This window comes from Medicago truncatula, chromosome 3 (genome assembly GCF_003473485.1).
Source record: "Medicago truncatula cultivar Jemalong A17 chromosome 3, MtrunA17r5.0-ANR, whole genome shotgun sequence".
In the NCBI taxonomy this organism is placed as follows: domain Eukaryota; kingdom Viridiplantae; phylum Streptophyta; class Magnoliopsida; order Fabales; family Fabaceae; genus Medicago; species Medicago truncatula.
This window is the reverse complement of record NC_053044.1, coordinates 21,915,539-21,987,136: the sequence shown is the minus strand read 5'-3', so window position 1 is coordinate 21,987,136 and position 71,598 is coordinate 21,915,539. Positions and strand designations below refer to the sequence as shown.

General features: G+C 31.8%; 4 protein-coding genes and 1 long non-coding RNA gene across 11 annotated transcripts; all 5 read right to left on the bottom strand.

The window, feature by feature from the left end:
• Positions 1–7,763: 7,763 nt before the first annotated feature.
• LOC11423509 (uncharacterized) lies at positions 7,764–10,336 on the bottom strand. The gene is made up of 2 exons (XR_003011921.2): positions 9,344–10,336; positions 7,764–8,009 (listed from the first exon to the last, which is right to left on the bottom strand). It is a non-coding gene; the product is annotated as an uncharacterized lncRNA (long non-coding RNA).
• A 2,412-nt stretch (positions 10,337–12,748) lies between these two features.
• LOC25490673 (receptor-like protein EIX2) lies at positions 12,749–17,361 on the bottom strand. The gene is made up of 3 exons (XM_024778802.1): positions 16,488–17,361; positions 15,102–16,129; positions 12,749–13,813 (listed from the first exon to the last, which is right to left on the bottom strand). The coding sequence occupies exons 1-3, from the start codon at positions 17,359–17,361 to the stop codon at positions 12,749–12,751; spliced, it is 2,967 nt and encodes a 988-aa protein (XP_024634570.1).
• A 14,706-nt stretch (positions 17,362–32,067) lies between these two features.
• On the bottom strand, positions 32,068–35,222 carry LOC25490672 (receptor-like protein EIX2). The gene is made up of 2 exons (XM_013604295.3): positions 32,433–35,222; positions 32,068–32,323 (listed from the first exon to the last, which is right to left on the bottom strand). Exon 1 carries the CDS (start codon positions 34,866–34,868, stop codon positions 32,451–32,453), a length of 2,418 nt encoding a protein of 805 aa, XP_013459749.2. The 5' UTR covers positions 34,869–35,222; the 3' UTR covers positions 32,068–32,323; positions 32,433–32,450.
• Positions 35,223–37,346: 2,124 nt separating this feature from the next.
• Positions 37,347–45,195, bottom strand: LOC112420396 (protein MAIN-LIKE 2). Of its 4 annotated transcripts, none has more exons than XM_024779459.2 (8): positions 45,030–45,195; positions 41,781–41,871; positions 41,358–41,468; positions 40,281–40,397; positions 39,516–40,160; positions 39,094–39,261; positions 38,611–39,000; positions 37,347–38,533 (listed from the first exon to the last, which is right to left on the bottom strand). In XM_024779459.2, exons 4-8 carry the CDS (start codon positions 40,386–40,388, stop codon positions 37,580–37,582), a joined length of 2,265 nt encoding a protein of 754 aa, XP_024635227.1. In that variant the 5' UTR covers positions 40,389–40,397; positions 41,358–41,468; positions 41,781–41,871; positions 45,030–45,195; the 3' UTR covers positions 37,347–37,579. The 4 variants fall into 4 exon arrangements, with proteins under 4 accessions (XP_024635227.1, XP_024635226.1, XP_024635228.1 ...); XM_024779458.2 differs by having other exon boundaries at positions 39,516–40,163; positions 45,030–45,194; XM_024779460.2 differs by having other exon boundaries at positions 37,347–38,512; positions 39,516–40,163; positions 45,030–45,192.
• A 1,982-nt stretch (positions 45,196–47,177) lies between these two features.
• LOC25490671 (serine/threonine-protein phosphatase 5) lies at positions 47,178–59,444 on the bottom strand. Of its 4 annotated transcripts, none has more exons than XM_039832467.1 (14): positions 59,292–59,444; positions 58,248–58,398; positions 57,746–57,915; positions 57,575–57,646; positions 55,591–55,741; positions 53,930–54,130; positions 53,026–53,134; positions 52,817–52,934; positions 52,089–52,236; positions 51,580–51,828; positions 48,357–48,482; positions 48,184–48,284; positions 47,964–48,038; positions 47,178–47,579 (listed from the first exon to the last, which is right to left on the bottom strand). In XM_039832467.1, the coding sequence occupies exons 2-14, from the start codon at positions 58,315–58,317 to the stop codon at positions 47,520–47,522; spliced, it is 1,650 nt and encodes a 549-aa protein (XP_039688401.1). In that variant the 5' UTR covers positions 58,318–58,398; positions 59,292–59,444; the 3' UTR covers positions 47,178–47,519. The 4 variants fall into 4 exon arrangements, with proteins under 4 accessions (XP_039688401.1, XP_013459748.1, XP_039688402.1 ...); XM_013604294.3 differs by having other exon boundaries at positions 58,248–58,397; positions 59,271–59,438; XM_039832468.1 differs by lacking the exon at positions 53,930–54,130 and having other exon boundaries at positions 59,292–59,443.
• Positions 59,445–71,598: the final 12,154 nt, after the last annotated feature.

Below are 71,598 nucleotides of genomic sequence, written 5' to 3'. Positions count from 1 at the left end.
TCAATGCTATCTAATATCTATCAATTTGTTTTCTAACATTGCTATTTATGTAATGCCTATAGTTTCTACATCTCAATGCTATCTAATATCTATCAATTTGCAAACAACTATATCATGTAATTATATTTGGAAGCTCAAGAATAGCCTTACTTTTATGCGGCCTTATTGCTAGAAACATTTGCCGGTAGCCAAATCACATACTCCTTCCGTCTCAAAATGAATGTCGTTTTAGCCAATTGCACACAGATTAAGAGATGCATTAGTTAAAAGAAAGAGAGATGTTATTTTACCAAATTCTCCTAATCAACTATTGGTTTGTTTTTCATTAAAGAAAAAATAAAACTTTGGAAGTAGTGTATATGATATTAATTGAAGGGTACAATTGAAAATAAAAAGTTATTATTTCATTGAAAATTGAAAGTGACAGTCATTTTGAAACAATTTTTTTTAACTAAAATGACACTCATTTTAAAACGGATGAAATATATTAGTGGTTCTTGTTTTATTATATAAGACATGATAAGATAAGATATGATAGCTTATTAGTGGTTTATGTTCCCTAAAAAAAAAAAACTTATGAAAAAGCCGGGGAAAAAAAAAAAAAAAGAAACAGTTCCAAAAAAGAGGACTTGGAAAAAGCAATAAAATATTTGGAATGTTGAAATAAGTGATAAGAAATACATGGATACTACCTTTACAATTTCAACGCAATTAGTAGAAGTTTCAATACAAGAAGTTGTGTTATTTGTATACAAATTTGACAAAAAATTATTATGATATTTTAGAAAGTTAGTCTGATTAAAATGGATATTACATGGCATTGCAACTCACTCACTATATATCAAAACAATAATTTTGAATGTCATTAACCACATTTTTTCTAGTTTGATTTTGAGAAACTCAAAATAATTTTGTCAATTTATTATAGGTTTAATTATTATGCAGATCCCTAAACTATTTGAGAATTTTTAAATAGGTCCTTAACTAGAAAATATGTAACCAGATTCCTAAACTATTTTATAATTTTCAATCAGATGTTTCTGTTAAACTACTATTATTTGTCAACACTGAAATGACATTATATATTATATACAGGCGTCCTTGAGCTAATCATCCTTTGATGTAAAAAAAATAAAAAAAATAATTGGCTATAACACATGTTTTAGTTTATAGGTTTATTTAAAAATTCTCATATAGTATAGAGATATGCATATAAATGAAACCTCTATTATATTTATTAATCATCCAATAAAATTTATTAAAAAAATATTTGAAAAGTGTAAACAATTTAAATTGTTTTGCATATGGTTGTGATTGACACGATATATCCCGTGTTGATCCAAATGGGGTTGTTATACCCTGATTTTGGACCTAAAAATATTCATCCAAATTTCTTTTCTAACACTGATATTTGTCAATTTACTGTTGTTTTACTCTGAACCTTTACTCTCTTTTCATCTGCATATTTTACTGTCTCTGTCTCAAAGAATGTTCAATCATGATTTTCTTGCATAAAACTATCCAAAGTGTCTTTCTTGTATTACAAGTCATTTGAAAACTCTCTGAATCATTGCATTACTTTTCTTGCATTTTATTTCAAAAAAATCATACAAAAAGGGTATTTTGGTCATTTCCTGCATTGGAGTCCATTTTAGTCCCTGTAACTGTCTCTGAGTCTTTTTAACTTGTATGTACAAATCATTGTTGAATCTCTGTTTAAAATCATTTCAAAATTGCATCTGAATCAGGTTGAGTCATTTTAGTCCCTAGGGGCATTTTGGTCTTTTCCTGCCAAAATTTCGACAGAGAGGTATTTTAAAATACCTCATTTTTGTAATTGGTTCATTTTAGTCCTTTTGTTGATTTTATTTTTGGTTTCACTTTACGTTTTTTCCAAATTACCAATTTTTAGTCCAATTTTATTTTTTGCATTTTAGTCCTGAACAGTTTCTAAAATTGCATTTCAGTCCCAAACATCTTAAAAATTGCATTTTAGTCAATTTTCTTAATTACAGTCCAGTCCTTCAATTTTTCTTTTTTGCAGGGAGGTCCCTAAGTCCAATTTCAGTCCAAGGCCGAGCCAACTAAGTCCAAAAACAGGTGTCACCATTTCATTGGTCCAGAATCACACATGGCAGCCTATAAAAGGTGCATTCACTGCACAAATCCAGAGAGATCCATTCAATTCACGCCACCTCAACAAACAGAATCACATCTTCTCTCTCCATTCAGTTAGATCAAAATCCAGAATCACAAAGAACACCAAGAACAAGCTCAAACCCTAATTCTCCAGAATCAAAATCAACACAAGATTCAACAAATTCATCACGGTTCTCAGTGATTCATCGAAGAATCATCATCATTGAACCGGTTTCTCTACAATTCAAGTGCGAATTCCTCACCGGAGGTGAAGAACTCAAGCACAATCACAGAGTTTGAGAGAAGAGAAAGAAGATAAAGAAGTGTTCGTAAAAGATCCAGATCAAAGTATTCTCTTCGTGAACAAAGAAGGAACGAGTGAATCTGATTTGGAACAAACTAGATCGAAGCTAATTTGAAGTTTTTCCGTTTCGAATCTCTTTTTCTCCGATTTAACTGAGGTAATCATCGTCTCTTTCGTTCCTTGATGTAGATCTGAGAATGTTTTGTGTGTTATGTGAAAAATTTCGAAACTCATTTCGTAGATCTAGGCTTTTGTGCTTGTTTGCTAGAGTTTTCGAGTGGAGATTTGAACTTAGGAACTAAAAGGATATCTAAACCTTAAAAAAAATCGAAATCGGAGAAATTTGTTCAACTCCAGCGGCGGTGCCGTCACACTTGGGCGGCCGGCCACCGCGCCGGAGGAACAAGGTTCGTCGGAGAAGATGAAGTTCATCTCCCACTTTTTTTTCAGAATTTTTTTAGAGAGAAGTGAGAGCTTCTCTCACTAGGTTTAGGTTAGAGAGAGAGAGGAGAAAGAAGAATGAATTGAACCGGTCCCTAAGCCTTTTTATAAACAACTGAACCGGACCGGTCCAATTCTGGTTCGTTTCCCCTCAATCTAGACCGTTAGGTTTAGGTTTCCATCTCCTGGATCAATCCAACGATCCCTGAGCTTTCCTGTGTGATCCGGATCTGTTTGTTTTGGGCTTGGGCTTCCAGTTTGTTTGTTTCTGCATTTTTTCTTGCTATGCACACCTTCTGTCTTTGCTATGTGAACCTCCTGTTTGTTCTAATTTTTTTGCAAAAATTCCTAAAAATTTCTATGTGTTTCTTGATGCATTTTTAATATTTTTGTGATGTTTTTACATGTTAAAAAATGATAAAAAAAATATATGTTGTTTTCTTGTTGATTTGTTCTTTTTTTTTTTGTCTAAACTTGTGAATTTCTTGCCATGTTTTCTTTATAAGATTTTGACATATGATGTGAATGATTAATATGCAATTTCATAATGAATATGTCTCTGATCATATGTGTGTTTTACTGTTTGTGTGATGTGAATTTTCATTTTCTTGTTTTGCAAGTAATGTGTGTTTTTGTCAAGAAATAAAGTGCAAAATATCTTTACAAATATGTCATAATTCTTGGCTTGAATGTGTCCTTGTTATTCTCACATTATGGTTTAAAATAAAACCCCTTTAAAATTGCTATGATGAAAGAATTATAGGTCATGTACATGTTTAGGTATTATGACAAGTTTTGGGCATATTTCACCACTTTATTACTCTCTTTTTTGCCATTCCATTCAATATTTCCTTACTTGTTTCCTATCATTTTATGCCTTATTCTACTAACCATTCTATTTCTTGTTTCATTCACCTCATAAGCATTTCTATCACTCCATCTCAATTTCCTATAGTTTAGGTCTTTTACAATTCAATTTCCATGTTAAAGTTGGCATGTAAAGTTTAGGTAGCTTTTATTTCTCTTTTAAATTCTTGCAAGACCATAGAATGTAAACTAGGGCCTATGTAATGGACAATGGACTCTAATGATGTACACCGACACAAGCACCGACACGCACACACGTTGTATGTTGATTTACCGTCTTAGATGTATGCTTAGGGAACGCGATACTTAGAAAAAAAAAATACATTTTCAAAAACTAGCAAATTCCATCACTTGAAAATTTTTCCTAATAAACCTTGGAGTCAAAACTCCATTGCATTTTCCCTTTATTTTCTTAAGCAAAATTCAAATGAACTTTAATTCCAACTTAGACTCTTTTCTTTAATAATTGAACCAACCACTCACCATTTTTTCTCATGCCTTTACGGCTTCTTTCCTTTCTTCAAAACCCATTTTCAAAAAACTTAAAATCAATTGAAACACACAAAAACATTTTTGAAAGAGAACTACATGGAATTTTGATCCCTTAAAAGGGTATGTAGGCAAGAGGTCAAAACCTCTCCAAGTCCAATAAAATAAAAATCCAAACACTCCCCCCCCCCCCCCCCCCCCCCCCTTCTTAACATAAACAACTTCCTTTTTTAATAAATAGCATTAAAAATAAAGCGTAGACATAAAATTAGGAAAACGGTTCCTATAGAATACTATAGTCGTTGCGGGTGCCTAACACCTTCCCGTAACGAAAACGACCCCCGAACTTAGAGTTTTTAAGGGTTTTCTCAATTTTACCCTTCCCAAGAAAAATAGAGAATATCAAAGATTGAAAGGTTCAAGCCTAATTAATGACTTGACATCCCAAAATCGAGATAACAGGGGTCTTGATTACCCCAAAAAAAAGAAATACCTCCAAATTAAAACAAAAAGACTTTGTAAAAGAAATGAAGAATTAAACATGTAGAATTTCTATCAACCTCATATTTTAAAATTGTGTTGAAGTTGCCATAATTTATTGACTTGGAAAACAAGAAGAAAAAAAAAACGAAAAAGAAATGAGAAATATCCAAACAAGAAGGCTTGGAAAAGTGATTTGGAAAACTTAAATATTTTCTTTTGAAATATTTATATAAATAATTAAAGAGCTGTCCAAAAGAAATTATCAAAACCTTTCGTCCATTTTGTTTTTAATGAGAATATAATGATCAACATTTGAACCATAAAAGAAATGTCCCTTGATTTTACCATTTTGCCCCTATAAGGGGCAATTTGGTAATCTACTTATTGGTTGAGTTTTTTTTTAATTTTAACAATGGTCTATGAATTTTACCCCTAACCAATTTTTTTAATTATTTTCTAATTTTTATATTTTTAATAACTTTTAATTATTTTCCAATTTTTATATTTTTAACTTTTTCAATTTTTTATCCCAAATTCAGTTGTTTCTACATTGCCGTTGTGGGAGATTAAGGTATCGTTTGACCCGACATTTTTCAAAATTCTCTACATTTTTAAAGAGAAGTTAGGTCAAACACAATATCAATTAAGTACTTACTAAAAAAAAGTACTTTTAGAACAAATATGTTAAATCTAGTGTTAATATTGCATCACCGGTTAACATTTAGAAATAAGAGATGACATTTTGCATAAATTAAATCTAGGGTTAATATAGTAAAGTCACGCGAAAAATTAGGTTAAATCTATGGCTAATATTTCGTCATGGGTTAACATTTAGAAATAAGAGATGTCATTTTGCATAAATTAAATCTAGGGTTAATATAATTTTTTTAGTAAAATTAAAGAGAAAAATTAGGAGCGATTTGTTTATTTTGATTTCCCTAACAATTAACGTTAACATTTTGATCAAATTAAATATGGTTAATTAAATAGGGTTAATACAGTAAAATTAAGTAAAGAAGTTAGGTTAATTCTAGGGTAAAATTTTGCGTCTGGGTTAACTTTAAGAAATAAAATAAAATAGCTTAAGTATAGCAAGACGGGTTAACATTTATTATAAGTAAGAGATTAAGTTAAGTATAGCTAGACGGGTTAATGGTTATTCCTTTCCAAAAAAAAAGCATATAATTGGGAACATACTTTTATTTTACTTTAGATAAACATTAAATGCAAAAGTGTAGAGGGAAAAATTAGGTTAAAATTATAGATGACATTTTGCATAAATTAAATCTAGGGTTAATATAGTAAAGTCACGCGAAAAATAGGTTAAATATAGGGTTAATATTGCATCACGGGTTAACATTTAGAAATAAGAGAAGACATTTTGCATAAATTAGATCTAGGGTTAATATAATAAAGTCACACGAAAAAATTAGGTTAAATCTAGGGTTAATATTGCGTCACGGGTTAACGTTTATAAATAAGAGATGACATTTTGCATAAATTAAATCTATGGTTAATATAATTTGTTTAGTAAAATTAAGGAGAAAAATTAGAAGCGATTTGTTTATTTTGATTTCCCTAACAATTAATGTTAACATTTTGATTAAATTAAATAGGGTTAATATGGTAAAATTAAGCAAAGAAGTTTGGTTAATTCTATGGCAAAATTTTGCGTCCGGGTTAACTTTAAGAAATAAAATAAAATAGGTTAAGTATAGCAAGACGAGTTAATATTTATAAGTAAGAGATTAAGTTAAGTATAGCTAGACGGGTTAACGGTTATTCCTTTACAAAAAAAACAGCATATAATTGGGAACATACTTTTATTTTACTTTTGATAAACATTAACTGCAAAAGTGTGGAGGGAAAAATTAGGTTAAAATTAGAGATGACATTTTGCATAAATTAAATATAGGGTTAATATAGTAAAGTCACGTGAAAAAATAGGTTAAATCTAGGGTTAATATTGCATCACTGGTTAACATTTAGAAATAAGAGATGACATTTTGCATAAATTAAATCTAGGGTTAATATAGTAAAGTCACACGAAAAAATTAGGTTAAATCTAGGGTTAATATTGCGTCACAGGTTAACGTTTATAAATAAGAGATGACATTTTGCATAAATTAAATCTAGGGTTAATATAATTTCTTTAATAAAACTAAGGAGAAAAATTAGAAGTGATTTGTTTATTTTGATTTCCCTAACAATTAACGTTAACATTTTGATTAAATTAAATAAGATTAATACAATAAAATTAAGCAAAGAAGTTAGGTTAAATCTTTGGCAAAATTTTGCGTTCAGGTTAACTTTAAGGAATAAGATATTATAAGAGTTGTTATGTTATTTTTTATGTAGTGTTTTAGGCTCTGTGTTGCAAAATTTTGGTTTACGCAGCTTTGATTTCCACATTTATAAATGACAACAATTTTTTGTAATTTATAAGATTTCTTCTTCGAAACTAAATTTTAAAAAAATACGTTATTCAACTCATGCGAAGCACGGGTTTGTAATTAGTGACAACGAAAAGAGACATAATAGAATACATGTATTATATCTAGAACAGTCAAATATGCCACAAATTCCAAAGCTAATTTTCCGTTGAGAGAACTTTTTTTAGTCTCATATACATTTTGTAATTATCAATTTTAGTGGGCCTAGATGAAGGAAAATAAAAAGAATTATGAAAACTTTTATTTGAAAAAAGTATTTTCCTTAAAAATATTGTGAAAAACGTTGGGACCCAAAGACACCAACTTTAGTTTTCATGACCTTTTGTCTTGAGTGCCTCGGATAAGTTTTAAGCAACCCTATAAATGACACATAATTATATCATAGTTTAATCTAATGTTTGATAAATTAGCATGAGTGTTAAAAGCAACATAATATGACGGTACTAATTAGCAAGACCTTTAAAAAAAGTTAGGATTTAGAGAGATTTGTAAAGCAAAGAGTTCACCTACCTTGAGTTAGGACCGTGGAAACGTCTGCTTTTAAACACGCTAAATGTGAGACGATATAAGACAACTCATCGCAAAAATAGAAACATACACCGTGTTCGACATTGTAACACCCCTACTAGAAATTACATACGATATCTAGCATGAGTGTTAAACTTGGCAATGGATACATTAAAATTACTACAATAAAAATTTCCTCTGAATAAGATACAAAAAAAAATTCCCGTCTTATACCTCTGAAGTAACACTAACACTACTGACGCGAAACTTCAAGCGACTTCTGCTCCTTCATCACGAACCATCATGTTGTATAATAACTTGTACGTCTGAAATAAATAAAAAGAATTGGGGTGAGACAAAATGTCTCAGTGAGTTCCACCTATCCTAGGCTGTAGGCAATCTCGGGGAACCTAGGATCGCCATCTATTACTAAGCTCAACCCATTTCGGGTTTATATGATTTCATTATGCATAACTGAGCGATCAGGGGATAACTAAAATCGCTGTTTGAAATACTATTTTGATTATATCATAAACATAGTCATACTCATAACTTCAATCATAAGCATAATCACCATAATCATAAACATAAATCCAATATATTCGTATTCTAGTATAGCTTATACTTTGACATACTTATCTGAGTATGTCTATGATTTTTCTCTTTTTTTTTTTTTTTTTTTTGTAACAACTAGTTTCGGCTAACTGAGCCAGAGTTCCGTAACTAAAATTCATCATTTCCAATGATTGGCAAAATGCCCATAAGATATGGCTTCGTAGCTAATTCATACTAAACATAATTTTCATGTTAATATAAGTATCATTTCATTATATGCGTATATATATCATATTATCTCTTCGTTATGGCGAACGGTAACTATTTCATTATTTTTACTATGAACCGTACCTCATAGGCTACATTATCTCTTCGTTGTAGCAAATGGAGTTTCACATTCGTTACTATGAGCCGTTCCTCATAGGCTACATTATCTCTTCGTTGTAGCAAACGGAGTTTCACATTCGTTACTATGAGCCGTTCCTCATAGGCTACATTATCTCTTCGTTGTAGCAAACGGAGTTTCACATTTGTTACTATGAGCCGTTCCTCATAGGCTACATTATCTCTTCGTTGTAGCAAACGGAGTTTCACATTTATTACTATGAGCCGTTCCTCATAGGCTACATTATCTCTTCGTTGTAGTAAACGGAGTTTTTATCAAATTTATTATTTCTTTCTTTCTTTCTTTCTTTTTCTATGATCATGTTACTCATTTCAAGTTTTTCTACTCATTTCCATTTTTCTGTGATTTTCTATAATTCACTGTGAGCATATTACTCATAGACTGTATTTCAAATCATTACCATAATTATACATATCAATTGTCTTGATAAAATTTCCCTCCAACAATTATGCTAACATAAACATACTTATTAACATAAAAGAGATTTTAGAATAACTAATAATTGTACCTAGTTCAGAAATAATCATTCTACTATCTCATATCTATTCTGTTTCAAATGTATCATTCATATGACATAGTAGTCATGCTTGCACAAAAGACAAGAAATCATAAAAATGGCCTAATTATTCATGTTATCTCATTAATCTAACATAATCATAATCCATTCCCAAAGGTGGGTTCTAAACTAAAGGAACTCACCTTGGCATTAGTCCCGAAATTGCAAGCAGCTTATCCAAAATTTTCAGCTTTTGCTAGCTTCAAAACTCCATAATCCATTTTCCAAAATAGCTTAAGTCTTGGCTTATAGCTCTTGCTCTTTCCAAAATAACTCAACTCATTTGTGACGTTCTCTTACTTCATCAACCAGCATACACGAAAATTTCAATTTCAGTCCTTGCACCAGAAGTACGTCGTTTGGCTATTTAAGCACTTCCAAACAGCTTAATTAGCAGCTTATGGCTTCTATCAAATTAATTTCGACCCAGACTTCAACAAAGATGTTCCAACATATATACTCAGCCCCATGAACCACTTATACAGCAGGTTAGTCCACAACTTAGTCATTTAAGGCAAAATTCCCAAAACAGCTTACTGACAGCTTATGACCTCTAGACAATTCAATTTCAACTCAAATTTTCCAGAATCAAAGAAAATATGTATACACAGCTTCTACACCGGTCATAAAGAAATTCTAACATATTTAACCCAATAATCAACTACGGAAGCTTTTGGAACAACTTATGGCTTTTAACTTTTAGCTTTTCATTCCAAACAGAAACAGCAACAAAATTTATACTACTAACAGCCCAAAAACAGAGTCATATAGAATCCCAAAGTCAGTAACAACTTATACATCTAATCAATCAACATAACTTGAATTTCTTCTCAAAATAATCACTTTTACCTCAATTTAAGCTATTAATCACTTATACTTACATTCAGCCCCTGCCTCAATCTTCTTGCCAAGCCAAACCCTAGCTTCAATATTCTTGTTTCTTGCTCAAGCTTGCCTCTAACGCTCAAAACACAACACAAAAATCACTTTTCTACAACATGAAATGTCATTTCTAGCTTGGTTTTGCTACAAAAGTGAAATAGGTAATGTGGGAGTGAAAGAAAGGAACACGTGAGGGAGGGGGAAGAGAGAAGAGGGAGGTTCTGATTTTTTTGTGAGAGAAGAGTGTAGAAGAATGTGGAAATTTTTTTTAGTTTTATTCTATTTGTACCTTTTTATGTAAATGACCAATTTGCCCTTTGCATACTATTCTTCAAACTAAAATATCCAATTAAATGTCGTAAAAGTTTTAAGCGGCAAATTCCATTCTCAATAGTCCGTTGGAATAATATGATTCGGTCCTGAAAAGTTTTGTGAACAGTTACCATTTTGTCCTTCTCTTAAATTTTCCAATGATAAAATAACTGATACTGAATTTTTACATGCGGGTTATTACAGACATGAACCATCGATACATCATCAGTAACAAGCATTACACATATTAATTTTTCAATATACAATTTCAATTTTAATATATGCAATGATTGTTTCTAAATCATCCACTACACACTAATGTAAGGAAAATGCAAGTGACACATCAAAAAATGAATATAAATAATTATACAGGGCATGATCACCTCTCATAAAATGAAGTCTGCCTAAAAAAATTTGCATTTTGCTTGTCTACAAATAATGTATGTAAGGTATGCACTCTATACAGCAACACTACAATCACCTTTCTGTGAAATATCCCCATGAGTTTCAATGGAAGAATGTTGAGATACTTCCATTTCTGCCATATCAGATGTTGGTGGTTCACTTATATCATTAACATGAGAAAGTTGAGCATTAACAAAATCTTCTGTTGGATTGATTTCTAGTGGATCGACCTCATCGGGGTCACCGAAATGTGTGTGATTGATGTCATCGGCGTCATCTGAAAGTGTTGTGTTGTTGATATCGTGACTTACATCACAAAACTGTGAGTCATCTATCATTATATGATCACACGGCCGTAGATCTTGATGAATCTCAGTAGCTGCATGTAGCTCATCAATATTTTCCTCACCAGTCATATGGTTAAGCTCTTCCTTTATTTCCTCATCAGCTTCTTGCTTTAGATCATCATGGTTAAACTCGGCAGCTAAATCATCATCGTTTTCATCATCTTCATAAACAAGATCTGATTGATCAACACTGAGGTGTGCATCGCAAAGGTGCATGCTCAGCTTCCGCAATTGTTTACTCACCCCACCTTTTCTTCTAATCCTCTCTTTTCCCCATACCCTTTTTCCATGTTCAGCTTGCAGGGTTAAATGTTACTATCCTTTTGTCTCTCCAACATTCATGTGCAATATATTGTATCCGAGATATTGATTCGATTAGTTATGGATCTAACCCTTTTGTTGAAAAGATGTCTGCTATATGTGTGCAATATTTCTCAGACCAGCATTCTGCAAGCATGTGTGTATCTTCTATATAAATCATTTCAAACTTCATCTATGATTGCTACGGGATATCTTTCAAACCATCAAGGAACAACGTATCAGTGGTTTTTATTATTTAGTCTTGCTTATATATCTTGACAACTAATCTATACAAAGTTAAACTTTTTTTGAGTACCAGGAAAATTTATACTGCAGATTTTAGGGATCAATCCTTCCTGCAATTGAATGGAAATAATTGAAAATTCTCAACTTTGGCTGGCATCTACTCATGCTTCATTGAGGTGCAAGATTCTGTTTTCCTTGTGCTATTTGCGAATCATAAATAGGAGGAAACATGAAATACATTCAGTTAATTGATAAGTAATAAACGTGAAAGAGATATAATCATCAAATTTTATAATATTCGGTAATAGTGATGCGTAGCGGCCGATTCCAAAACCGGGATGACAAATTGAATGTTACAATTCTGTTCTTATATGTGATGGTAATTTTTTCCATAGATCTTTCACATTGCAATGTGTTGGGTTATAAGGCATTGAGTATATATGTATTCTCAATTATATATTAAACTTTGAATATGATTATGTACAAATATTGGAGTATGAAAGAAGTTAATTAGTAAGAAATAGAGAGAAACATCCAAACACTTATGCTGTTTTGTAAGACTTAGTTTGTATAGTTTGAAATCTATCATCTTTGGTATTTTCATTGCAAATTTTTATATAATTAGACAAATATAGAGAGATAATAGAAAGAAGTAATCTACATTCTCCACAAAACTATCTATAAGATTGTCTAAAATCACTACATTTGGTACAATAATTAAGGTGAGATATATGTAGAACAATTGTCGACATGAATGCATTCATTCCGTGGCTTGTATAAAAGGTTTTTCAATGAACAAAAACATTACAACAAGTGAAAAATGAAATGAGCAGCAACAACTGTACAGTCATGTATGATCTCATCTCATACAACTCGTAACCTTCCATGATTTGCATAAAAATGCAGAATCTTTCACATTAATAATCACCTGATAAAGATTGAAGCATATGAAATGGATATAAGTTTTGCATAGAATTACAAAATAAAACAAATACTTTATAGTCAGATCAATAAAACTATGAAGTAGGTTCCACTAACCTTAACAATAGCAGGAGCTCAATTTCTTTTAAACCCGTTTAACTTTACGATCAAAGTAACATAGATCTTGTCACGCACTCTATCAACAAACCGAAAGTATGCATGCCTCCATTTTCTAATTAGAAACAAAGAACGGCAAATCCCCCAGAAACCTACTGCAAATCCAACTCCCATGCCTAGATACAATGATTCTTTGATAGAGTCGTCATCTTCATTTTTTGTAGATGGCATTGCAGTTTTAGGATTTTCTTCTTTCTTGGTACAATTATTGAGAGGAGCTCCGCATAGTTTAGGATTTCCAACGTAACTTGATGCATTAAAACTTTGAAGTTGAGTTCCTATTGGGATTTTTCCGTCAAAATTGTTGTAAGATAAATTCAAATAACCTAAAAAGGTTAAGAGAGACATGCTCTGAGGAATGTCACCATAAAACTTATTACTAGAGAGGTCAAGAGATTCCATATTTTTCATGCCTCCAATCTCTCTTGGTATTGTTCCATTCAAGTTATTATGAGATAAGTTTAAGGTTTGAACTTGAACAAGCCGAAACAATTCCAATGTAACTTCTCCTATCAAGTGATTGACTGAAAGGTCAATAGTTCGCCTATCCGGGTTAACATCAGACACATAATCTTGACCTTTGGTAAATAAATCAATGATGGTATCGTGCCATTCATCCACATGATCAGTATCAATTTGAGTCATGTTGTACACACAGTGTGGCAAAGATCCTGAAAGTTTGTTATGTGCAAGGTCTAAGTGAAACAAATTAGAGAGATTAAATAGTTGTTGTGGGATATTCCCTTCAAATTGGTTGGCTCTCAATATGACCACTGTTAAGGATTGTGACATTTTGATTGGTATGGTTCCAGAAAATTCGTTAGCTCCCAAGTTCATGGTTTCTAATTGTTTCATAGAAAATAGGTACACTGGAACATCACCAGACAACTTATTACTCCATAGGTTCAAGTTTATCAGTTCTTTGCAGTTCTTCCAACTATGTGGAATTGATCCTGAGAAGGAGTTGTAAGACAAATCTACCAGTAATATTGTCACAGTGGACTTCTTCCCAAGAACAACAATCTTTTTCAGTCGACCACATTGAAATCATACCAAGACTATCATTGATTCCCTGTTTAAAGGTTAACAATGTCTCTCGATCTTTCTCATTGCATCGAACCATAGTGTGATTGTTGCACATTTGTGGAATGTGGTTATAGATAAAAATAGAAACAAAAGAAGTGAAATTTGTGTAGTAAGAATTGTCATCATAAATAAGTGTTTGAGAATCAGAAAAGAAGAACTAATTCAAATGGGAGTATGATTTGCTGTGAGATTTTATTGTGGTTTTATATAAGATGCTGAGGTATAGGAAAGCTTGAAAAAAGATAAATTGAAAAAAGATTGATAAGAAAGTATGTGTAAAACATTCAAATTGGGGTTGATTGTTAGAAAAAACTAGTTACAAATCTGTGCTTCGCACGGGTTCAATAACGTATTCGATAAAAAAATTCTTTGAAAGAAGAGATGTTAAAACGATGAAACATTGTGATTCATCATAAAATATGTATGGATTGATTAAGAGAGCATATAATCATGTTCAAAGAACAATAAAATATGAGCATATAAATTATTTGTCTGTATATTCTACATAGTCAAGAAGCACTGAATGAACAGTGGACACAACCCATACACAGGTAAACATCGATAATAAAATATGAAAAATAAAAGTGTTTAAAGTAAATATATTTATATGTATCGTGTAATTTTGTTGGACACCAAACACATCTTCAATCTAAAATTTCAACCAATTAAGCTGTAACTTCCAATCTTTTTTTTTTTTTTTGTGTGAACCCCAATTGGATCATAACTTTAAATAGATTTTTTTAGAAATGCGAGCAATTTTACAGGGATTATTGAGCAATAGAGTGTTAGATGAATTTTTATGTGAGACAATTTTAGCGTCCATACTAATATTTTAAATAAAGTTGTGTTTTTTGCATGTTTACTTCTTATTTAAAACTCTATATTTTAAACTTTGACTTGTATAAAAACCAGATGACAACCTGAATGAAACCATTATTTAAATTGTATAAAAACTTACAATTCAACAAAAACATTACAACAAGTGATAAAGTAACATATTGACTCTTGGCTCTGTTGGAAAATTATAAGAGTGCATGATCTTCCACATACATAATCACCTGATAAAATATGAAGCAAACAAAATGTATATAAGTTATGCATAGAATTACAAAATTAAGCAAAATACTCCTTAGTCTGATCAAAGAAACATGCCATACATATTCTACGAAAGCTATTTAACTTTACTAGCAGAAGCTCATATTCTACGAAAGCTATTTAACTTTACCATTAAAGTTACATAAAGCCTGTTACCCACTCCATATATAAACCGAAAATATGCATGCCTCCATTTTCTAATAAGAAACAAAGAACCACAAATCCCCCAGAAACCTGCTGCAAATCCAACTCCCATGCCTAGATACAATGATTCTTTTATGGAGTCATCACCTTCATTCTCTGTTGATGGCGTTGCAGTCTTAGGATTTTCTTCTTTCATGGTACAATTATTAAGAGGAGCTCCACATAGTCTAGGATTCCCAATGTAACTTGATGCATTAAAACTTTGAAGTTGTGTTCCAGTTGGGATTTTTCCATTGAAATTATTGCAAGATAAATTTAAAACCTCTAAAAAGTTTAGGCGAGCCATGGTCTGCGGAATTTCACCAAAAAACTTATTATTAGAGAGATCGAGAGATTCCACATTTTTCATGCCTCCAATCTCTTTTGGTATTGTTCCAATCAAATTGTTGTGATATAAGTTTAACGTTTGAAGTTGAGCAAGCCGAAACAATTCCAATGGAACTTCTCCAGACAAGCTATTGGATGAAAGGTCAACAGTTCGCCTATGCGGGTTAACATCAGTCACATAATATTGACCTTTGGTAAATAAATCAAGGGTGGTAGCGTACCATTCATTCACATGATCAGTATCCATTTGAGTCAAGTTGTAGACAAAGTGTGGCAAAGATCCTGAAAGTTTGTTATGTGCAAGGTCTAAGTGAAACAAATAAGAGAGATTGAATAATTGTTGTGGAATAATCCCTTCAAATTTATTGGCTCTAAATATGACCACTACTAAGTTTTGTGACATCCCTACCGGTATGTTTCCAGAAAATTCATTTTCTCCCAAGTTCATGGTCTCCAATTCTTTCAAGTTAGAGATGTATAATGGAAGTTCCCCAGACAACTTATTATTCCACAGGTTCATGACTCTCAGTTCTGACAAGTTCTTCCAACTATGTGGAATTGATCTTGAGAAGGAGTTGTAAGATAAATCAACTATCTCAGCCTCTGGTGATAGGTTTGGGAGTCCTCCTGTGAAATTATTGTGATCCAACCTTAACTCCAAACAATTAAGTGTTAGGTAGATATGTCTTCCGCAATGAAATTGTTTGACAATAATAGTTTATAAAGTATTCTTTCTATAAGGCTCGAGAACTTATTTCTATCTACCAATGAAATTCCCGTGCTCGATATGTCGAGATTTTGCAGTGACTTTTGTGTATATATCCAAGATGGAATGTTTGGGCCTTGGTTTGTATTTCCCAAAAATAGGTAAGAGAGTTGAAAAGGAGGAACCCAATCCAAATCAAATTGGAATACAAAATTTGAATTACTCAAGTCTAGCCATTCTAAACTAGAGAGTTTGGAAAAAAAAATTGTGAAATTTCACCAGTGAAATGATTAGAGCCAATCGATAAGGAAATTAAGGATGAGAGGTTTCCTAGAGTTGAAGGAATGAAACCACTTAACATGTTCCATGAAAGATCAAGGTATTGAATATTTGGTAGTTGGCTTATTCCATCTGGAATTGATCCTTGTAGTTGGTTATATTTGAGATCAAGGTGTCTCAGTTTTTGAAGGTTTAGTAAGCTTGAAGGTATCTTACCATATATATTACTTTGTGAAAGGTGAAGATAAGTGAGATCTTTGGTGAGATTAAAAAACCCATCTGGTAAATTAAAGTTGAAGTTATTTCGAAAAAGATCAAGAGTTACAAGTGAAGACAAATTCAAATACTCAACAGATGGGAAGTTGTTCAGGTTACATTCACCCAACTGTAATTTTAACAGTGAAGGAAGTGAATTCACTATTTGAAGCCAATTGGTTTCCTTATGAAGATCAATTCCACCGAGGTTGAGATATTTTATGGAAGAAAGTGGAGAAAGCCAATCAAGATTATTCATATCATTAACTAAGCTGTAGGATAAGTCAAGGTAGACAAGTTTAGAGGAATGTGTGATGTTTTTTTGAATGGATGGAATAGTTATCACATCAAAATGATTCTCACTCAAACCCAAGTAACTGAGAAACTCAAGTTCTAGAATACAAAGATTCATCTCACCTTCCAATTGATCGTAGCTGAGATCAAGTTTTGTAACTCTTCCAGTAATATTGTCGCAGTGGACTCCGTCCCATACACAACTATCTTTTTCAATTGACCATGTTGATATCCAACCAAAATTATCATTGATGCCATGTTTAAAGGTTAACAATGTCTCTCTATCTTTCTCATTGCATTGAACCAATGTGTGATTGGTGCACATGGTTTTGTGGAATGTGGTTATAGATAAAAGTATAAGCAAAAGAAGTGAGATTTGTGTAGTAAGAATGGCCATCATGAATGATTCTTTGGATCACAAGAAAAAAAGATATAGCTATAATTCGAATAGGTATGTGATTGCTTGAAAGAGTTGTTATTAGCTTAATGACATATGTTAGGAGATGATCTAGTGTGATTATATAAGATATTTGCTAATGGGAAAGCATTAAAAAAAAAAATAGCTCCTGTGAATGAGTAGATTTGTGACAGCTCCAAACAACAAGATTTTAGAAAAAAGCAAAGAAGACTTTGGACATATCACCATTGATATTTCATATATACATGCCTTTTCTTTACATGTCTTTATTTATTATTCATCTTTTTCTTCAATCAGCAATAAATAACATGTTGAAAACATAAACCAACTCTCTCTTTTGAAGGATAAATTTATAAAAACAATAATAATTACAAACATATTTAATACAAATATTCACTATCTTAATTCTCGTTATTTTTTTTAAAAGGGTCCTATAATTAGGGACGGGGTAGTATTTGATACAAAGAGTACAATTGAAACTTATTAGGAGTTTTCAAGCATCTATTAACGTTTCTTGTATTAATTATCAATATGTGATACTCGGATAATTGCAGTAGTTGTCATCTTCTTTTGTTAATTCAAGTTTCAAGATTGAACTTGTAACACCACTACAAATAATTATATTTCATAAAAAAAATAAAAAAAATAAAAAAATAAAAAAAAAAAGCAACTTGGTGCATTTAAAGCTCCCATATACGCAGGGTTCGAAAAAGGGTCCCACCATTTAATGTATTGTATGCAACTTTATCCTATTTTTACACAGGAATTATATTTCATAGACTATAAAAATTACTCTAGCAATTTCCAATTCATCTTATAAGACAATATTGGTATTTTCACATGATACATGAATTGGTCACCTGAAGCTCCGATACTTCAAAATGGTTGACGTATCGTATCTCCTGTGTAACCTGCACTGATACCTGCCCGATACGTATCAGAAGAGTATACGAAGATTAAATTTTTTTTTTTCAATAATTATTCGATACTTCCCGATACGTATCAGGAAAGAATCCGATAATTATCCTGCATCTTTACCTGCCCCAATAATTTTCAATTAACGTTAAATAAAATAATTTAACTCTTGAGTATAGTGCTTCTTTTTTGGATCGATATAGTATAGCACTGACAATGTTTCTTTTGGATATAGTATAACACTTATGGTGTTTTTTATTTTATTTTATGTATTGTGTATGTAATTGACTAATCGTCGCTCTCTTAATCGTCAATATAATTTATATTTATGTTGATGTGTTATGAGCCTATGACTAGTTTCTTTTGTTGTTAATATGTTTGCATATTAAAAAAAATGGTTATAATTATATTGTACATTTAATTATATAATTTTTTTTATTAACGTATCACAGCCGTATCGTATCTTGATTTTTGAAATTTTACCGTGTCGACATATCAGTGTAGTATCGTATCTCGTATCCGGGATTCACAGTTTACAGCAAATTTCTCCATAAAACCTATATCTGTTGACTGAGATACCCGGTTATTTTCTCCACACTTTTTCATTGACCATAATTATTCTAAATTAATGAATTGGAAAATTTGTCACAGCTTAATGCTCCAAATGTAGCATGTGAAAACGATTCGAAAATTCATTGTTGGATTGGATAATATCTATAACATACGTCATATAACATGGGTGGTATACAGGTTATCAAAATTGAGACTTTACTTCAAGTCAAAAGGGAGTAGCAAAATCGAGACTCGTAAAATCGCAATCAAAATGGAAGGATTTTATTGAAGGACTTTTATAAAATCGATATAGGATAGCAAATTCGGGACTCGTAAAATCGCAATCAAAATCGAGGATTATACCAAAACAAAAATAATGTTAAATATATGTTATAAATTGCATATAGTCATAAATGACTATAATTCAAAGTCCACATAATACATATACATAAATGTGGGAGAATTGAAAGAATGAAAAATGTTTTCCTTTTGGGTATTTATAGAATGGGTCATGGATTCAAATCGGGTCAATTTACAAACCGGGTCAAAATTGACCTTTATCAAAAAATGAAAAAAAATCCTGCGATTTTAAATGGATTTCACAATTTTGTGCGATTTTGATTGGATTTTGCCTATTTTTAAGACTTTGCTATGGATTTGAGTCGTTGAAGCTACACAAAATCGCAAAAACCAGGATTTTGGGACTTAAGTCGCGTTTTTGATAACAATGGTGGTATACATATTTGAATTCATAAGTTCATGGTTAGAGCCCTTTCCCGTGTCTTTAAATTAAAGGGAAGTAAATGTAAATATCTTCGAACTTAAAAGTCTTATCTGCTTTGTATTTGAGCACTATTGCCTCAGTCTAATTTTTATTTTTATTTTTTTATAAAAGAATAAAATCAAATTAAATGAACATTAAATTTTAAAAAAGGGGCAGAATATGTATGGAAAGTACCACCGGCATATAATTCGCAATTTGCATATGTTCACGGTATATGACATGAGAAGGATTTGATTTGATACAAACAATAGTATCAAGCTTATCTAATTAAGTATACAGTAAGTTATTAATAAATATGTTTACATCCCCAAATGTGAGCGTCAAAAGCAATTTGTAGGCAAACATTCATTAAATATGATTTTTTTAAGCGTCAAAAATATAAAAGTTCATATTTAATGCATGTTTTTGTTAAAAAATTATAGTTTTTTTAGGAAGAAATTCTTATAATTATAAACATTCTTGCAAAAATTGATTTTTAGTCAAAGATGAATTAAATCTAAATTTTTAAACGCCAAAAACAGAAAAAAAAAAAAAAAAAAAAAAAACTCATTTAATTCATGTTTTGTTAAAAAAAAAAATATTTTTTTAGAAGAAATTCTTATAATATTACAAACATTCTTACAAAAAATCCTTCAAGTTTTTGAATGATACAAATGAGTTGATTGAAAAGTAGAGACTAAAAATGGTGATCGAAAACTTTTGAGGAGTAGTCGAAGAAAAATAAAACATTAGAATATTTATAAGAAAAGAAAACATATTTAACACTTTAATTAAATAAGTTAATTAATAGTGTAAAAAAGTAGAAGGATTATAGTAGTTTGCTGCAGCAAAATCATGTCCACTTCCTAAAACCTTGTTTATATTCACTTAGCCGAACTTCGTTACCATACATTGTATATTCATATTAGCATATCTTTATTCTTTTCAAACAAGACTAATAATTTCAGATTGACTTTGTTTTTATGAACCTTGTTCTTTTCTATCACCACCAACACTTGCTATGTGGAAAGAGAATAATGGAAGCATACTAGCATGTGGAAAATTACAGAACTATAGTAGACACTGTTTCATATGTTGTTTCTTTTTTATTTGAAAACAAAGTTGCAGTACTTGTTACTTTTAGATTTCATGTAACATGAAATTTAAGTACTTTTACATTGTCGGAAAACGATACATTGAATGATCTCATGTTAAACCAATTGCATTAAAACAAACTTCTCATCTGAATTGATACTCAGTTGATAAATTTGACTTAGATACTTCCATTTTGTTTTTCCTACATTTTCATTGGTAAAAATTCTTCATAATTAATGAATTGAAAGGACCATTTGAAAATGAATATGAAATGGTTCAATGAACAAAATCATTACTCCATGTGAAAAATGAATTTTGTCATCTGAATTGATTGATATTCAGTTTTCTTCTCCGTTGTCCCTACACTTTCATTCGCAACAATTATCGAAAGGTTTTTTTAGATTACCCTCTCTAAATTAGTGGGTAAATACCCTCTGCTGACGTGGACCAATTAAAATGATCAATATGAACTACATTAAATAAAGTCAAACATATAATTACATTTTATGTATTTTGAATATATTTTTGTTATTTACATATTCTCCCCACATTTAATTAATGGGTTTTTATGTTTTAAATCAAGAAATCTAATGAACTCTTTCTTTAATTAAGCATATTTTATTTTCTTTATTATTTTTTTGTTTCATCTCTTCTTTTTCTGCAAATTTTTTACACCATCTTTTCTTCTCTCACAAATTCACAAAATCCTTTTTTTTTTTTTTGAAATATATAATGTTTATTCAACATGTCAAAAAGCTAACGTTATATATTTCAAAAAAAAAATAAACATTAAATTTTCCTAAACTAGAATATATTAGTCTAAAAATTATTTTCTTTGATAAGAATAAAAAAGATATTGATCTAAACGTTATGCAATTAATGAATTTAAAACACCTTTTTGTTAAAAATATATTTTAAAATCATAGAACTCGATTTTTGTTATATGGATTTTTTTTTTTTACTGTGTGCAAGTTTGCACATGTTAAACTTGCATATATTGAGAAGTTTGAAATAGTAAAATTGTATAGAAACTTGTGTATTTTATATTAAATATATAAATTTTGTTATACTTTTAGTTTCTTTTGTTAATTTATATTTTTTATATTTTCAATAAAAATAAAAAGTAATCTAGTATTTATATTTTTTATGTACATGTGTCGCTCCCTTGTTAATTTTATTTTACTCTGATTTTTATTTTCTAAAATTTATTTTCTATTTAGCATTGAAATATCACCAAATTATCTTTGGATCCAAATTATTAAATAATGTTTAACTAGTTATCACGTTTTATCTTTTAGCACTGTAATTTAATTTAAATTTTAACTATGAATAATTAATTCAATAAGTTTAATTTTAATATTTTTTGAAATATACTTATTTTTTGTTTTGTTTTTAATAATAAGTCAAATTAGACCATCGAAATCAAAATCGGAGAGAATCAAATTAGACCATGATCTATGAGACGTGATCATCAGTATACCCACATAATGATCTTTACGCTTTAATGTTATACCACTTCACAATGAACCTTAATTGAGGATTCTTTAAGAATAGTGTTCTTATAATTAATGGAGTCTCACGATTAAGTCGTACTACAATGATTATATCCTCTAATTAGCCGAACGATGGTTTTTTCATTCGCCGACAAAGGTTCGACCTTTCTACCAAATTGCGGATATAACAATAATGAGACTTAACTTTTTATCAGATGAATGAACTATAATGATTCGTTCGTATGGATCAAACGAACTATACTGAGCTTTAACTTTTTATCAGTTAAACTGTGATTTTATTTTTTGACAAAGGTTCAACCTTTCTTCTACATCATATAACCAAAATGAAACTCAACATGCGATCAATTAAAATAGAGCAAATTACATTTTAAATGTGAAATATTTTCTAATATGTTTTGCATAAGAGGCGAGGGAAGTGTATATTTAACATAAGAGGAGAGTGGAGTGTAATTCAAGCATCTTTCAAGGTAGAGGAATGTAGTTTACTCATTAAAATATGGTCATAGCATTTTATAACCTAGGTTAAACCTTTTTTATGAATCAGATGAACTATAGCGAACCTTCGCGGTTACTCGAACTGTGGTTAACACTTATTTATTTATTGGATGAAATCAATGTATGTCCCACCACTTTGTTGGGGTTCAATTTTCAAATTGTAGACTCACAATGATTTAAACCAATAAAAGAATAAGTATTAGGGATGTAACACCCCGTTACCCAAAAATAATTAAATAATAATTAATTCAACATCAGAGTTCAAACCAAACGGGCATGCTACACTACAGTTCAAAATTCCTTAAATAGCATATGAAACTATTTGATTAAACAACTTTCAAACATCGTTAAACTTGCAGCGGATTATTATCAACCATCAACAATTGTTTAAAACCATCAAAATAATATCTTGGCATAAAGCCTAACAACAAATTCAACCACAAAAGGGCCATAACATCAGGTTCCAAAATTGATACATAGGAAAGAAAACAATTCATAATAATAAGTCTCATCCCATGTATCGGAGCCCTAGACACGACACTTGAGCCACCACCGACTACTCAGGATCACCTGCAAGTTACCCATAGGAAGGGCAACATTTTCAAGCAGAAGGGGTGAGATTCACAACAATAAAATATAGATATTAAAATCTTCAGTTGAATCTAACACCCATATAGATATTAAAATATTCAATTGAATCTAACACCCTATTAATTTCAGTTATATCATCTTGTAAATATAAGTATATAATTCACAAGCAACAACAACTTCTCATCAAATCAATCCATCATAATATATATATATATATATATATATCCATCAACAACATCATCATCGTTAGTATGGCAACTACAACCAACAATCAGACTCATGCATGACATGATGACACCACTAAGACTCCTCAAATATCCAATTATGCATGTGGTACCAAACAGGACCGAAGCCCTCACCGCTTTTGAATTGTTAAAGCATTCATCAGGACCGAAGCCCTCACCGCTGTGAACAACTAGTGCTCCAGGACATGAGTCATCTCCGCTGTTTATGCATATGCAATGGACCCACTTGTGTATATCTACATACAACTTGACCATACATACATTTCCATACGACTCCAATTACACAACATGTATGATTCAATGAATATAACATACATTACAGCCAACAACAACATCATCAAACAGTGATTCAACAATTCAGAAAAATGCACAATTATTCATAATCATGCTTAAACATCAACATCATTCATCATTAAACAAACAGATCAGTCACTCAAACCTGGGCAATTTCGCCAGGCGAACTACTATCTCGCCAAGCGAAATCTGAAATAGGCATTTTCGCCAGGCGAAATCTCAAATTCGCCAGGGCGAACTCCAAATTGGTGCTCTCGGGAAGTCTACGAGGCAGCTCACCAGACAACTCGCCAGGGCGAACCAATGGCGATATTTCGCCAGGCGAACCAATGGCGAGGGAAAATGGCGAGATCATGCTGGGATGATCCGCCAGGCGAAAATACTTCCGCCAGGCGAGTCGCGATGGTTCAGACTCGTAATTTTCTACAATTTTCACCCAAAATCCCATTTTCCTCAATTTCACTCCCCAAATTAATTTACAGATAAGCAAAGAAGTGTTCTATGCAACCAGAACCTAATTCTAACATCAGAACAACAAACTCTACCCCAAAATCATCATTTTATCACAAAACCCAAATTTCCCAATTCTCACCAAAACTCTGTTAAACTCAAAATCAGAAATTAATAACTACACTATTGAAGCAAACCTCACCCTTACCTTGAATTTGCAGAAGAAAATGCACAGCAAAATCAACTCTTGGCTCTTCCTTGGTTCTCTCTTGCTTCTCTCTTGTTTTTCTCCCAAAACTTATTCTACGTGAAACTATTTTTCTAACTTCTCTTTCTAAACTTCCCACTTACTTAACTCCCTTCATTTCACTTAACTCCCCATTATTTTTAATAAATTCCAATTAACTCCTCAACCCTTAAATAATAATTATTTCTCCCCTAATTATATTAATATCAATATCAACCATATAATAAAATATATCACACCACATAACATCATAAATATTAATTAAAATCACATTTAAGACTCTAATTAAATCAAAATAAATAAATATATCGACTAGGGCGTTACAAGGGACGGTGTTCAAAAGAGGGTGTTACTAGCCTTACTCCTCTGACAAATGTTTGAGCTTTCTTCTGAATCAGATTAACTATTGTGTGACTTAATTCGTTTTTGATCGAACTTTTGTTAGTTATGTTATGTCAATGGTTTGACCTTACTTGTCATCAGATGAACTATAATAAGACTTAACCCGTGATTAGTTGAAATGTGGCTTGTTCCTTTTTTGACGATGATTTGAAATTTATTCTTGAATGTATGAGCAACAATGATACTTAAATAGAGATCAATCAAAATTGTGGTTATCACATTGACTTAAAAATGTTTGACTTCCCCTGAATTGGATAATAAATTTTGAAAATTGTTAAAGAATATATTTTATATTTATTGTAATGAAATAATTATTTTTTTATTTTTATCATATCTAATTTTTGTTTAAATATATTTATTCTATTTTATAAATACACATGTCTTTCCTTTCATGATTTTATTTTATTTTCTCTTATATTATACTACTAAATAATTGCTAGTATCTTTCAAAAAAAATGGCTAGTATCTTATTTTATTTCCTTTATCTTTCTTTCATCGATAAAAAAAAGTAAAGAAAGTAGAGACTAAGTTGCATCTCTTTATATTTCTGAAAATATAAAAGTGAATTATATATTTTTCAGAGACTAAATTAGGTTTTATAATTTTTCTCAAGAAATAAAACAAGTCTTCGTTTCTTATAACTTGTCAAAAAAATATTTGTTTAAGTTAAAAGCATTTGGTCATCTTATAGATAAAATAAGATAATGTTTAGACTAATATTGATAGATACAACAAGCATATGATAATATTTCCAAAAAAAAAGCATATGATAATATATAATAATCTAATTAAGAAAAAAATATATAATTGATGTCAGACAAAAATAACGTTTAGGAATTATTATTTTTCGGATCCAAGCTTGAAAAAAAACAAGATATGGTGCAAAAAAAATGTAGAAAAATAAAATTTTGAAACAAAAAAAATTAAAGAAAAGAGAAGAACAAAATTTGTCTAAACAATTGAAATGTGGAAATAAAATATCTCATCAAATTTTTTTATTGGAAACATAAAAGTACATTAATTGAATATGTGGCAAAATGTTATTGGCTGACTGTGTAAAGTTCTTTTACACAGTCAGTGCACCACAATTAAACTCTTAATTGAATATGGGGTAAAAATGCAAATAACAAATTATATGTAAAATCTTGAGGAGGAGCACACTCCCAAGTCTCAAGTCTATACCACTAGGGCAACCCAAATGGGTTAAATCTTTCCATATTTGATTTAGTTAATAGAGTATACATTTTTCAATTTGATTGGTTGATATCATAAGAGAGTTGTTGTTCCCACATTTCATTTAGCTATGGCACACGAGTAAGTTACGTTTTTGTCCCCTCGGCAGTTAACTGCCGAGGAATTAGAAATCCGGCTGCAGTTAACTACCGAGGAAAACTTCGGCAGTTAACTGCCGAGGAAACCTCAAATCTGTTTTATTTTTTTTTTTGACAAAAACCATAATTGTAATTAATAATATTTATTGATTTTGATTGTTTCCATCATTATTTTGTACGTTTCAAACAATCATTATTTTGAATGTTTCAATCATTATTTTGATACGTTTCAAACAATTGCAGTATTATACTTATGCGTATATATCTTAATAACAATAGCATTTAAATCAGTGTAAAAATTAAGCATTTGATTATTGTTTTGCACATTACTTAAATAAAAATAATAATAAAAAATTGTTAAAATAATTGTGCACAACGATTTTTTTAAGGTATAATATGTTGTTATATTTTCTACATTAAAATAATTGTGCACAAAGTTTATTTTTTATTTAAGTAATGATGGAAACATAATTATTAATTACAATTTATGGTTTTTGTCAAAAAAAAACAGGTTTGATGTTTCCTCGGCAGTTAACTGCCGAAGTTTCCAGTTTTCCTCGGCAGTTAACTGTCGAAGTTTTCCTCGGTAGTTAACTGCAGCCGGTTCCATAATTCGGTTAACTGTCGAGGGGCATTTAGATAAATTACTAGTGTTTCTCAGCCAATGGCAATGTGTCAAGAGCAATTCTCATGTTATAAAAGGGTATTAAATACCCTCAAATCATGAGGGGGTTACTTTATTGAAATGAAAATTTTGTCATCATTGCTTCATTCATGAAAAATGCATCATGTTGAATAAAAGTACTATTCGAAAAGAGAAATTGAAAGAAAGGTGACAGAATCGTATTTTCAATGAACAAAATCATTACATCTTGTGAAAAATTAATTCTTCACCAATAACGGTAGTTACTATTGGAACCACCGTGGAAATTAAGTTAAAAAGATTAAATACAAATTTTCACATTGCGTGTAATTAATATTTTATGAATTGAAAAAAAGTAGAAGTCCTCATGTTGTATAGATCATACACGCAGTGTTTGTATAGAATGGGTGTATAATTAGAGTGCTTATACATAGACATACATAGGTGGCATACACCCCTTAAACCCCCACATATAAATGCAACACGTGGTAATGTGGGTCCAAAATAACTATATCATTTGTTTCACATTACCAAAATAACCTCCCACATGGGTGTATACAAGAGTGGTATGAAAAAAGGATGTTTATCTATATTTTTCCGTATAATTAAGTGAATAAAGTAAGCATCGGAGAAAATATGGATTGATATATTTTATAATTTGGAAATGTTAAATTAAGTAATTAATTTATCAATATTAGAAAGTGTTATCTTAATTAGTCCTCATGTTTTGTTAAAATATAATATATATTTTTTTACTCAATACGATATATTTTGGTACTCAATTTAAGATATTTTTCTATTAGATCTAATACGTGAATTACTTGTCCGCAAAGTAATACTTGATTTACTTTGTATCCAAAGTTTCTAACATATTATTTGTGAATTTTCTTTATAAATAGATAGCTCACATAGTCATTTCTACACACCAAAGAGTATTATGAAACTTCAAATAATTTTCTTCTTTCTCCCTTTCACTTCTATTGACAAGTCTTTCTTCTCATCATCTCCTTTTTATGTCCTTTGGAATTAAGAAACTCATTTTATTATATTGTCCCTTTGAAATTAAAAATGATCTTAAAAGCATAGTCTATTCAATAATTTTCTGAAACTTCAAATAATTTTCTTCTTTCTCCCTTTCACTTATGTTGACAAGTCTTTCTTCTCTTCATCTCCTTGTTATGTCCTTCGGAATTAAGAATCTCATTTTATTATATTGTCCCTTCAAAATTAAGAATGGTCTTAAAACCATAGTTCATTCAATAATTTATGTCGCTTCAAAATAAATAATATTTTTAAGACCATAGTACCCTTTGAGGCCTAATGTCCAAAAATTATAAACATACCCGAGATGACTTGATGACCATAGTCCCCTTTGAGGTGAAAATTAACAAATGTTATTTGAATTTAAAAAATATTAACTTCATTAACAAATATTATTTGAATTGAAAATTAACAAATATGATTTGAATTGAAAATTGTTCGCAATTCAAATTATTTTAGTGGTGGTTGTGATTGACATGATATATAGCGCATGCTGATCCAAATTGATTTTTTTTTTTTACAAAAACAAAACGATATTCATTCATTTAGATTGATTCAATTCATCAAATACAAAGATCACTACAAACGTAAAAGATGAATCTGAGAACAAACTTAAAGTACCCAAGTTAATAACATACAACGACAAAATGCCTACAGATAATATGATAAAATCTAAGTCACGAAATACCCATGCTTCTGGATCTGCAACATTGACACCTAAATCATTGATTGAATTTGTAATTGACTAAAGTTGATCTTTCAATAGGAACTAAACGAACGCCACGACAAGACGTGAAATTAAACGCCGCACAAGTTGACGAACAACACAACGTCACACTTAGACGACAAAATCACATAAAACACAAAAGGAAAAACTTTGATATATGTGAAAACCATTTAGATTGAAAGAAGGAAAAAAAATATGTAGACGGATGATAAGGTGGTGTTTCTCTCACTAGAAAACTAAGGTCGGCTTTATGTAACAATCAAAATTTCTTGAAAAATGGGATTCAGATTGCCATAAAAAAAAAAAAAAAAGAAATAGGTTCATACAAAAAGACTTTTGTAAAAGCAAAAAAGAGTTAAATTTAAAGAATTTTTACGAACATCATGTAACCAAAAATATAAGTTTTAAAATTTTGTCTTCAAGTAACCATAATTGATTGATTCAAGTGACAGTGTGATCAAGAAACAAGTTTTCTTAAAACTCATCTAGATGTTCCATCCTTGAATTGAACTTCACATTAACCTTCAAGTTAAAAACAAAATCTCACTATAATCCCCAAATAGCAATGCGTAGAGGTAGAGGGCCGATTCCAAAAACCACGATGACAGCTGTTTGGAATCTATTTTATACATAATACAATAATTATGACTATCAAGTTCATATTAAACAACAATAAAACGTTAACGATTACAAACAAAACACATAAGTAAATATCCCAAAAAAAACCAAACATAAACAAGTTTAAGCATCTGAAGGCTTGAAGTAAGTTTCTGGATATTAAAACTGATCTTTTGTTCTCCTAAAATGCCTAAAAAATCATAATATAATATAAATTTCTGAAGCATTAAGTGACCGCTATTAAAGAGGGTATGATATCCGCTACAGAAAATCACCCTACTACAGATTTCAAAATAGACGCGACTGGCTGCTATGTCGCCATAGCAGACTATAGCAGGATTTGGAATAAAGTGCTTAATTTTGTTCTTGTTGGCGTAAAAATCTGGATGTAAAGCTTTATCAAAATGAAATGAACAACAAAAGCATTCTCCTTTAAATGATCACAACAAAGGACTTTGTAGACTCATTGCAACACAAACCAATATGAGAAAAATGATGCATATAATGGTTACCTCTGATATAACATTTATCAACTTCCCAGTTAAACGAAATAACAAAGTTATAATTATTTGATAACAGGAAAGATTACCAAAACTCGTCGTTGTAGAGCTGAATGCTGAGATATAGAAAACTCTGAATTTTGTAACCAACTTGCAGAAGGCAAATTTCCAAGCACTGAAACGACAGCTAGAAAACCTCAAAGACACATGCATCAACTTTAGTCTTCTTTGAGATAAAATGTGAATCTCAGTTAGTCATTGGTGGAGGAAATATCTTATCGACAATACATAAACAAAGGCAATAAAAGCGGGGCTTTGCTCAGGCCATAAAACTTTGATCTAAAACTGTACTTAATCATAGTTTTAATTATTTATTATACATTTACACTTGAGAGTTTAGGCTTCAAAATGTTTTTCCACGTTGTTATTGTTGAGTTTGACTCAAAATTTGATGTTTGTGTTCTGTATTGTTCCACTCAAATTATTACGAGATATATATGTTCAAAGTTTGAACTTGACTAAGATAAAACAATTCAAGTGGAATTGTTGTACAAACAAGTTATTAGCAGAAAAATCAGTATTGAATGCCTTAACTAATATTGTGATACCTATTGCCTATACTGTTCTTTTGTCTGTTAAAGATTTTGGAGTTACTTAGAGCCAAATGTAAATCATATCTTGCTATGAATATCGCACAGATTTGGCAAAATTAAATCGCCAAATCGCTACATATGTTGATTTTTTTGTACAACCGCTACATATGTTGATTTTTTTATATTCATGACGATGGAAATTGCTATGAATACCGCACAGATTTGGCAAAATTAAATTGCCCGTAGCATTAAAGGCTTTAACATTTTTTAAACTACATAAACTGCTCATCATATCGCTTAATTTATAATTTAAAAGGCTTTTCTCATCACCGTCGTGTGAAGGATTGTTGACCATTAAGTATTTACTTCAGTTTCAGAATTATTGTATATATCATTCTAAGTCCATTCAACCAGAGTATGTTTGGTATATTCCCTGAACCCATTTACACAAGATAGAAACCTAAGAAAAGGAGCCCTAAGCTATTACTATACAACAATAGATAATAACTTATTTGTTTTATATCACATGTTAGTGAATATAGACAATCTGAGATTTAGTTCAATTTGAAAACTTAAGCCATTCAGGTAGCAATATGTGAAAGTTAATGACTCTTTTGAATAAATGTGCTAGAAAAACAAACATGCTCATGTGATCCTAAGTTTGATAGCTTAGGTTAGCTTGATTTTAATGTTTCAGAAAGCGATAAAAAAGAATGAAGAAGGTTTGAAGTATCCATGAAGTGGCCAATTTACTAATCTCTGAAAATTGTGAATTAATACTGCGATTCCGATACACAAGGAAATAATATAATCCTGAAGAAGTGGCCCATTTTTTCTCAGTTTCGTTGGTTGGTTAATGGTCTGGCTAGAAACAAACTTAGGCTTTTGAATTCTTCATAAATTCATTCCAGTTGAAGAAGAGTATCTCTCATTCTGAGGCTATTTTAACAGTACCAAAATTGATAAAATGAAAAATAGCTCTGAGCAGATTGGAAAAATTTCTTGACCAATTTGACGAAACTTCATCTTTGCAGTTCACCAAAGTGGCCAAGATTCCCAGATGTTTATCAGTAGTCAAGGAATGAACTTGTTACCTAAATATCGTTCTAGTCAAGCTTCGATTTTGGTTTAAAAACAAATAAATAATTAAGTTTCACTTGAGCTTCCCTTTTGCTTTTGGCTTCAAAATTCCAAACCTCATATAACATTTTTTGTGACATGAAATTTATACTTACACATTGTATTCAAACAATTCTGTTCTTTGAGACTTTGTTCTTTATATGCGATTGTTGTGAGTACCAAGTTTGCTGATGTTACTATTCTAAGTTCTTATATGTGTTGGTAATTTTTCAATAAATCTTTCTCATTGCAATGTGTTTGATCATAAGGCATTGAGTATGTATGTACAAATAATGGAGTATGAAAGAAGTTAGTAAGAAATAGAGAGAAACATCCAAACACTAATACTGTTTTGTATGACTTAGTCTGTATAGTATGAAATCTTTCATCCTTTGTAATACTTTGGTATTTTCATTGCAAATTTTTATATAATTGACAAATATAGAGATAATAGAAAGAAGTAATCTACTTTCTCCACAAAACTATCTATAAGATTGTCTAAAATCACTACATTCGGTACAATAATAATTGAGAGATACGAAGAACAATTGACGACATGATTGCATTCATTCTATGACTTGTATAAATGGTTTTTCAATGAACAAAAACATTACAAAAAGTGAAAGATGAAATGAGCAGCAACAACTGTACAGTCATGTATAATCTCATCTCATACAACTCGTAATCTTCCACGATTTGCATAAAAATGCAGAATCTTCCACATTAATAATCACCTGGTAAAGATTCAAACAAATGAAATGGTATAAGTTTTGCATAGAATTACAAAATAAAACAAATACTCTATAGTCAGATTAATAAAACTATGAAGTAGGTTCCACTAACCTTAACTATAGCAGGAGCTCAATTTCTTTTAAACATGTTCAACTTTACGATCAAAGTAACATAGATCTTGTCACCCACTCTATAAACAAACCGAAAGTAAGCATGCCTCCATTTTCTAATAAGAAACAAAGAACCACAAATCCCCCAGAAACCTGCTGCAAATCCAACTCTCATCCCTAGATACAATGATTCTCTTAAAGAGTCGTCATCTTCATTATCTGTTGATGGCATTGCAGTTTTAGGATTTTCTTCTTTCATGGTACAATTATTGAGAGGAGCTCCGCACAGTTTAGGATTCCCAATGTAACTCGATGCATTAAAACTTTGAAGTTGTGTTCCAGTTGGGATTTTTCCTTCAAAACTGTTGTAAGATAAATTCAAATAACCCAAAAAGGTTAAGACAGACATGCTCCGAGGAATTTCACCATAAAACTTATTATTAGAGAGATCGAGAGATTCCATATTTATCATGCCTCCAATCGTCTTCTGAATTGTTCCAATGAAACTATTGTGAGATAAGTTTAATGTTTGAACTTGAACAAGCCGAAACAATTCCAATGGCACTTCTCCAGTCAAGTGATTGGCTGAAAGGTCAATAGTACGTGTATCTCCACGGATTTGATAGATATAATCTTGACCTTTTGTAAACAACTCAATTGTGATATCTGCTGGTAATACCCCCTCAGAAAATGTAACCATTTCAGTCAAGTTATAGACACAATCCGGTATAGATCCTGAAAGTTTGTTATGTGCAAGGTCTAAGTAAATCAAATAAGAGAGATTGAATAGTTGTTGTGGAATAGTCCCTTCAAATTGATTGGCTCTCAATATGATCAGTTGTAAGTTTTGTGACATCCCTGTTGGTATGCTTCCAGAAAATTCATTTTCTCCCAAATTTATGACTCTCAATTGTTTCCAATCAGAGAGATGCTCTTGAACTTCACCAGACAGCCTATTACTCCATAGGTTCAGGAGTGATAGTTCTTTCAAGTTCTTCCAACTATGTGGAATTGATCCTGAGAAGGAGTTGTAAGACAAATCAACTACCCAGGCCATTGGTGATAAGTTTGGGAGTCCTCTTGCGAAATTATTGTTATCCAACCATAAGAACAAACAATTTAGTGTTAGGTTGGATATGTCTTCAGCAATCGAATTGTTTGACAAAATAAGAGAATTGGCTACTCTTTCTATAAGGTTCGAGAACTTATGTCTATCTACCAATGAAATTCCCGAGTTTGATAACTCGAGAACTTGCAATGACTTTTGTGTATATATCCAAGATGGAAAGTTTGGGCCTTGATTTGTATTTCCCAATGAAAGGTGAAAGAGTTGAAAAGGAGGAATCCAATCCAAATCAAATTGGAATACAATATTTGAATAACTCATGTCTAGCAAACCTAAAGTATAGAGTTTGGAAAAAGTTAATTTTGAAATTTCACCAGAGAAATTATTAGAGCCAATAAATAAGTAATTTAAGGAAGAGAGGTTTCCTAGAGTTGAAGGAATAGATCCTTGTAGTTGGTTTTCAGAGAGATCAAGTTGTTGAATATGGGAAAGTTGGCCTATTTCTTCTGGAACTGATCCTTGTAGTTGGTTATAAGAGAGATCAAGGTGTCTCAAATTTTGAAGGTTTAGCAAGCTTGAAGGTATCTCACCATATATATTGTTCCAAGAAAGGTCGAGATACTTGAGATCTTTGGAAAGATTAAAAAACCCATCAAGTAAATGAGAGGTAAAGTTGTTTCTAGAAAGATCAAGAGTTACAATTGAAGACAAATTCAAATACTCATCAAATGGGAAGTTGTTCAATTTACAATCACTCAACTGTAATTCTAATAGTGAAGGAAGTGAATTCACTATTTGAAACAAATTGGTTTCCTTAGGAAGATCAATGTTACTAAGGTTGAGATATTTTAAGGAAGAAAGTGAAGAAAGCCAATGAAGACTATCCATGTGCAGAGTTTTCTTTTTTTCTAAATCGACAAATTTGTTGAGGAGGGATAAGTCAAGGTATACAAGTTTAGATGAATGTGTGATGTTGTGTGGAATGGATGGAATTATTATCACGTCAAATACATTCAGACTCAAATCCAAGTAACTGAGAAACTCAAGTTCTAGAATACAAAGATTCATCTCACCTTTCAAAAATCTGATTGACTCATCTTCAAAACGAGGTTTGAGATCAAGTTCTGTAACTCTTCCGGTAATGTTGTCGCAGCGGACTCCTTCCCATACGCAACAATCTTTTTCAGTTGACCACGTTGATATCCGACCAAGACTATCATGGATGCCCTGTCTGAACGTTAACAATGTCTCTCGATCTTTCTCATTGCAGCGAACAACTGTGTGATTGCTACACATGGTTTTGTGGAATGTAGTTATAGATAAAAGTGTAAGCAAAAGAAGTGAAATTTGTGTAGTAAGAATGGTCATCATGAATAATTGTTTGAATCAAAGAAGAATATCTAATTCAAATGGGATTATGATTTGTTATGAGATTTTAATGTGCTTATATAAGAAAATTGGAAAAAGGTTGCTAAGAAAATGAGGTCTGATTGTTAGAAAAAATGAAATCGCTCCAAAATTATAAGACTTTGAATAGGCAGGGAAGATAATATTATAGAATTGCTCTGTCATCATTTGAACCTGTTTTGATAATGACAAAGGAAATTGCTATGAATACCGCACAGATTTGGCAAAATTAAATTTCAAATTTGTCATTTAAAATTAACAAAGTAATACAAATTAAATTTTATTATGTTGTTAACCCTCAGATTTATAGAGAAAATGGACACAAGGTACCCTGACTTTAAATTTGGTTTTCTTGAAGGATTCGTTTTAAAGAGAAATCATTAACCACTTAAGTCTGATCTTAGTTAATACAAATTGAATATGGTATGAATTTGAAGTAAATATGATTGTGCTAGACTATAAGCAACATATAATAAAGCTGACATGAAATTTGTTCCCAAAGAAAGAAAGAAAAAACAAAGTTACATCACATGTTAACTTTACCATTATTATAACATTTTTTAATGACATGATATTTGCCGTTTTTTTTTTTGAGAGCATGATATTTGCAGTTTTGTATTGCCAACAAATGGTACATTGACTGCCGTAAATGATCAATTTATTTCTACATTTCAATGCTATCTAATATCTATCAATTTGTTTCTAACATTGCTATTTATGTAATGCCAATAGTTTCTACATCTCATTGATATCGAATATCTATCAATTTGCAAACAACTATATTTTGTAATTATGTTTGGAGGCTCAAAAATAGCGTTAGACCCATCCACAATGGCGGATGCTTAACCTATTTAGCACCACGTTAAATAGACACCTCTATTGTGGAGTAAAGTATATGGATATCTATGGAGAAGGGTAGCTATGGAAGAACCCTTTCTCTCTTCATTTTTTGTTGGTCCTATTTAATAAATCTTAATAAATTAAATAAATTTTGTTGAATTATAATGATATAAAATTATTTGTGGGACTTATTTAATAATTTCTTTTGAGGTGTTGGGTTGGAGAAAATTGGTGCTTATTAAATAATATACAAGAAAATTGGTGCTTATTTAATAATTTCATTGGGACACCTCTACTGATTTTTGTCAACACTGAAATGACATGCTTATTATTATATACCAACGTCCCTGAGCTAATCATCCTTTGATGTAAAGAAAAAAAAGTGGTTTTTTTTTTTGACAAAAAAAAAAATGGTTATAACATGTGTTAAGAATATGATTACACATGTTTAAGTTTATTGGTCTATTTAAAAATTTTCATATAGTATAGAGATATGCATATAAATGAAACCTCTATTAATATTTATCAATGATCCTTTAAAATTTATTAAAAAAATTTGAGTTTTATAAAAGAAATGAAATTTCTATGAACCTCATATTTTACAATTGTCTTGAAGTTGCCATAATTTATTGATTTGGAAATCAAGAAAAAAGCAAGAAAAAAATGGGAAATATCCAAACAAGAAGGCTTTGAAAATTGATTTGGAAAACTTAAATATTTTCTTTTGAAATATTTAAAGAGCTGTCCAAAACAAATTATCAAGATATATTTTTTCGTCCATTTTGGTTTTAATGAGAAAATCATGATCAACATTTGAACCCATTTAGTGCCAATGAAAAGAGACATGATAGAATACACATGTTATATCTTGAACTGTCAATTATCATTTTTAATCTTGGTTACATTTTGTAATTATCATTTTTAGTGGGCATAGATAAAGGGTTTTTAGTCACTTTTTTTATTCCAGAAAAAGGAAAATAAAAAAAATTATGAAAACTTTTTTATTCCAGAAAAAAGAAAGGAAAAAAAAGAGCAAATAATCACTTTGTTCCTGACAGAGTCAGGAACTAAAGTGACTATTTGCTCAAAAAAAAATTATTTGTATTTAATCCTGAGTCAGGGACCTATGTGACAGCAAGGTGCAGAGTCAGGAACGAAAGTGGTTATTTGGTCAAAAAAAAATTTATGAAAACTTCTAATTGAAAAAAGTATTTTCCCTAAAAAAAATTGTGAAAAATGTTGGGACCTTTGACCCCAACTTTAGTTTTCATGACCTCTTGTCAGGCCAGGGCTAAGTTTTAAGCAACCCTATAAATGAAACATAATTATATCATAGTTAAATATAATATTTTATAAGTTAGCATGATCTGTGTTAAAAACAACATGATAGGAGATACATAATAAATTGTTGAATCAAATTTTAAAAAATGTTGCGATTTATAGAGATTTGTAAAGATAAGAGTCCACCTACGTTGTGTTAGGACCGTTGTGTTAGGACCGTGGAAACGTCCGTTTCCAAACACACTAAATGTGATACGATAAGACAACTCATCGCAAAAACAGAAACATACACCGTGTTCGACATGAACCATCGATACATCATCAGTAACAAGCATTACACATATTAATATTTCAATATACAATTTCAATTTTAATATATGCAATGATTGTTTCTAAATCATCCACTACACACTAATGTAAGGAAAATGCAAGCGACACATCAAAAAATGAATATAAATAATTATACAGGGCATGATCACCTCTCATAAAATTAAGTCTGCCTAAAAAAATTTGCATTTTGCTTCTCTACAAATAATGTATGTAAGGTATGCACTCTATACAGCAACACTACAATCACCTTTCTGTGAAATATCCCCATGAGTTTCAATGGAAGAATGTTGAGATACTTCCATTTCTGCCATATCAGATGTTGGTGGTTCACTTATATCATTAACATGAGAAAGTTGAGCATTAACAAAATCTTCTGTTGGATTGATTTCTAGTGGATCGACCTCATCGGGGTCACCGAAATGTGTGTGATTGATGTCATCGGCGTCATCTGAAAGTGTTGTGTTGTTGATATCGTGACTTACATCACAAAACTGTGAGTCATCTATCATTATATGATCACACGGCCGTAGATCTTGATGAATCTCAGTAGCTGCATGTAGCTCATCAATATTTTCCTCACCAGTCATATGGTTAAGCTCTTCCTTTATTTCCTCATCAGCTTCTTGCTTTAGATCATCATGGTTAAACTCGGCAGCTAAATCATCATCGTTTTCATCATCTTCATAAACAAGATCTGATTGATCAACACTGAGGTGTGCATCGCAAAGGTGCATATTCTCAGCATTGGCATCTGCATGAATCATATGGACAGAACTAACTGCACTTTCTACGGTACATAATTGTGCATGATTGTCCATCTCTCTATCCATATGACTTAGATGCAATTGGCCAACATCAATAGCAGTGCCATAGAATTCAGGTTGTTCATCGTCACTAACGACATTATATTGAACCGCGCCATCCTTCCGCAATCGTTTACCCGCACCACCTTTTCTTCTAATCCTCTCTTTTCCCCTTACCCTTTTTCCATGTTCAGCTTGCGGGGTTGATGTTACTATCCTTGGACCACTGAATTGGTCTCTCAAACATTCATGGGCAATATATCGTATCCGAGATATTGATTCGATTTGTTGTGGATCTAACCCTTTTGTTGAAAAGGTGTCTGCTATGTGTGCAATATCTCTCAGACCAGCATTCTGCAAGCATTTGTTTATTTTCTATTAAAAGCATTTCAAACTTCATCTATCATTGCTACAAGATATATAAAACTAAAACTCCTGAAACATATCCTTACCGTTCTCTGAAACTCGGATGACAGAGAAATAGGCCTCCCTATGAACTTGCGGGTAATTCTCATATACCAATCCATGTACTCGCTTTCATCAACACCTTCATCTCCATCAACAATGTGCAGCTGACGGTCCATCCATTCAGTAAGTTCTGATTCCATTTTCCCGGACAAATCAACCCCGCCATCAACTCCTCTACTCTTCCTCTCCCATCGCTCCACATCATCCGGAATTGATTGAAGCATGCCATATTGCCTTAAGCATCGATCCGGAAGATGTCTTTCTGCCTTGTCAAAGCATATTAGCATTGTCTTTGACCTCCCAAGAATTAAAGTGCTTTTGATATGATCTGGAATCACCATACTGTCCATGTTTCGGTAGGGGAGCCATTCTACCTGTAGATCTAACTAGTGAGATTCTATATCTTAAAATGATATATAGAACATTATCACACTAACATTAAGAATACAAATGACAATAAGACTTACATCGCATGGTTTTAGAGAATCCAAAGCCTTCCGATAAAAAACTACATCACGATTTGCAGTTGGCCCACTTTGTTTTCCTTTCCATCTAAGCACAAAGGGAAATCGATCATGCATCATTTCGAGATTAAGCTTTGGCCGTCCCACATTTAGGTGAAAGTAACTCCAACACTGCAAATGCATAATAATCTGTTAAACTCTATGAAGCAATGACACATACATAGATGCCAGACATAACATTGACACATTGAGATAAGTATATTTGAGAAAATGTAAGAAATTGAAAGTAACTGTGGCCGGTTTCATTCTTCGAAGTTCGACAAGTGTCAGTGCCACACAGAATAATCAGTATTTAAAGAAAGAAAAACTATAGTTTGAAAGAAAATGATAAAAGGTTGAAGGGTTAAAAAGAAGAGGACAAAAACCTGCAGTAGTGTTAAACATCCACTGATGGTGCTTTGAGTTTTTAGTGATGCATTGCCTAGTGCTCTGTACAAGAATGACAATGCTGCTGCTCCCCAGGCATATTGCCCGCATCTAACAAAATTCTCAAATAACGGCAAATACATTACAGGGACCTTATTTCCTGTAGTGGTCGAGAATATGGTGCTACCTACAAGATAAAGAAGATAAGCACGAGTATGTTGCTCTATCACTTCGATTGGAGCATCATTGGGACATCGAGAAAAGAACTCTTTCAACCAACTTAGCTTCACCATCCCGCCACTTGTGTAACCCGATTCTGGTGCTCTTCCGAGATACTTTTCACAAACGGAACTGCATGAGGTATGCGTAAGACCTATAACAGGTTCCCCATCAATTGCGAGCCCAATCAATAGTGCGACATCTTTGAGGGTTACCGTCATTTCACCGACATTCAAGTGAAAAGTGTTTGTTTCTCGTCTCCATCGTTCAACTAGAGCAGAGATAAGTGGATTATCTAGACTAATAGCTGGAATAGACCGTAAGTATCTGAATCCAGCTTTCTCTACCAATTCAATCTGTTTAGGTGTAAGTGTCCACTGATCAAGTTTTGAAGTGTGTTCATGACATCTGAGGGCTCCGCGCTCCTGCTAACATAATGTATCAACGAGAGAACAGTTATATAACAGTCAGGCTATGACAAGAATTTACACAAGAAAATAAAATAAATAGTGAAACGGAAGGTATTGGCTATTAGCGAAATCTACCTGTCCTTCCCAAACTGCAGTTGAAACATGCTTGTCTTGATCATATAGAACTGAACCATCAATTGGACCTGGATTTGTTGTATAAGGATCCGCTGCTCCCACTTCCATTACTGACAACTAAAATACATAAAGAAAATTAAGGGTTAGTTATACTCCCTCCATTCCAAAATACGTGTCGTAGTGTGACAATATGCACTATTCACATAACTTACTTAAACCATATTTTTTAACTAATAGATAGATACAAATGTTAGGATCTAAGATGTTGTATTTGTTTCAATGAATATTTTCAAAATATCAATTTTTTATTATAGATAATTAAAGATGTTAATGGCCAAAGTTGTGTATTAAAGATAATTAAAGATGGAGAACTCATGTAATGAATAATTGTGATAGAGAAAAGATGGAAGGCGAAGCTAGGAAGAATGCATTGTCCGAAACAATGTTTTGGCATTTTCAAAATCTCCTGAACTGCTAGATCTGTTTCCAATAATCGTAAAAGAATGGTGAGACAGATAGTTGAGCTATATTCTCTGATGTGAATTAGTTGATGTGAAAATGAAAACAGGAGATGCGGGGTGATTCAATGGAAAACAGATCTAGCGTTAGAGAGGAATGATGCAAATGTTTTCATTTAAGAGATGAAAATGAAAACATTGATCTGTTTCCTAAAAGAACAATGGAATGGACAAGGATTTTCATTTGCATCCTCCCTTTTTTTTGTTTTTCTTGTTTTGTTTTGTAAAAGAAATTTATCAAGAACGGGAGGATGCAATGTACAAGGATATCAGAAACCCTTAAAAGCCCCAATGTACAAGAAGGAAAAAAAAAAATTGCCAATACATCAAAAGGAAAAAAGCCCCAAAGTCTTAATTACTAATCATATGTTGAAACCTATGGAGCAAACAAATTACTTGTAGAATTAGAATAAATTAAAGGATTTCCAAAACTACAATTTGTCAGAACTATGTATCTTTTAATATGAAGGAAAGAAATCATGATCAATTTTTATTATTTTCTACTGCTCACATGTCTTGACAACTAATCTATATAAAGTTTAAGAAGAAACTTCTTTACCAGGGAAGTTGATCGATTTATTCAGCAGATTTTAGTGATGGATCCTTCCTGTAATCAAAAGGAAGTAATTGACAATCCTCAACTTTGACTGCCATCTACTCGTGCTTCATTCTGAGGGAAAATTGCGGCAGTAGAAAATATAAGGAAACACAATATTGAATAATAAACATGAAAGAGATATATAATCATCAAACTTTATAGCATTTGGTTGAACATGTCTAATGCATGTTGGTATTGACATTAATAGCTAGCAATCAAAATAAGAGCATCTTATAGGGAAAAGTCAGAAAATGGTAAACGACAAGCAACAGGTGGTTGTAGACCTCTGGCCAGACATACAAACTTGTATGAGTTGCATCTAATATTTGTTTAAGCAAACGACAAAATAGCTGTAAAGTAAGCAATATGCAGATGTTCACTCACATTTTAAGCAATATTGATGAACGGTGTGTAGTTTTAATCCCCGGATAGCGATGCGTAGCGGCTGAGACCAAAATCCAGGATGACAGCTGTTCTGAATTTTTTAATACATATTAAATAATTAATACCCAAGACATATAAGTAAATACCCAAAAAAAGCCAACAACAAACAAGTGTAAGCATCTAGAGGCTTAAAGCAAGTAGACATTAAATCGACATTTATTCCACTATATAAGAAGGAAATACCTAAAACAGGCTAATGCTATGGTGCACAAGTGGTATAAACCCCACCATATGTAATGAAAAACACACCACATCATATCTATTCTCAATCCCCTTCCCCAAGACCCTTCAACAATGTTCTACTTCCTAAACCGACCTTATGAAAAGCACATAAATTAGTAATACAGGAAGATCTATTGTGAGCAAACCACTTTAGGACAGATGAAATTTCTGATACAAAGTTGTCTATTCAATTGTTAAGAGATTTTTTTATGTTCAAGATACGTATTGCAGAAATGCGAAACCGGAGTCTTAACTTCACAATAGAAATCCATATAAGAATTTTAATTAATATTTTATGAATTTGAAAAACATTAATGATATTAAAACCTAATAATATAGGGGTGGACAATATTTTTTCCCCTGGAAGCAAATCTAGATGCAGAACAAAACTATATGGTTATTGTGTACGATTGATACATTGGTATATGAACGTATCATAATCATGCTGGAAATTTACATAATAAATAAACCACACTAAAATGTTATATGTCGCCATACCAGACTGTAGGCTGCTTTGCTGGTAAGGAGAGTAATATGAAATGATAGAACATACTTCAAAAAGGAATTTTTTTTTTTTTTCTCTCTTTTCCTTTAGATTTACAAGATTGTACTTAATTGTTTTCTTGTTATCTAACAAACTTTTTCTCTCTTGGTTTACATTGGATGAAACAGAGAGAATATTAATATTACCTTAAACAGCAAATACTAACAGGGATAATAAAAAAAAGGGCAGCCCGGTGCACTAAAGATTCCGCATTCACACGGTCCGGGAAGGGCATCCCGGTGCACTAAAAGGGATAATAATTCTTTTTTTTATATTACATGTGACAAATATGAGCTATATCTGAGGAATTAATGCAGTAACATATGATTAAGTCTCACTTCCTCTTAACCTACACCTCGCACTTGCTTTTAGCAGTTACCCTATTTATCGCCTTTTATTGGTTACAAGGCAATTTCATGGGGGTCCCTTCATAAAACTAAATCCATGAGAAACATCTAAACTTTCTATACCAGAAGTTAAACAAGTTCAACGCATTTTACTTTTACTTAAACCACAGAAGGAACCATTCTTACACAGGGAGAGGAACACAAGCACAGTTAACAATCTCGGATGACAAAACATAATCGCTAATCTCAAAAATACTAGTAAGATAGCCCATACCATGATGACCTCTATATTCTCCATTCTTTCAAACTCAATTCGTGAAATATTGATCAATAGGTCTTAAACAAAACATAGAAGTAAACACCAAAAATAAGTCAAGAAAACAACCAAGTTTAAACTAAGGTAGTCCGAGTCTAGATCCTACGCAAGAACAGGGAGGGGTCACAGGCTCGTGAATCGGGGGATCATAAATAGATCGTAAGATCCCACCAATTTCAAAAACTCATATATTGCATATAAATTCATAATTATGCAAATGAAAAAATATAATTTAGTAAAATAAAATAAATCAAATAACACCCAAACTACTTAAAGAAACTCAAATTTAGGACAACAAAATTCATAACATAGAACACAAGTCAAAAAAATTTATTAAAAAAAAAAAACTACGAATTAGTCAATAGGGGGTTGTTATGAACGAACGGTTGCACACGATGGAAGGCAGAACAATAGTGAAAAGAAAAACAGTAAATCATTTTATCAAAAAAAAGATAAAATAAAAACAGAAGATTTTAAGGGTTAGATGGTGAGATATAAGTGAGTATATCGGGAAGGTTTCAACAAATTAATAGGCTTAATGGGAGGTTACGAGTGTGAAATTAACTGTTGCACGTCACAGTAAAATAAAACACGTGTTTTTTTAGGGTTTTGAACGTTTTAAGTAACCGGATCGCGAACCCGGAATTATGAGAAACGCAGAATCGCATGATTCCGCCATTCCCGCGTCTTTGCGCGGGGATCTCATCCATTTCAAATAATTTATGTGGCATAGACAAACACAACTAGGGGTTGTGAGATCGTAGAAACGTCTGATTCTACATACGGAATAGTGATTTTGTCTACCACCTAAACCTTAAGTCACTAAACATTAATCTAAACTAAAAAACAAAAAAAAAAACAATAAAACAGGTTTTTTTCCTGGAGCATTACGCGGCAGAGTCAGCAAACAGCTGTGCCACTGTAGTGCAATATCGAAAGCTCATTTAGATATCAAAAACCAGTTTTCGTAAATCCCATCTATATGTTCCATCCTTGAATTGAACTAAACATGAACCATCAACTTCAAAACAAAATCTTACACCCTTACATCACCTAACTGTTAATCCAAAATTCCAATATTTTCAATTTCTATCTCATTTCAATCTTCAAAACCAAACCTTACAATAAATCCCTAAACCTTAACTTCCACAAATGGCAAAAATATAAGGCACATCCAAACACACTCAAAACAGTGTATGTCCCTATGAAACACCAAAGCAAACACGGACACGACACTAACATGTCGACACTGATAGTAATTTGAGAAAATGACATAATTGAATTTAATCACATGTGTAAGTGTCGCGTCACGGCTTCGATCAACTGCTACATAGGTATGTACTCTCCCTCAAAGCACAAGCTCACCAACTCAACATAACAACCCTTCTCATTTTACTCACACAATACTTCAACAATCATCATAACAATTTTTCATCAAAATGGTAAAAAAACACATTAACCAGAATTGCCTCAAAACACCAAAAACATATAGCATATAGTGAAACATACAAGAAAAAATCAACCCCATTAAAAAAAGATTCAAACTTTAATCAAATTAAACAAAAGGGTCTAAATGGGCATCATCAAAAAAAATCAAAGAAGTGAAGCAATTGGTTCCCACTGAGAGAAAGAAAGTAATAGAGATCTCTGCATGGTTTTATTGAGTTTGAAATTGCATTGTATTTTGAATAAAAGAATAAATAAAAAGAGAATGAATGAAAATTTAAGAGAGAGAGAGAGGGAGAGAGAGAGAGAGTTACTGTAGTGTGGAATGGAATGGAAAGAGAAGACAATACGACTTCCACCGGCGTCGCTTGGGTTTGGTTGGTTTAGCACACACAAGACGAAACAACGCTAAAGGGTATCTCTCTCTCTCTCTCTCTCTCTCTCTCTCTCTGGAATCCAACTCTACTGAGAGAGAGGCTTTGGGTTTTCTGAGATGTGAGATTTGTTTGGGCTTGGTATCATAGCCCAACAACAATGTAAGCCCGTGATTTACTATGATTGTTGCTTAAAAGTTCTTCGGATTTATTATAGAGTAACTCTTGATCGCGAAAAATCTATCAGAGTTACGACTTGTTCGTTTTTCGGATTGGAAAGTAATTCATGATCGGCTTATTATAGAAATTGAGCAATTTGAGGGACATATTAAGCAATTATTGTGATTTACTTCACTAACTAAGAGCTTTATTTCCCACCATGTGGTTCTTAAAAACCGTTCACAGATATACTCATTGACAAAAAAATTATGTTTTAATGAATGTTTGGTACATCCTTTGTAAAATGGAGTATGATGGAAATCATGGCAAAAAACCACGTTAGCGAAGAAGTTAGTATTTGGAGTTTATGGAAATCATGGCAAAAATGTATCAGAAAGCAGACAGACGTGTGTTTGCCTGTTACAAACGGGAAACCAAACAGACACTTAATTAATTTATCCATCCCATTACGAGAAATAACAATTATCGTGATTTACTTCACTAACTGAGAGCTTCCCTTCCCCATGTGATTCTTAAAAACCGTTTCCAGATATACTCATCGACAAGGAAAAACCGTTTTAATGAATTTATCCATCCTAGTGAGAAACAATATTTTTGTTTTATTTGTTGGAAAGTAACTCTTAAATCCAACTTTGAGGCATAACGAATCACAGATGTTTCTGCAAGTGTACTTCTAAAGGACATAATTTATTGAATGAAAAGTACTCCCTCTAATTTTATATATAAGATAAAATTAGGTCAATTTGGATCAAATATATTAATTTTTCTTGATCTAATTTTTTTCTTATATATAGAATCAGATGTCGTAATATATTGGAAAAGAAACACAACATTCGTGTTTTCTTTGTTGTCATGTTTAGGTTGGAAAAAATTCAAGTCAAACAATATTTTAGAAAATGATACACTAGCGTGGTCTGTTATGTTCATTTCTCAACACATTTGTATTGATAAAAAAAATGGAACTTGCATGATTCAATTAGTTGCGAATTAATTTCATTTAACAAAATTGAATGTGTTAAAATTTAAGACAAAAAACATATATATTATATTTATAGTTGTTTAGATAGATCTCTTTTATTGACAAAATGTTGTTTAGGTGGATCTTAATAAGGCTTAAGTTTGATTAATTAGGTAGAAATTGTTAAAGGTGTGTTCAATTGTGCGATGAAAATGAGAAGGACAAAGATGTCAAAAAAAAATGTAAGAAAGGGGATAAATGGTAAAAATTAGTGTAGGTTTTGATCTATAATTTATCATTTTTGTATTTTTAAATGAAATTATGCAGAAATGTTAAGAATATTATAAAAAAAATTCCCAAAAAAAACTAGAATTTTTTAGCAAAACACAAATTAAATATGAATTTTTAACCTTCAAAAATATAAAAATTCATATCAAATTTATGTTTTGTTAAAATATTCTAAATTTTTTTTGAAGAGATTCTTATAATATTATGAATTTTTCTGGAAGATTTCATTAAAAAATATTAATTCTATATATGAGTTTACTTTAAAAGAGGGACCAAAAGTGAAGATGAAAAAATTTTAAAGGACTAAAAGTTGAAGGAAAATTTTAGAGGGACTAAAATAAAAAATTAGTATATTTATAGGGACTAAAAACATATTTAACCCTATTTTTTATTGAGGATTTGAGCAGAAAAAGTTTTGGTTAAATCCAGAACAATAGTATTGATGATACCCTTAACTTTTTTTTTTTTGTTACAATATACCCTTAACTTAAAAATGAAAATTGTTTCCTATCAAATTAGGCTTTTTATTTTATTATAAAATAATAATGAAATTAATTAATTCAAATCCCTTGATGAGACAGTTCATGTTCTTCCACGTATAGAATTCAAATAAATCTATCCAAAAAATCAAATCAAATCAACAATACTTCGTGAAACAAAGATAAGTAAAAGGTTCAATCAACCTATGTCATTCATGTAACCAGTTTAAAACTAAACCATAATCACTTCTTGTCTCATGAAGCCAATGGAGATACAAGTTTCCTTACACTTTGTTTACCAAAAGAAACAAAAAGTACAAAAGAAAGTGGCATCATTTGGAGAGGGAAAAATGAATTTCAATAAAATGTTAAATCGAAAATATTATACAAAACAAAAGTGATCAACATGTACCAAATCTTCTCTAGTCACCAACCAAAATGTTGCCCTTAGGGCATAAAACTTAGACATTTCAAAGCAGCACCAACCATTGGCAGTTCTAGATTTCTAGTCAGCTTATATATTGATTATGAGAACATTCTGAGGAAGTTGTTTGCGTAAGCCATTGGCTTAACATCAGGGTGTGGCTGCAAATTCAACAAAGAGGACCAAACCAATAAGAAAGTATGTCAGCACCACGTAACCTCACAAATTGAATAAAGATATGTATACTATAATCACATTGCAACGAATTGATTGTTGCATAAAATGAAGAGTGTGTTATCGATTACAGATGACAAACGAGGGCGAAAAGCCCAAAATTCAACATTTTAAGCTGCCATAGAACACCATGGTGCCACCATCATTCACAAATTGGCCATGTGACAGATGTGAAATATCTGCCACTGCAATTAGCCATGGTGTTTCCATGGCCGATATTTGACAACATGATTCTTTTCCCTTTTCATTTTTTATTAAAACGACAATACATTATATAGCGTGACATACTTCAAAACAAGAAAGATACTAACCACTGCTGCAAATGTAGTAATGTTGGGTTTCAAATCAGGCGCTTCAAATCGAATAAAGGCACCTTTGTTACCCATCTACAGAAAACAATGAAAAATCAGCATATAGATACCTTCATAGGAGGATAAGTGATTGCTTAAATACATTAATATAAGAAGTGTGTGGCACGGTCACCATAAAATTATTCAAGAAAGAAGGTTGTAACAGAAGGGATATGGTTACCTGATCACAGTAATTTGGAGCAGAAAATACAGTTATGAGTTTACCGTCATGATCAACCTCATAACCCTCGTCCTTTACTTCATGAGATCGCACAACTAAATCTGTAAAGTGATAATTCATATGAAGTCACTGATGAAATAAGAAATTAAGTGTCGGACCAATGGAAAACATACCTAAATTATTATCCTTCAAAAACCTTTTGGTAACATCCCCACCAAAAGAAAGGCCTACACCACGCTTGCTCGGTCCTCTTCCAGGGAGAGGTTGTGGATCACTCCATAGCAACTCACACATCAAACCTACACATACCAAACATATATACATAAACAAAACTATTGATAGAGACCCAATTTCACACAAAGAAATAAACTGCATTATTGAGTTGAAAATTGATGTATTACAGAAGATAACCCCTGTAACCCAGAGCAAAAGCTCCTCAGAGAAGAGACATTTCTCTCTGCCCAAACCCTAAGGTTCTAACTGAACAAATGATCAAAAGATAACCCTCACTCTCTATTCTCATTCCTTTATATAACCAACTCCACTTTCTCTCTTTGATGTAACTAACTCTCCCTCTAAGTGAGCCTATGTGTACATATTAGATCCTATCAATACCACCCCCTTAAAATCTGCCTTGTCCTCAAGGCAGAGAAAAAATAATTCCCAATTGCTTGCTTTCTACTGTTGAACTCAATGGAGTCCATGAAAAGTCTAGTTCATGCATGAAGAGCAAATAATCGCTGAGATAATGTGGAATGGAAGAGCATGTGATCACTGAAATATTTAAGAGCTTCAAGGCTGAAATATGCATCCCTTGCTGCAACATCTTTCCTTTGCACCAAAACTTGCCTCTGTCAAATACAAAGTTGAGCAATCCATTCAAAGTAAAGAACATTATCCAACAAATTTCATTAACATCAACCACCATAGAAATACTGAATTCTCTTGAGTCTTGTTGGCTCATAAAAAAGGATGAACACCAGAATATCATGTTGAAAGAAGGTACAGAGTGTACTTTAATTTCATACCCACACAACAATGCATTCCACACAAGGTCATGTAATTTTGCTCCAATCTGAATACAAGCTCGTGTCCGAGAAACATGCTCATATTTTCTATCTTTCTCAATCAATGTAGTTTCCCTAAAAGCACTCTCATCATCATAAAATCCCACCATGTACACATGCATCTTTTCCCCAATTGGCAGCACCAATGAATCATCACATGGTGATAAAAAACTAGGGAGAACTTCCAAACTTAAAACCAAAACAGCATCAAACATTATCCTTAAGTATTTAAAAATGTTCATAAGTATCCATTGTTGTGTAATCTCACTCGTCAAGGGGTTCCCATCTTTCCCTTTGTGTTTCATGACAAGAATTAAAGTAAGCATAGCTAATCTTATTACCAAGTAAGGACATAAAAACTTATTTGGTCCATCAAGCAGACTTTTAACCCACTGTGTAAGCTTGCTACTCTTACCTATGCTATAACCTCCAGAATATTTTTGCTAGAGAAGAATTAGCCGCATTAGCAAAAACAAAAGTTGAGAAGTGAGTAACATTAATTACAGTTGCATATACTCCAGTGGTCAACATTATCACTGTACTCATTTGGCACCAAGGTATTTCTAAGACAAGTAAAATTCTCTAGTATCAATGAGTAAACTAGTGAATCAGCCAGTTTGTGCTTAAACAACAATTTTGCAGCTTTGGACCTATCAACATCAATTTGTTTTTGTTTTGGGAACAAGATCATAAGGTTTGAAAAATCACTTGTGTTCACCTCTTGCCATGTTGACCTTCGGTGGTGTGGGGTTTCACTAATTGCATGATCAAACACTAGACAGTGTACCCCAGGGAGTTGATACATGTCATTACCTGTGGCCATAGTTTTTGTTGTACTCCAAATTTGAGCAGCTGAAACATTAACTAATAACCATCCATCTAAACTCATTTTTTAGTAACCCAATATTAGTTTGAGCCCGACCCTTTTGGTAATAAAATTGACCCAACTCACATTGCATTGTGTCAGCATGACACATAACAAATAAGAAATGTGCATTAAGTGACCCATGAGAGAGAAGAGGGGTTGAATGTTGACCTGATGAAGACACGTGTAACAAGTGAAAAATTGGAGGCAGAGATTTGTGCATGTGGCCCATTAGGTTTAAAGTGATACACAACTCACCAATTTCCCTTTTTGCCCCTGCCTTCTCTAGAACCTTCTCACCTTCAGCAACGATTACAAACTCGTGAACAGAATTGCAACCGGTGAACGGTGGTTCCGGCGACATTAATGGCGGTCCACCCAGTCTCTTTTGTACATTCCCTCTCTTCTTGAAGCTCAATATCGCATAGACTACTCCGTCAACGGAATCCTGTAGATCTGGTGGTCTCGGCGGTGGGGCACGCCGTGGGACTGTTGTCACGGGCTGACCGGAGTCCGGAGGTGGTTCCGGCGAAGGCGGATATGACACCTCATTAGTTGATGAAGCTGCGTCTGGCGGTTTCGGCAACAGCTGTGGCCTTGCATCCAGCGACGGCGGCGATGATTTGTCGATTGTAATCTCTTGTTTTCTTTGTCTCTCCTCCGTGATCGATTCTGCGTGAATGATATCCGGCGATGATTGCAAATTGATCAACCTTCGTGAAACAAGTGCCTCAGTCAACGACACTTCCTCCTTCACCTTTGTTGCTGAGCTTAGATTCAAGTTCAATTCCGTCTTCTTCTCTGTTTCTTCAATTTCACTCTAAACTGAATCACTACTAGAGGTTTCACCCTCCTGACGTCTTCTTCTCTGTTTCTTCAATTTCACTCTGAACTGAATCACTACTAGAGGTTTCACCCTCCTGAGTCACCCCCTTGGAATCAAGCTTTTTGCTCAATTCCGTCAGAATCACGCTCTGTTGAAGCATCTGTTGAGCGAGTTGTTGCATCTGAGAAGCAAAGACTTTGCAGCAGTGTGGTTGTCACAGTTTCCATCTGAGTCTCTAATGCATCTACAAATCGCCGGTGGTGGTGAGAGTTGATCCGGCAGGTCAGACCAATTGATAGAGACCCAATTTCACACAGAGAAATAAACTGCATTCTTGAGTTGAAAATTGATGTATTACAGAAGATAACCCCTGTAACCCAGAGCAAAAGCTCCTCAGAGAAGAGACATTTCTCTCTCTGCCCAAACCCTAAGGTTCTAACTGAACAAATGATCAAAAGATAACCCTCACTCTATTCTCATTCCTTTATATAACCAACTCCACTTTCTCTCTCTGATGTAACTAACTCTCCCTCTAAGTGGGCCTATGTGTACATATTAGATCCTATCAACTATGATGAAATTCAAGAATGTTTTAACTGTGAGATCAATTGAAGTAAAAAAAAATGGTGCATCCATACCTTCCTCGGGAGGCTCACAAAACCGATTAATTGATCGGATTTCAGAGAGTTTGACCCCGTCAACACTGAAAAGACCCCCATGGACTACGAAAACTTTCTCGTTTATCACATGAGCCAAAGGTAAACAGCAGAATACTTCTGCAAATAGTTCTACAAATGTTTCATTCAACTTTGAGCGCACCTCGCCCTCAAAACCATAAATCTTGTTCATGCTCTTGCTCTCATGATTTCCTCTAGCTAGATATATAGCTGAAAATAATATAGAAACAAAACAAGTTACAGCATCCCAGCTAACTGAGTGAATTGAAAAAAGTATATAAAATAGTTGCGAAAAATCAAATCACACAATAAACATTATTGGTTATACAATTCAATTGAAAAAAAAATGAAGTAATACATAAAGCATCTAATCAGGTGATTATGAAATAATAATAACTAAAGAATCCATGATGCATCAAAAATAGTATAATGAAACCTAACAGGCTAATAAAGAAAGAGCTAGGGTTTACCTGATGGAGACATGCACTTAAATGCAAACAAAGTGAGGATGACTTCCAAAGAAAACGATCCTCTATCCACAAAGTCACCATTAAATAGATATGGATTTTCTTCCGAAGGCAGCCCGTTGAGCTCAAAAATATTCAGAAGATCATAGAACTGCAGGAAGCATAAAAAATAAAATTGAAAGGGTTGATAATTAAAGAAAATAAATATATCACAAAAGCCGAGCAACATGGATGCATGATTTCATAGGACAAATTCTCGCAGCAATCTTTTGTATGGGATACAGTTTTTTTAATAGATTTCTTTGTCAAACATTAAAAGGACGGTTTCTTTTTTGCTTTTCTTTATTTTCACCCGTTCTCCACAAGTAGGATTTCATTCCCATGTTTCTGTGCTTGTTTTCTTTTAAACTTCTAATAAAACTACATTTTTATCATAAGATTGAAATAATAATAATAATAATAATAATAAATGGATTTAAAATATAAGTTCAACACGAAAGTTAAATCCTTCGTACAAATGAGGCACACAAAATATTAACTAACAAGCTCATCAACAAAAAATAGCTCCCCAGTCCCTCCACATAATGGTCAAAGAAATTCACTTTATGAAGAATGTTTTGAAAAATCAAAGATGACATGAGAACAACTCTATCCTCTAAATATTTATGTAACAAAAAGCCACCTTGAAGATATTAGCAAAAATTTGTTTTACCATATAATAAACCAATTACCTGACCATGCACATCACCACAAACAGTAAAATGTTTTCCATGAGGAACAGTTATGTCGACAAGAGAAGGTAAAGCTTGCAACATCTCTTTTGTTTGCAACACAATCTGGAATGCATACCTAAAACAATGAACCAGGACAAATGCAAATACACTTCAATAACACTTCAAGAAAGTACAAACAGTTATACAGAAAATTCTTCGTTCAGTACCGTTTATGCAAGCACTTCTGTTTCTTGAAATCATCCATCATTTTCTTTACAAAATCCAAAGTAATAGTATCCCCTTCTATTCTTGCTCCTGAATACTGTGGCTCGACATCTATTATCAAAATAAAAAACCAAAATATTTTCATGTCCATGAGTGAAATCAAATGCTACAAGGGAACACAAAATAGACAAAAAATGGTTCAGACTATTAAGGACCATTGACAATATAAAATTAACAGGTATGTTTATTGGTCCCAAAATCATTAATACTAAAGAAGGGTTAAAGAACAGATAAATTACAATTTGAATCCCTGTTAAATCCGAATACATCTATAAAAATTACAAATGCAACAATCTTCCAAATAGGCAGCCATATTTTTAGATGCCAATCCAGGTAGTAATTAAAAATCACGAGAAAAAAATTCAAACAAAGTTGCAAGCATCTGAAAATAATAAGAAATACACACAACATATATATTTTCTTTATTTCTAAATTCCTCTTTCAGTTTTGGATAAAATATATTCCTACAAGTAAACTGAAAAGTACATAGCATCCATTATCCTTATTATTAGAATTTAGAAAACAGGCTAAAATTTGAAACACAACAGAATGTCTAAAGGCATCATCCTATTTAGTTTCAGAAGGCCTAACAAGGGTAATAAACACATTCTAATGAACTAATATCTAAGACACGTGACATGGCCTTTCATTTCTTAGGCAGAGCAGTGGGATTAACTTGATCTAAAAAAAAAACAAAATAAGGAAATGCGTTGCATTAGAAAACGGTTTATTTCCTAATGCAGTACTGATAATGATTCCACTTGACTTGTTTCAAAAATCTCAAACGAATTAGGATCAACCATCCTATGATTAATTGGTTTTAGGTCTTGTTTGATAAGGTTATACCTAGGTCTTGTAAATGACTCCTAAATGTACCAGTATTGCAGCTACTCCACCATGCCCCAAGGACCAACAGCAAACCAACCACAATTGTAGCTACTATTGTGGTCTTTGATGTCCTGACCAACATGACCACCACTGCCATAACTGCTACTGTCACTGCTGCTATGGCAACTTCGGTTGGCACCGAAGAATTGCGGCGCTTTCCTATAATGATACAAGAGTGATAATTTATAGTGAAGTATGCAAACATCTAAAAACCAACAAGCATAAAAATGTCTCTACACACTCTAGTACTTGTGGAAAGGTTTGTGAGGAAAATAACGGATGATTAGGGTATGTTATGGAACATGAGGGGACTACTATTGACTTGGAGGAAAAATAAAACCTATGTATCAACAAATCGGTGATAAAAAGATGGGTAAAGTGATCATTTTTACAGATTTTCAGATTTTATACTTGTAAGGCATGTTCTTCAAACACAAGACTCAAAACTACTGGTAAATATCCTTATAATTATTTTATTTTTTAAATTTTCTGCCTTCAAAAATGTAAGCAACCAATTAAAAGGAAGGTAAGAGAAAGAAACACAAGGCTGAAGTCCGCATTTGAAGGAGACACAAAATCATTCATTTGTTAGTGTTTTCCATTTTAGTTCACATATTGGTCAACCAAGTATCAAGTTAATTCAATCAATAATTTACTTATAGGTTCGTGATGACAGAAGTTTTCTATGTCATGGTTACTTTGGTTGTAGAATAAAGTTTAAGCATAGAATGGTTGCAATAACTTGATGTTTTGGTATTCATTTATTTTCACGCTAAGAGCATATTCCTCCACTTTGCCCTTCTTTCCTTCTCCATCAACCTCACATTTCATATCTTTCTGACTAAGATTGAAAACACGTGATTTCAAGGATTTACATACGCAGCCAAGAACTTAAGAAGTTACAAATTCCAAAGTTCATAGTAAAATGGTCATTAACCTGTTCTCATTCTTATTCAGACCACTATCATCACTACAACTTAATCAAAGAATATATATCCATAGCCTATTCAAATTTCACCAAAAGGCATGCAAACGAATAAAACTATAAATTGAAACTAAACATTAATTAACATTACTCCATCAAATCTTTCCCGTGAAAATGAATAGTGATCAAAGAAGGAAATCGCATCAGCAGTACAATTATATGAGGAGACATGTCAAATAATCTAATCAAAAACCAAAAGTCACATCAATGATGAAGTTTGACATTTTATTACGAAGTTGACATGTCAAATAATCATTTAATCACATCAGCAGTACAATTATTATTGAAAAATGACAATAAACATTACTTCATTTTTCACATCAATGATATCAGGATCCTTGAAAACATGCATCAATATATGAAATAACATCAACTCAAGGTCAAAAGATATGCATAACTTTAAACCTAGTACCAAACTTTCAAAATTCAAACAGTTAAAAATCTACAGTTACTCCAATATGGCATGTTGTTTGAAGTATACAATATTGAAGCACGAATCCAAAACATACAAAAAGTTATAACATGGCATGGCTGAATCATGAGATAATAAAACACAACAAAAAACTGCGAGGGAGATTTAGAAAGGAAGAAATGATAAAACGAAGATATTAGCATAACATATTCAAAATAGTACCTATTGAACGGAAATCTATGGATTCAGCTATTGGACGCTTCACCGATCCTGGTACAGAAATAGCTTCTTCAAATTTCAGTTTCATAACAGCTTTTTCACATTCCTTCAATTTCTTTGTTGCATCAGGATCATTTGGACACATTTTCTTGACCTGGTCAATATAAGTGTAAGCATATCATATCAGACATGTTTACAGATTGAAACAAGTAGATATTACTAAAGAAAAAAATAAAACAAGGTAGTCAAAGTTAATTTGAAGTAAAAACCTAAATTAGAGCGGCTTAAATGATATTCCAAATAAGGTACCAATAAATCAGAAATATCAAGATTGTGTGACAACTTTAAAGGTCAAAGTCAAATAACTAGCTGCTTCAGCGAGCAGATGACTTTGAAGTAAAAACCTAAATTAAAGTTTGGCTTAAAAGATTTTCCAAATAAGGTACCAATAAAACAGAAATATCAAAAATGTGCGACAACTTTAAACGTCAAAGTAAAAGAACTGCCTGCTTCAATGAGCAGATGACTTTCATGTGAGAACGTCAAAGTAAAAGAACTGCCTGCTTTCAAAGTAAAAGAACTGCCTGCTTCAATGAGCAGATGACTTTCATGTGAGAACATTTAAATAAGGTTGTTGAACATGAAAAATTATCAGATTCCATCAATTTAAACAAGTAGTACCAATCATTAAATGATTTACTACGAGTTGACAACAATCTAAACAAGTTGCATTTTATGACTAGGAATTGCAACTGATATTTTGTTGTAATTTAGATGTTATTTTTAAGGATAGATGATGTCATTTAACTCTTTGAATGGTTAAGTAAGACTTTTGATAACATACATGGATGAAAAATGAGGTTCGATCCAACATCGTTGATGTTTTTAAACATAAAATACTAACTTGACACAATTTAAAAAGGACTACATTGTTAGAAAGAAAAAAATGAAGATAAAGGACCTGTGGTGCAATTTTGCCTCTTTTTTTAAACTTTCATTTCTAGAGTTAAAAAAAGGGTTCACGTGGTAGCTTCTATTTACCGTAAGGGCTCCAGATGATAATTTCCTCTAACCTAACGACAGTTTTTAAACCTAACAGAAATTTCCTCAAATTTCAGTCAAAACCGTTTGAGCAATGCCTTTCTCAAATGTCCATCATGATGCACTTTAGCTTGATCTCTTCACAACAAAACCACCATTTGAGACCTCCCCCTCTCAGCGCCATCGCAACCTATCATTGCTTCTCCTCAAGTTCTCTGATGGCCTCGAAATATTAATTTCATTGATAAGCCACCAATACGCCTCCTTTCCAATAAACGTTATAATCATTTTCAAGATACAATACCCACACTACAAGATCAGAGCTCTAATACTAGCAGATTGGAACCTATATTTTATTATAATATCTGAAGGAAGGAATCCCCTGATGATAGAATGTAACCTATATTATTTTATTTATAATATAGCGAGGAACCTATATTTTCTCTGTTCTTTCTTTTCATTTGTTGATGGTAGCTGTAACCCCTTTGTTGGACTGATGAGATAGCAAATCCTCAAAGAGCTCTATACTAGCAGATATTATTTTATTATAATATAGTATGAAACCTATATTTTCTCTGTTCTTTCTTTTCATTCGTTGATGGCAGCTGTAACCCCTTTGTTGGACTGACTGATATCAGACCAGAAAAAACTATTGAGCATATATTCAATGATGGTACCTATTTATTGTTAGTTTCTCCAAAATTACTAAAATTAATCATGTTTTATAAAATATTCTAAATGATTAACTTTAGAGAAACTGATTTTACACATTCTCCGATATTCTGTTTGTTATCGCTATTATCTATATGCCTAATAAAAGGTAAATGAATATTGATCTATTAATGTTCTCCAATAATGCAATACTAATACAAACATGTTATTTTTAAGCCATGTTCGTTACTCCAACCTTATTAGACAACAGACATATATAATTTACATATAGTACCTGCTGAAAATCTTTCAATGCTTCCTTGAATTTTCCCAGCCCAAGATGAGCAGCACCTCGCCTGTAGTAACCCTATAAACAACAAAGCATAATTGGTTGACACAAATATTATTATTAATAAAGATAACTAAATACAGAGGAAAGTGTCTAAAGTTTTAGGAGTTGGAGAACCTTTGAATATTTCGGATCTACTTCGATAGCCTTTGTAGCATCTAGTATTGCACTACCATATTCCTCGAGCCTAAGATGGGCAAAGGCACGATTAGCAAGGTAAACTGCATTTTGGCCATTTAGCTCAATTGCTTGTGTATATAGATCAATTGCATGGGCAAATTTCCGTTCTGAAAAAAGGAGTTCACAGGATCAGCAAATGCTGGTAAATCAAAGTGTTAAAGCATTAGGTAATTGCAAAAACCATTCAGTCTCTCTTTCTTATATGTAGCATCACCATGATCAATAATGCGTAGGGGGAAACATAAGACGCAAATTTCAGAATAAATCACATGATATTTACTCTAATTATGTGATAACCAACAATTAAGTATGAAAGTGTTGCTCATCAAATTGATTCAGCTAAAATATAAGTTGCGACAAAAACAATTGTGATGTTACAACAAGTAAATGAATCATCGTATCATTAAAAAAACAGTCTGAATGTTTGATTATTAATTACCTTTGAATGCTTCATTAGCAAGGACTTTAAATTCTTCAGCCTTTGCGACGTTATGCTCGTCAGTTGCCATTTCAGTTGAAGGTTTTTTGTATATAGTGATGAAATTCAGAACATAACAGACTCAATTTTTTCTTCGCAATAATCAACCAGCTACAATAAAACAGAAAAATATTAAAAGTATAATAGTAACCAGCACAGAAAAGAATCTATATAAGAAAGCACCAATCTTAGAAAAAATATAGTGTTGCAAAGATTGATAAAGCCAGAAAAACAGATGGAAAGAATGCATACAATACTGACACGAACACACAAAAGTTTAACTAGGAATTTATCATCATAACTAATATAAACCTCCTTAATTCATCATTACTCATAAGTCACAGTAATTACAGTAGGATCAACCCTACGTAGCACTGACACATCAGATTGAAGGGTGCCCCGTGTCCGACACTGGCACGATACTAACACAAGTGATTATATCTAATATTTATATACTTACATTTTCTCTAATTATAACCGATGTCAAGGTGTCATGTCTAATGTCCGTATCAGTGTTTCATATAGGTCAACCCAGATGATCTTTCTCTCTCCTACTAATGAAACATCTAAAACCTAATCATTGTAATCACTTTAATCTCACTATCATTATTAAAAATAACATATTCATTAACCATATCAAACCCAACATCCTCAGAGTTTATTAATCAAACAATAACAAACAAAAACAATTAACCCACCAAAAGCAACTACATCAAAAGGGCTTTAACAATACAAAAAAACAAAACTTTTTAAAAGGGTATCCTTAAATATGTGTTTCAGTTACAAAAAAAAAAAAAAACATGGGCATGACTAAAAAGGAGCCGAACACAGTCTTTCATAAACTGAGTTATAAAGAACAAACAAAAAAAATGCAAAAAATTGAATAATCCATTGTTAGGGTAGTTGAAGAGAAACAGTACAGTATGAAGAATAAGAAGATCTAGGCATGGTTGAATTGAGAGAGAGAGAGAGAGAGAGATTTACCGGCGCGGCGTGGCGTGGCGTGGCGTGGCGTGGGAGCGGTGGAGGCGGGTGGAATAGTAAGAGGATGTTGGGACTTGAGACAACCTAATAACAATCACTTCCTTAACTTCCCACTTTGCTATGTGTTCCGCACGGGCTAAGCGTTACAACGAGAGTAATGAGTCAAACATTAATAATAAAATTTGCAATATTCATTTTATTCCTCCTCAAACGTTGATATACACAATACATAATAGGGTTAATCAGGTTTTACCCCGTAATATAGGTCATTTCTGGTTTTACCTCTGTAATATAGGTCTTTTTTTTTTTGTATTTATTCTTGTGTAAAAAAAATATGTTTTGAAATACCCCTAATAGGTCATTCAAAAACGAAAATAACTGCAAAAAAAAAAAGTTGGTTTTTGAATGACCTATTAGGGGTATTCCAAAACAAACAAAAAAATTATAGCTGCTAAATCAAAAAAAATATTTTACAGGGGAAAATCGGAAATGACCTATATTATAGTGGGGTGAAGCATTATTATCCCTAGATAATATATGCAAGGTCTGAACCTCGGATACCACGAAAACAACTTATCTTTTGTTTCAAAGAAAAAATCTCTTAACTGACATTATATTATTTATCTTCTAGATCACATGTACTTATTTCGCAAGGGGTTGTTTGGTTTGAGCCTATGTAAATAATTAAGTTTTTTGCTAATTCATAAGATTTTACTAACAAAAATTGTATATTCATAGGTTGTTTTTTCATAAACTACCTTAACAAACTTATACCCACTTGGGTTTGCCTGAGATCTGATAGTGTGCTCATCGTCAAGATCTCATGTTCAATTTTTTCCGGTGTCAATTTAGGTGGACTAATTTATCTTTTTAAAAAAATAATACTTTAATGCTTATTTATTTACGTAAACTCTAAAATATGTTAATCCAAACGTACTCTAAGTACTTAACTCTTAAGTCATATCATTGTATTTCTCTATAAATAGAGATCACATGTAACATAACTTGACATCCAAGGAGAATAATATACTTCTCTCTTCGGCTCTTTAATCGTGTTTTCCTTTTATAAAATTTTATTTTTATTTTTCGTGTTCTTATTCTAATAGTTTCTTAATAATTACCTTAATGATTAAAATATCAAAATAGTTGTTTTTCTAAGTGTTTATGCACCGTCAAAGAGAGAAATTAAAGAGCAGACACAAAGTAATTATAATCATTCCTCCTACAATTCAAGAGTAGTTTGATCCCCTTGCACTTTAAAGAGATTTCACTATAAGCACACAAGATTACAATTACTAAACGACGCAACCAAGAGACTTCCAAATATTCAAACACACTTGCAAGAGACTTTCAATGCTCAATCACAACTGAAAGAGACTTCTAAATGTTTACAAGGAAACAAATTTGTTATTACACTTGATATACAATCAGAGGTGTAAACAATAAAAAAAAATTGAATAAACTCTTAAACTTAGAATTTCTAAGATACAAACTTTTATAAGAAATTCTTAACTGTTCTATGCGCTTTTTGATTTGACAGAGTAAAGGCGTAGTTAAAATAACAGAGTCTTGTTATTGTTCTTCAAGTGTTAAAGTCCTTATATAGGCAAGGATTTGAGAGACGCTGGAGAAGAGTGTCAGTGCATTAAGAGTCATTGAGAAGCTTCAAATCAAAGATGTTGGGCCATTTCCTGATATGGATAATGGTGTTGATTATACGTTCAAAATTCCTTTGCTCAAATTGGAATTATTAGTTCATTTTTTTTGTCCTTGAAGTTCTATGTTTGTTTCTGTACGTGATCAGAAGAGGAGAAAATGTACTATTAATAGAGATAACTCCAGAAGAGGACACATCTAATGTGGCTTTTGGGTCCCTCAATATCTTCTTTACTTTAGAGTTTGATGTAGATCTTCGGCTTCTGATTGGCATCCTTTTTTTTTAATCCAAGGCGTTAACTTCCGGTTCACCTTTATTCAGTTCTTCTACCATAGTCTTTTAGCTTTTCTTTGTACTTTTGATGTTCTTATACATGTTTAGATCTTTTTAAATTTTAATCATGGTCATCAGGGCCGTTCCTACAAAAATAGAGGCTCGGCTCTCAAATAAAAATAGGCCCCAAGTCAAAATAAAAACACAATTTTTTTAAAAGAGCAAAAAAAAATTAGTTTTTTATTTAATTTTTTGAGAGTAGGGGTAATGTAGTAATTTTTGGTGAGGATTATTTTTAGTGTTTTAGTGTGAGAACCATTATTTTACTAAGTTACTAGTGTAGTAATTAGTATTTTACCGTTAAGTGACCGTTATTAGTATTTTACCGTTAAGTGATTGTTATTGGTAATTTACTGTTGAGTGTGTAGAAACATTTTAGAATTGAGTTGAAGTGGGTTAAGTCCACTAAGGCATTAGGTTAAGCCCATTAGAGAGGGAACCTATATAAACCTTGTCTTAAGAGAAAATACCATTCATTTTTCATTTCCCAAGATTCTTAGAGAGAGGTAGAGAGAGAAAGTGCAAGAGAAGAGGAAAAAGGGTTAGAGAAGAAGAAGCTTGAAGATTCAAGAAGTGGTAGAGATCCTTGTCTTAGAGTGATTTGAAGAGTTTAAGTTGACAAAACCGGCCAAAGTAATAGAATCGTCTAGTAACAGTATAATAAGTGCGGTTCGGTTCGATCCAGTTTTTAAATTATAAATCGAACCGGTCGGTTTTAATTTTTATGGCCCAAACACAAAAAAAAAAAAATCAATTTTTTGCGGTTTTTGGTTTTTTTTGGATCGGTTGGCGGTTTTTTTTGGATCGGTTCGGTTCTGAACACCCCTACTTACAATCCCTATAGCACTTTAGCAATCTTATGACTCAAAGAACAAAATAATTATAAGAAGAAGTGTTTAATCTTGAAGAATATATGAACAATGAGGTTTAGAGACTCAAGAGTGAATAGATGCAACTGATTCAATGACTTGGGTGTTACGAGGAAGTGAGTATATATAGAAAAGGGTGAGAAGTGCAAATTTATGTTCAAAAACAACTATGTGAATCGATTCACTTAATGTGTGAATCGATTCAGACAGCTAAAAAACAAATATGGAAATAATGAAGATTGAAACATGACATACAAGTTTTTTAATCGATTAAAAAATCTCAAGATGAAGAATGATACAATTCAAATTACTTTGATCGATTCAAGGTAAGTCAGGAAGTTTTTGATGACAATCCATCATTTCATATTTTTAGAGTCTTTTTATAATATTTTTGAGTTCACAAGCAAGCTTAAACAGCAAGGAAAGCGAGAAAAATAGAAGTTTTTAAGAAACAGTTGTGTTGATGTTTTTATTGAGTCAGGAGCATTTTTAGACAGTCTGGAGGTGCAAATAGCAAGAAAGTACAAAAGGTTGGAGTTTGCCACTGCCACTAAAATCGTGACACGTGTTCAAAAATCGTGGCACGGTTTTGCAACCGTGCCACGATTTCAAAAATCGTTCCACGTTTTTGACATCACCAGAATGGGAAAATTGCCTATTTAAGCTGAAGCCAGATTCTAAAACAAGCTTACGATTTGAGAAGAGCAAAGTGCGATTTTGAGACTACAAGGCGGCTAGGAGGACGATTTCTTCAACCTTTTACCAGTTCATGTATGTTTTGATTCAATTATTTATTATGCTATTTGTAAACTCAATTATGAGTAGCTAACTCTCTTAGAGATTAGGTCTGAGATGATTCTCTGTAACCCTAATTGATCCATGTTGATGTGAAACTCTATTTATTGTGAATGACAATCTAGTTTTTATTTAATTCAATTGTTCTTAATGCTTTTTAAATCCTGATCAAATATAAACATGATTTAGTGAGAATGAATGACTATTGACCCTAGCTTTCAACTTAGACATAAATGAATTGTTCTAATGAACATGGTTAGTATAGGAATGGATAATCATTTGTTAATGATGTTAGGTTAACGTGCTTAAACCTTCAAAGATTATTAGACCACCTAAGGAATTAGGGGTTGTAGTTTGAGAAGAGGGTCGTAACTCAGGGGATTGATTATGACTATTTTGTTAACTATCGTGGAACTAGAAAATCATTCATAAGAATAGGTGCAGTGTACCAAGCAGGGGAACTCAGAGGATTTGAAAGACCTAGTCTCATCTCTCATATATTTTCCAAACAAATATTTATTTTCTATTATTTAATTTTATGCCATTAAATCTATTGCCTCATGCATCAAAATAATTTACACATCCTCAATATTAACCATATTGCTGAATTAAGATTAACAGAGTCCTCGTGGATACAAACTTATTTTATTACTTCGATGCAATTTTAGTACACTTGCTAAAAGTCTATCAAGTTTTTGGCGCCGTTGCCAGGGACTTTTAAATCATTTCAACTTGGCATTTTTGTTTTTATTTAGGATTTCTGTCATTTATATTTTTGTTTATATATTGAAAAAATTATGATTTATGCTCTTCGAATATATTTCTTTGTGTTGTGCTACTAAAAGGTTTCACTGAGTTTTGTAGCAATGTGGGACAGTCGATCACTGATAGATTCTAAAGAGATTGAAATCCTACGATATGAAAAATGCATGATATCTTTACATATATATTTGGAAACAAGATTGAGTATGTGTTGCGATTTTTGTGGAGGTTATCATGGTAGTCTCTTTTGCGAGGAGCAATACATAGTTAAAGAAAAAGAGCAGGAAGTGGTCAACATAGATTATAATACTCAACTTAAAAAATATTCTAGATGATTTCTTGATGTCAAATCAAGTTTCATTTGAAAAGTTTGATGTTCAATGTAGTGATCTTGTTGAGAAAGCGTACGAGTCTCCGAAGAAGTTGGTTCAGATGGAGACTAATTGTCATGCTATTGTGGTGGAAGAAAATCCATAGGTAAAAAATATTGGTCTTTTTCTGAAATTTCAACCAATAGGGGTAAAAGGAATAACTCGTGTGCAAATGGATGCATGTCCTTCTCTAAGGTGGGAGAGCTTAAACTCCAAAGGATTAATAGTGAATGCATGGGAGTATCTGATTCTTCAATGCAAGTTCATGGAATTCCTGCCAAACAAGAGGAAGAAGAAGGGTGATATATTCTTTCTATCATTTTTTCCACCCTAACAGTGGTTGAAGCGTCAAGCTCAATGTCGTAAAAGAAAGCACTTGGTGGGAGGCAACCCATACTTTTTATTATGTCTTTATTTTCAGTATTTTATTTCTATTGTTGAGTCAAACAATTTGTCTTTAATTTTCATTTTGGTTTAACTCAGTTGTATCCCCCTATGATGTAATTGAACTTGAACTTGTTTATTATTGATGAATTTGCTTGTTTATTGACCTTTTCCAGTCTAGTAACAAATATTTGTTCAAATGGTATTCCAAAAGTTCATAAGGAGGAGTGACTTAATATTTCAAAGGTGAGGTGTACGGTAGTGCGAGATAGGTAGTCACAACTCCCATAAATCTAACACTGTAAGTTTCATGGCCAAATTTTATTTTTTTCAATTTTACTTATATAAAGTGTTTCATGCAACTACATTTCTAGAACTTGCATTGTTTCTCTACTGTTGATTGGTCTTTGTCATATACAGACTGAGGCAAAAGTGCTTTGTCCTATGAGCCTTTTGAAGCCTACCCTGCTTTTAATTGTTATATTTTATCCTTTTTAAGCCAAATTGAGCCAGTAGGTTTAGGTCCTTTTTGTTCGGTGGCAAATTACAAGTGAAGCCTAGAGACTTTTAGAAATTAACCCAAATGTTACATCTGAGTTAGGCATTGTAGAATGTTGCTAATAATAAGTTTGGGGTTGCTATTGGAATTTGCAGCCAACTATGTTTGGGGTGGGGGTACTAGAGAACAAAGGAAGAACTTTATCATGAAAAATAATACACAAGAATGGTGTATCAAAAAAATAAAATGAAAAAGGGACAAATCATTGAAAATCCGAGTAACTTTAAACTCGATTGTCCCAACAGTTACAAGTATTCTCTAGTACCTTTACAAGTTTTGATGTTCCAAAGGGGGAAGAGGGATTGAATTTTGTGCTTTAACTTCCGTAGGAATGCCTAACTCAAATTTTGTGTAGCCTACTTATTCAAATATTATCCCACCTTCACCTAAGCCCCGTTATAACCTTGAAAGACCTCAAAGTGTGTAGTGATATTGACTTTGATTGACGTTTAGAAAATCTTCAAGTCTATCGTAATATGTAGACCTGCATGTCGATTGTGTGTGAAACCTATTCAATTTGTTGTGTGGAGTTGTGATTTGGTGGATACGTACGAGTCAAACTAGCTCATCTTTAGCTAGTAAGGAGTTGAACTTTTGGGTATTATCGCTTGATCAGGTAATTGTTATTTTACAGTCGATTGTCAATATTCCACGTAGATTCCTTGAGGACAAGGAATAGTTCAAGTTTGGGGTGTGATGATAGTCCGTCATTTCATATTTTTAGAGTCTTTTTATGATATTTTTGAGTTCACAAGCAAGCTTAAACAACAAGGAAAGCGAGAAAAATAGAAGATTTTGAAGAAACAGTTGTGTTGATGTTTTTATTAAGTATGGAGCATTTTTAGACAGCTTGGAGGTGCAAAAAGCAAGAAAGTACAAAAAGTTTGAGTTTGCCACTGCCACTAAAATCGTGACACGTGTTCAAAAATCGTGACACGTTTTTGACAACACCAGAATGGGAAAATTGCCTATTTAAGCTGAAGCCAGTTTCTAAAACAAGGTTACGATTTGAGAAGAGCAAAGTGCGATTTTGAGACTACAAGGTGGCTATGAGGGCGATTTCTTCAACCTTTTACCAGTTCATGTATATTTTGATTCCACTATTGATTATGCTATTTGTAAACTCAATTATGAGTAGCTAACTCTCTTAGAGATTAGGTCTGAGATGATTCTCTGTAACCCTAATTGATCCATGTTGATGTGAAACTCTATTTATTGTGAATGACAATCTAGTTTTTATTTAATTCAATTGTTCTTAATGCTTTTTAAATCCTGATCAAATATAAACATGCTTTAGTGAGAATGAATGACTACAGACCCTAGCTTTCAACTTAGACATAATTGAATTGTTCTAATAAACATGGTTAGTCTAGGAATGGATAATCTTTTGTTAGTGATATTAGGTTAACGTGCTTAAACCTTCAAAGATTATTAAACCACCTAAGAAATTAGGGGTTGTAGTTTGAGAAGAGGGTCCTAACTCAAGGGATTTATTAGAACTATTTTGTTAACTATCGTAGAACTAGAAAATCATTCATAAGAATAGGTGCAGTGTAGCAAATACGGGAACTCAGAGGATTCGAAAGACCTAGTCTCATCTCTCATATATTTTTCAAACAAATCTTTATTTTCTGTTATTTAATTTTAGGGTTAATGATGTTTTACCCTCTGATTTTTTTTTTTTTTTGGAACACCCCCCTAATAGGTCATAAAAAAACGAAAAATTCTGCAAAAAAAAAAAATAAAGTCGTTTTTTTATGACCTATTAGGGGGCTATTCCAAAAAATATATATTTTACAGTGGGGTAAATAAAAAAAAATATTTTACAGGGGGAAAATAAAAAATGACCTATATTACAGGGGGTAAAACACCATTAACCCTTAATTTTATGCCATCAAATCTACTGCCTCGGGAATCAAAATAATTTACACATCCTGAATATTAACCATATTGTTGAATTGAGATTAACACAATGCTCATGGATACGAACTTATTTTATTACTTCGATGCATTTTGAGTACACTTACTAAAAGTCTATTAGTTTTCATGATACGATTCAAGTTGATTTGAGTCGATTAAAATATGATACGTTTCAGAAAATCAATGAAACGATTCTATCCAAGTCAGCGACTAACGGTGAGTTGATTAAGGCTAAAATGACTCTATTCAAAAGACATGTAGTGTATAATTGTATGCAGGCATTGTATGCAAGACAAAAAATCACACAAGGCAACAAAGGGACAAAGATTGCTAGATGCTTTGACATAGCTTTAATCTATACTACCTAAAACAAAAACATAAATAAACAACTTTAAAGAGTCATAGTGAAAATCATCAAAATAACAACACAAGCAAAGAAAGCTTCAATTACAATTTTAGGCCACTTAATATTGTCTAATTGGGCTAATTACCTAATCCTAAATCATGTTCAAATTGTTTAGACAAAAATGTGATTAGATTTTGATATTTTAGGAGTATAAATAAGGGTTTTTCTTTTGTTGGAGACCAAACCATCTTTTCATTCAGTTGTTTTCGTATTTTGTTGTTGGGAAATTAAACTCCATTGAAGCTAATTTTGTATATCTATTCAGCAGTCAAGGATTCCATTTTATATTTTTAGGTTCGAATTTCTAATGTCAAATTCATTTCGATGATTTAATATCTCTTTCTTTTGATTTTCAATATGTTGATTACAATATATTTTCTTTGATTTATGTTGAATACTTCTTTCAATTATGTCACTTTGTAAAGTTTAATTCTATCAAGGTTAGTCAAATTTATTTATTTAGACACTTGATTTGAATCAATATTCAAATAAATATCATTAGATTCTGTAATATTTTGTTATAGGTGTAATTGGATTTGATATTTAGATTAACTATGGTTTTGTGACGCTTCTTCCAAAATTACAGTAAATTAAATTCTAGATTTTTGTAAAGCTTGTTCCTGAAATCAGTAGAAATCCTAATGAAATTAATTAATTGTATTGACAAATAGTTAATTTTGTGAATTGCAAACTATTTTGTGAAACAACCAAACCGTAACACCCCAATTTTTAATATCAATATGTTAGTATTATTATTGGATAATATTAGTCTTATTATTATTTTTAGTATTGATTGCTCGATATTAGTAAATTAAATTATTCGTGGGTATAGATGTCGTGAATAATGAGGAGGAAGAGGAGTTAATTAGTCGGTTAATAATGGGAGAAAACTATTTTAGGAATAAAATACAGTTTTTAGTGAGAATAAGAAAGTGGATTGCAAACAGAGGTGCATCAGTAAAACTGAGTAGAAAAGGAGTGTAAGTAGCAAGTTGTGTAGCGTTTTAGTGCTTTAGACAGAGGGAGGTGTAAACATCAAGGTTGTGTAGTTACCGAAAGAATATAGTAACCAGACTAGAGGTGCATATAACAAGTGTGTGTATAAAATTATGTGAGAAATTTAAGCCCAGATAGTGGTTATAAATAGAGAAGAGTATTAGAGGATTAGGGTTACAGAGAAAAAGAAAGAAATTGAGAGGAGCAAAGGAAGAACTAGGGTTAAGGAGGCAGAGCAGGCAAAGAGTGTACGTGAAACCTAGGAGAAGAGGGAAGGGCACTAGCTAAGGAATCAAGCATAAAGCTGCAATCATCTGTGAATTCGAGGTAAGGGGAGAATCCTTCATCTTTGAGTTTTTAATTGTGATAGAAGAGAGAAATGGTTCAAAAATCCTTATATTGTTGTGTCTATTAATTCCGAAAATTTAGATTAGTTATGAGCCTTATGATGTATACTTTGATCATAGAGAATCAGTAAAAAAAATTGACGATGATTGGTGTTGAGGTGTGGTGTTGGTGAGTATAGGTTGAATGGTAAAGATTAAAACAACTAGGGTTTTTTATTAGTGAATTAAACATGAAAGAAATTGTTGTATTAAGTGAATTGTGGAAATTAGTGTTTGGATGTTAGGGTAATCCAAGGGTGATTTTTGAGGATGAATTGGTGAGTTAAGGGTTTGAAAACAGGGGTTTTTGGACAATTTAAAAGTAATCCCAAGGCTAAAACTCTGTTTTCCAAGTCATTGATTCGATTCATATATTTTTAATTCATATCAATCTTCACCTGGAAAATTTTGAATCGAATCACACATCCTTGATTCGTATCACTGTTTACTTATGGTCTTTTTTTAACCATTTGAATCGATTCAAAGATCTCTGATTCGTATCAAATTTTGACAGCATCAAATTTTCCCTTTTTCACATGTTTGAATCTAATTAGATTGATACTTATTTTAATCACTACATTGTTTTAGATGTACTTAGGTGATGATAGTGTGTTTAGGTGATTTTGAAGTGATCCCTTTAGAGTAATGGTGAGTCTAAGATACAAATTAACTAGAGGAGTATAAGACAACGATAATTGAAAATATGAGACGGTGATTTTTGAAAATTGATGATATAAAGAAAGATGATAATGGTGTGATAAAAACATTAAGTTATAATGAAGTTATTGTTGTGATAATTGACGATATTAAGAGTGATGATAATGGGGAGATAAAAACATTAAGTTATAACGAAGTTATTGTTGTGATTGATACGTGAATTGTTGCTTTCTGAGATTGGTGAGTGGTGTGAATGTTGATGTTTAAATCAGTGTGTACTATGATTTTCGATCTATGCAAAGACGGATTGTTGAGTACTAGGGTCTTCATTGAATAATTAGTGTATCTAATCAATATTATAGATATAATACATCAATTATTCAATGAATTCTTAAAATTCATTATATGTGTGTGTATATATTATTATATATCCTAAAAAATATATAATATTATATTATAATATCTTTTTTTTTTTTGAAATGAGATATTATAATATCTATATATGCTTTAATTGGTATTAATAGATGGACATATTATATTTTAATATTTATATATATACTTTGACTGATATTGATTTTTTTAAAGAAACCTTTGACTGATATATATATATATATATATATATATATATATATATATATATATAATCTTAGTCAAATTACTTATAATTTTCCTAATTTATATATATTGACTTTTTAATATAACTTTCAATAGGAGTCAACTATATGGTAAGAATTTGATATTAGACTAAAATATAGTTTTGGTCCTTGTAAATATGTCTCGTTTTGTTTTTAGTCTCTGTAAATTTTTGTTGTTGTTTTTGGTCCCTGCAAAATATTTTACTTTTGAAAATAGTCCCACCACTATTTTCAAAAGTAAAATATTTTGCAGGGACCTTTTTAAAAATCAAATGATTTTGTAGGAAATATTTTTCTAATAAAAGGGTTCAGTCATCACTTTGAATAATTTTGAAACGAAAGCACAAAAAGACTATTATTAACTTTATCTTAAAATTTATGGTAGTAACTTATATTTACTATTATTATTACTATTATTATTAGTATCATCATCATCATCATTATTATTATTATTATTATTATTATTATTATTATTATTATTATTATTATTATTATTATTATTATTATTATTATTATTATCATTATCATTATATTATTATGATTATTATTATGATTATTATTATTATTTTTATTATTATTATTATTATTATTATTATCTTTCTCTCTTACAATGTTACAATAATCTCTTTTAAAAGGGATATCATTTTATATTTTTGATGTCAAAATATTTTGAAACCTAATCATTAGGGTTCACTTTGTTTTGCAATAAGCAGAGCTCCTATCCATGGCCGCTAATTCAAATTCAAATATCGAGACTCTGAAGGAAAAGGTAGATACTACAGTTTCATTGTTTGATCTGTTAGGTTTTTTATTTTATTTTCTAATATCCATTTTAATAAATCATATTTTAATATATGTTTTTTTTCCTCTCTAGAAGTTGTACTTGTTCTATGCATATCCTTTTGGTTCAATCATAGTATACGGATATATAAAAACTTGTTTGTCATTCATTTTCCAAATTTATTATATCAAACTTTAAAATATATTGTATATTTCAATAGAGATTTTTTAATACAATACTTATCCAATTTTTAACTGTGTGATCTGTAACATCACATTAAATTCTTAAATGGGAAAACTAAAATTTGACATGAGCAAGTGATCTAATAAGGGATGATACACATACCATACAATATTGTAAATAATGAAATTATCACCTAAAATTACATATTGAAAGCATGAAATTTTTCTATAATCCCCTTATGTTTCTAGACCTTTATCTATTTGAATATCTTCCTTTATATTTTATTTCTCTAGTTTTTATTCGAGATCTAATTGAAATGTATATTTTCTTTAATGTGTTTTGATTTGGAAGAGTTATTGTTCGTTGATATGAATTATAAAATTAAAGAATCTAGTTTGATCATCTTGCACCTTATTTACTAGTTTGTTTTCTTTTATGTATATAGTACACTTCTTCATTCTATTTTAACAAATTTCTCTTTATTACTATCAATACTTTGACAATAATGAATAAATATCTATATAAATTAAACCAACTCTGGCATATTAGATTTTCTATTTAATAAAATAAATTATATTCTTATTTTGTACATGCATTGTATTAATTTTTGTGAGATATATGTAGTTAGTTTAAT

What these genes read in the sequence shown, in the direction of transcription:
- LOC112420396 (XM_024779458.2), bottom strand. Translation starts at nt 40,388, where the DNA reads ATGGAAGTGGGAGCAGCGGATCCTTATACAACAAATCCAGGTCCAATT. An exon ending in GATGTTTAACACTACTGCAG is followed by an intron (nt 39,262 to 39,515) that starts GTTTTTGTCCTC and finishes ATGCATTTGCAG; the next exon opens with TGTTGGAGTTACTTTCACCT. An exon ending in CATCCGAGTTTCAGAGAACG is followed by an intron (nt 38,534 to 38,610) that starts GTAAGGATATGT and finishes TGCTTTTAATAG; the next exon opens with AAAATAAACAAATGCTTGCA.
- LOC25490673 (XM_024778802.1), bottom strand. Translation starts at nt 17,361, where the DNA reads ATGTGCACCAATCACACATTGGTTCAATGCAATGAGAAAGATAGAGAG. An exon ending in TGGCTCTAATCATTTCACTG is followed by an intron (nt 16,130 to 16,487) that starts GTGAAATTTCAC and finishes ATAATTTCACAG; the next exon opens with GAGGACTCCCAAACCTATCA. An exon ending in GGCTTTATGTAACTTTAATG is followed by an intron (nt 13,814 to 15,101) that starts GTAAAGTTAAAT and finishes CGACTGAAAAAG; the next exon opens with ATTGTTGTTCTTGGGAAGAA.
- LOC25490672 (XM_013604295.3), bottom strand. Translation starts at nt 34,868, where the DNA reads ATGATGACCATTCTTACTACACAAATTTCACTTCTTTTGCTTACACTT.
- LOC25490671 (XM_039832467.1), bottom strand. Translation starts at nt 58,317, where the DNA reads ATGGCAACTGACGAGCATAACGTCGCAAAGGCTGAAGAATTTAAAGTC. An exon ending in TAGATCCGAAATATTCAAAG is followed by an intron (nt 57,647 to 57,745) that starts GTTCTCCAACTC and finishes TGTTGTTTATAG; the next exon opens with GGTTACTACAGGCGAGGTGC. An exon ending in TTACTACATTTGCAGCAGTG is followed by an intron (nt 47,580 to 47,963) that starts GTTAGTATCTTT and finishes TTGAATTTGCAG; the next exon opens with CCACACCCTGATGTTAAGCC.